Source organism: Microtus oregoni, unplaced genomic scaffold, assembly GCF_018167655.1.
Source record: "Microtus oregoni isolate MIOR12 unplaced genomic scaffold, Mior012 000073F_ref0000255, whole genome shotgun sequence".
In the NCBI taxonomy this organism is placed as follows: domain Eukaryota; kingdom Metazoa; phylum Chordata; class Mammalia; order Rodentia; family Cricetidae; genus Microtus; species Microtus oregoni.
The window spans coordinates 4,445,187-4,517,275 of record NW_024543986.1 but is presented as its reverse complement, the minus strand read 5'-3'; positions in this window follow the sequence as shown (position 1 = coordinate 4,517,275).

Sequence of the window (72,089 nt, the reverse complement as noted above, 5' to 3'; positions counted from 1 at the left end):
GAGATACCAGACATTTCCATGCCACAAACACCAGACAGGTGCAAAGAGACCAGCTATGCCAGGACGTGGCCAGCACTCAGCCTTCTCAGATTCCCCTGCCCCAAAGATGAAAACCACAAATAAGCAGTCTTGAGAATCTGCTGCCCCAATTTCTTTAACCTTTGGTGCTAATCTCCTGCATTTTGTTATAAAAAAGAGATGGGAATATAATGTTCTGTCTCTTTAAGAGACAAGCCACACTGATTCCCTTCCTTCTTGCAGCCTCTGCCCCATTCTCTCTTCCTGTCCTCTCTCTCGGAGAGGCTGCCAACTTTCTCCCCCTCTCGCTCTCCCTCTTTTACACTCGTTCGTTTCTCTCTCCCCCCCTCTTTCTCTCTCTCTCTCCCCCCTTTCTCCTCTTTTCCTTCCCCTTCATAATCCCCTGAATAAATATTCAACCTCACTTGGTATGACGTACCTATCCATGTCTCTGTCTCTTGCCCACCTGCCACGTGTATCCATACCTGGGAACAGCCACTGCTTGAGGACCAGCAACCTCTGCCTGGGACTGGCTGATCTCAGGATCCTCTGCCTAACACCACATGGCCTGATACCACCGCGTTGGGACCTACAGCATTTCTGCTGCCTACCTGCCTACTGCAACCGGGGATCCTGTAATATTTTTAATTTTTCCATTACACTTATATTATGAATAAACACAAAAGTTTGTAGGTAGACAAACAATCAGAAGATGGATGACATGAATCTAGAAATCAGCGATTTAGAAGAAAAGGAAATAGTAGGAGAGCAAAGGGCAGCATTCTGCCTTATGCTCCGGGAACACGCGAACACTCACCGAGCACACACTGGGCACAGTGGGGCTGGCCTGTCCCAGCTCACTCAGGTTTCCCAGACAAGGAAAAACATGCAGGAAATCTCCTGCTCGGCAGGCTTCTGTAATGCCTCCCATATCCACCAATTCCGGTCCACATAAGCCGTCCCATGATGCATCAGTTTGTAGTCCAGTGATGAGCCCACACCCTCTCAGATCTTCTGCAATTTAGTAAACTTCAGCTTTTGGGACTTGGGCTCTCAAAATAGGTAACCCTGCTTTGCTTATCTCTCCATTATCTCTTTAACAAACAAAACTAGTTAGTTCCTTGGGCCTGTTCTTTATTTGTTTCCCTGGAGATACCTTTGCTAAGCATTTTTTTTTTGTTTGTTTTGAAACCAGGTCTCATTTTGTGGTCGTGGCTCACTGACTTTGAATTAACTCAATAAATACCTGCCTGCCCCTGCCTTCTGAGTACCAGGATTAAAGGCATGGGCCACAACACTGAGACAGGATTTTCTAGGCACAGCTTACTCAGCTCAATTGGTACAATGTTAACTCAACCACAGATAGTTTAAGCAAACGGTCTTGGTTATGTTCTGAGTCTCTTTATTCACACACATTTAAAATTGATTAATTGGTCAAAGAATCCTTTTCCTTTCAACCAACCGTTAACCCAAAAAAACAAAAAAAGCAAATATCAAAAAAAAAAAGGAAAAAAAACCCTCATATCTTGACAGTCTTACAAAGAAAGACAGTGGGCCAGGTCTGGTGCAGACTACAGGCTGCAGACCCTGGGTCTACGTGGGTGAACTGACAGATTTGTGGCCCAGATGCCACTCACATAAAGCAGAGACAGGCAGGACCAGAAGTTCAAGTCTGATTCCAAGGAGGCAGGCAGGTCAGAGCTGTGAAGTCTTAGGTTTTCTCATACTTGATCCAGTTAATACTGATAAGGTCTGTGGGTAACAAGAGCAGGGGAAAAACGACCGTGTCCCAAGGAAAGGAGCAGAGGAGGCTGGCAGTGCAGGAATTGACATCCAAGGAAGGGTCCCCATCAAGGCAAGTGTGCTTGGAGGGTCTCCGCCCGTTTCAGGCACTCAGCTGCCTTCTTCTTCACACCATCCTGACAGGCAGTGGACAGGTTACTTCAAAGAGCAGAAGGTCCAGTCCCTTCAAAATCCCTGGCCAGAATGTGCCTCCCCCTGCCCTAGTATTTCCCAATTTATAGGTGTATTAAAAAGAGAAAGAAAATTCTGTCCAAGGTCTCTGTGAGAAAAGGAGGCTCCTGAGCCTTCTTTGTTTCCTTAAAATACATTGTAGATGTGTGAGGTCAGTGTGGAGGTCAGTGGTCAACCTCAGATGTAGTATCCCCCTTCCATCATGACTGTTCTCTGCTACACATGCCTGGCTCACCAGTCCTGTTTCTGTTTCTGCCCGATATTGCCATAGGAACACTTGGTCCCTGAGCATGCTGCAGCATACCTCTGTGTGGGTTCTGGGCACTCTAATTCAGTCCCTCATGCTGACACGACAAGCACTTTACACACCGAGCTATCTTCCCTTCTGTCCCCGTCTTCCTTACTGCCATACTCACTGAGACACCCTGGAAAAGGATGGGCACCCTATCTTGTTAGTCTTGAGCGCAGCGCCATAGGCCCCGGAATCCCTTTCTGCAGCGCTTGAGTAATGAGCTCTGTGGCCTAGATCAGATAAGCTGGGGCAGGTTCTCCATCTTCAGCCTCTCTCTTCTCCTGTCCTCCTGGCTCCCAGGATTCCTGGTTCAGCCATTTGGACTCTACCTCCATGGCTGCTAGCTCACTGGTTTGGGTGGGGCTGGTGCCTGTACTTTCTTTAATAAAACAGGAGGATTCAAGCCAGACTGGCCTTCTTTCCCTGGGTCCATACCAAGCTTATTTTGTTCATTAGTTTACCAAACTGCCCCCACTGGAGAGGACCAGAACCTGGAAATACAAAATTCACTTGCATAGGGAAATCAGTGTTGTGTTGTTTGCTTGATTCGGCTGAGGAACTTTTTGGAAAGGCTTGGTTTATCATTTCCGTTGCATACACAAGCAAGCACAGGCATTGTTGTGTTGTTGGTGCACAAGTTTTGGGAAGGTTTTTTTTTCACCCTACATGGATTCTGTGATGGAACTCAAGTTGCCAGGCTCACGAGACAAGTGCTTTCAACTCTTGAGCCATCTTACTGACACATGGCCTTGAACTTCTGGTCATTCTGACTCTGTCTGTCTAGTGCGAGGATACAGCCATGTGCAACTTCAACTTTTCTTTGTCTGTTTGTTTTATTAAAGATGGGATCTCACTATGTGGGCCTGGCTATTCTGTAATATGCTATGTAGACTAGGCTGATCTTGAATTCACATATCTGCCTGCCTTTAACTCCCTGAATGCTGGGATCAGAAATGTGTGCCACCATAGCCAGCTTTTCCATTGTCAAAAGGTATTACATGGTGCTGGAGTGTTTGCTCAAAATTTAAGAGCACAGGCTGCTCTTCCAGATGTCCTGAGTTTAATTCCCAAAAAATATGTTTGCTCCCAACCACCTATAATGGAATCTGATCTCTTCTGGAATAAAGTCAATAGATCATTCACAAACATAAAATACATAAATAAATGTAAAAGAGAAATGTTTAAAAAATTAAAAAAGAGAATATCTGTGAAATAGTATAACAACATGAAATCCATCGCTTTGCATGATGAATATATGCTAACAATTATAATGTAAACTGTCACATGAACAAAACATCATTGGAACCTTTATTTCAAGCATATTTCAAAATCTATCTAAATAAGGAACCTCAAAATATAACAACTTCTTTGTAGAAGTGCAAATTGCCAAGTATAATGAAAATGTTCAAAGAAGTAGAAAATTCACTAACTATAGTTTTATTTAAAATGCCAGAAGCTACAACTGTAAAGCCATACCAATATGAATCCCTAAAACATGAGCCAGAATGGGAAAAATTTATGGAAAGAAAAAGAGCTATGAGAAACTAAGGAATGCAGAGAATTGGAGAAATATTCTGCTCAAGTAAATATCACGCCAATTGGCTTCGAATACCAAGCAGTCACCCCTGAAACATAAGAAACACTATGCAGACAGATAAAGTTGTAAAGTTGTACTTCTGTATTCAGAAAAATCACACACACACACACACACACACACCTACTTCAGAAGCAACAATTAATGGAAAAAAAGAGACCATAAGATTGAAAGCAACGAAGAAGGGATATATGGGGAAGTTTGAAGAAAAGAAAAGGGGGAGTGAGAGAGTATAATTACATTATAATATGAAAATAAAAGAGAAGTTATACCTGCAGTTTTTGACTGGGATTAAATATGCATGATTTAAGAAACTCAAACATAATAGGCTGTTTCTAATTAAATCTTTGAAACTTTGTGAAATATCTTTGAGTTGTGACTGCCTTTCAACTCATAAACTGAAACACCGTTTTAAAATAAAGATAAATGAACAGAAAACCAAATCCTTAAATGGCTACATCACCAAGTATTATGCAATTTTAATGGCACTAAAATATTTAAAATAAATCAGTATTCTTTCAGGGTAAGTGTATTATGTGTACTATAAATTTAAAGTCATATTTTAGAATGTTATTTTATAAATTTATTACATTTAATATTCTTAATAAGATTGTTCCAAGTCACTTGCACCAAAATATCTAGAGAGCCATGTAAGGTGGGGTGCCAACTTGTGAAGTTACTCCTGTCATCTTGATGAACATTAAAATCCAGGAGTTACTCATATACACCACTTGAACCTGTTCACATAGCTTACTTATTTCTGAAATGTTTGTTCATCGCATAGGTAACAATGGAACAAACGGAGTCTCTGTGTTTCCTCCATGAGGCACTATCTATAGTTTCTCACTGAGCAGAGCAACCTATTTCACCTTTTCCTTTGCCATAAAAAGGATAACGTAGAAAAGGGTCAGAACTCTGAGACTGGAGCATGTTAGGGAGTACAAAGATGAGACAGATTAACTGAGATGGTGGGAAAGAACAACACATGGCTTGTACATGGAATTTACCCTTGAAGCGAAAGTGCAAAAAGTAGTAGAAATAAAATTAGCAAACTGTTTTGGGGCATTTGGGAGTGGGAACACTATAAAATAGTTCTTTTTTTCTATTCTTAAATGTCTTATTTATTTATTTTTCAGGTTTTCTAATTTATTTTCCATTCAAAAAAATTACACTTCCTCAACGTGCCTGTTGGAATGGGAGCTCACCAAATCCAGTTGGACCGGGACTGAAGGAGCATGCGATCAAACCAGACTCTCTGAATTTGTCTGACAATGGGTGCTGACTGAGCAGCCATTGATAAAGGCACTGGGACTAGTTTCTACTGCATGTACTGGCTATCTGGGACCCTAGTCTATTTGGACAAAATAGTTCTTAAACTGCATGATTAATCAGAAAAGTGAATTCATGGCTCCCATTCTCAATAAACTACATTTTGTGGAGGGGAAATAAGATATTTAGAGTCCGTATTATGCAAGAGCGTCTATGGAATGCATCCCTAATTAATTAAAGTCACACTTGACTAAACTACCAAGTATATGTCGGTCATGGGATGTGAGATCTTGAAGCAAAAAGAAATAAAATAAAATAAACGATATAAAATTTTCCTCTCTGACTCCTGAGCTTCTATGAGCTAGAAGACCATAGTTCTTTCCACTGTGTTCACATGCTCATTTTCCTCTGGAATATTCTCTGTCTCCGCATGTCCTTAAAATCATGACCATCCTTCGTATTCCTAACTCAGAGATTCAGAGTTCTCTAAGGCCATGGACCTCTTAAACTAATGATGGGAACTTGTATCCCCAGGTCCTCACTTGCAGTTTTCTACCCCCACTTCCTTAGTTCTCATAGCTAAAAGAGATTATGGTATCTCCAAAATACCCAGCTTCACTTCTTCCTAGCCAATTCGCACAATCCACTTGACGTTAAAGACTGTGGTCAGTCATCAAGGCCTGGGCATCATCATAGGCTGGCAGGATGTGAGGCGCAATGTTCTGTCATTTGACACAGTCTGCTCCGATGATTGTGTTGCAGAAGGACAGAACATTTGAGGAGGGGGAAAGTGATTCGTGGAAAATAAATTACCAACAGCAGAAGGGCTGTTAAAAGGAACAGGGACTGCTAGTTTCAAACACTTTTATTTTCTGTCAAGTTCAATATAAGACCTTAGTAAAGACTCTTATGAGCACACTTTTGTGTTCTTCCACAGACAGGAAAGATCACGGCTCTGTCTATCCCATGATTGACGACATATTGGGTTTCAGATTATATTGCAGTAGAGATTTAAAGGATTTTGGCTGCCAAAGAGAAGGTGACTGAGTTTGACTTGTTGGATCCGGAAGGTGCTGGACTACTGGCCCTAGAGTGATGTCTCCCTGTTCCTCCAAGCTCCTTTCTAGCTTTTGTATCGCTTTCCTATCTTCTTGGCTTTACTACTCTACTACCTACCATCCCCTTGTGGCTGGGAACGAGCAACTCCCTATTGCCATGATCTCCCAACCCTTCAACACCTCCCATCACTTCTGCCATTGATAGTCAGCCCATACCGCCCGCCAGCTCTTCCAACACCACCCTCAGAACCTGCCCCTCCTGGCCTGCTGTCCTTATCCTCCAGAGACTTGTTGCTCAAGACCCAGAAGTCCACAAGCTGAGCTGGCTGGAATCTGCTGCTCCCTCTAGCTCCTGCGGCACCGCACCCTCGGCTCTAGCAGCTCAGTCTTGGCTCTTTCCGCCAGACCGCGCAATGCCTGCTGGGTCACGCAGCTTTCGCCTCCATTGCTGCCCAGGAGCTCTGGACTCCAGAGGCTCTCTGAGGCTCGGTTGCCTAGCCTCAGGCTCCCAGCGATTCGCTGTTTCAGGCCAACACCGCGGCACTGCCTTCTCCAGCGGCACAGGAGATGCCAAAGCCCGCAGCAGGACCCTCCAACCGCTCGCCAACCACCATGGCCCCTCAGCAAATAGGTAGCAGTACGCTGAAAGCCTCCAAGGAGGGCGCGGGGAGCTCTTCGTCTCCAGTCCCCTCCGTGGTGGCGATGGCTGCAGCCGAAGCAGGCCAAGCCGAGGGGTCGCTGCTGCTGGTCAAGAGGCCACAGCGGCCCATGGCTCGCCATTCCTTGGTGCACTACCTGAAGGGCCGGGCCCTGGGCTACGAGGGCCACCCGAGGCTGGCGGGCTTCGAGGGCGACCTGAGCAGCTACAGGGCCCTCAGGCTGCCGGAGCTGCTGAGGGAGCGCCAGCTGGCACTTGGCCCCCTCAACAAAGTGTTCGCATCGCAGTGGCTAAATGCCAGGCAGGTGGTGTGTGGCACCAAGTGCAACACGCTTTTTGTGGTCGACGTCAAGACCGACCATATCAGGTGCATTCCTCTGATTAGTGACAGGGGGCCCGACCAATTCCGTGGCTCGCCGTCCTGTGGCATTCATGCTGTGGAGCTGAATCCCTCCAAGACCCTCATGGCCACTGGAGGGGAAAACCCCAACAGCCTGGCCGTCTACCAGTTGCCCAAGCTGGACCCCATGTGCCTAGGAGATTGCCAAGGCCACAGGGACTGGATCTTTGCCATAGCTTGGATGAGTGACACTGTGGCTGTGAGTGGTTCCCGCGATGGCACCTTGGCACTCTGGCTGGTGGATCCGAACATGTTCAATAGCAGCATTGCTGGGCACGAGGATGCGGGCCTTCCAGTATATGCTCACATCCGTCCTACAGATATAGAGGCCATCCCTAAAGTCACTACCAATCCTGGTAACCGCAAAGTTCGAGCCCTTGCTTACAGCAACCAAAACCAGGAGCTGGGAGCAGTGTCTCTGGATGGCTACTTCCACCTGTGGAAAGCCAGGAGCTCCCTGTACAGGCTGATGTCCCTAAAGCTGCCCTACTCCAGGGAGAACATGTGTCTCACCTACTGTGATGAGTTGTGCCTCTATGCTGTCGGATCCCAGTGTCATGTTTCATTCCTGGATACTCGCCAAAGCCAGCAGAACATCCGGCCATTCTGCTCCCGAGAAGGAGGCATTGGTGTGCATTCCTTGAGTGTCCACCAGCATATTGTCACCGTGGGAACAGGTCACGGTTCTCTGCTCTTCTATGACATCCGTGCCCAGAAGTTCCTCGAGCAAAGATCTGTAGCCAGTCCAGACATGTTTCCTGTGCCCTCTGGAAGGAAGCTCAAGCTCACCTGTGGCAGCGGCTGGATCAACCAGAATGATTTCTTAGAGAATTACGCTGCTGGTGTAGATTTCCCCAACGCACTCTACACTCACTGCTACAACTGGCCAGAGATGAAGCTCTTCGTGGGTGGGGGCCCACTGGCCTCAGGCCTCCATGGCAACTATGCAGGCCTCTGGAGCTAAGGTTAGCTGAACTCACAGTATGCATTTATCTTTCTGGTCAATCTAACTGAACGCTGCCGTTTTCGTTTTCCACATGCTGTTTTAACTCTGTTTCTCTCTCTTTTTTTCTTTCAGGCAGAGCGGGCCCTGATTAACCGGTGTATTTCTTAGCAGAAAGAGAGGAGAAGACAGATGGAGCTGACAGAAGTCGCTTTGAGAAATTTTCTGCACCTCTCCACCATTCTTTGAACTGTTCATACAAATACTTTCCACTAATTATTAGCTGTGCCGTCTCTGAGTGAGTGATCCATATAGTCTCTATGTGGAAGAAAACCCCTGTTATAATGTTAGACGCTTGTATGTGTTGTGTTATTTTACTATTAGCTGGTTTAAAGACACTGCTTTTAATTTTCATCACGTGTGTGTGATATATGAACAAGATTTTCTCATAAACAGAGTTTAGACATTTCTTCTGGAGCGCTAACCATAGTTTTATTGCATTGTTCCGATTATAACATGCATTCCATGTTGCAGATTGCGTTCTTTTGGAAATATGTCACTCGTGAACTGTGATCATGGTGTATATAGTTCGTATGTTGTTGGTGAAAAACACACTTTTCTGAAAAGTTTATTATGTCATAGAATCTTGTGTATCAGAATCTCAGTTGATGAGGAAGGTTTAGGTATTCAAGTGGTCAAGTATTCTGCTAATTTGAACTTTCAAAATTAATCCAAAAATCGGTATTTTTCTTTCAAGCCTTATCTTAGTTTTATGCTCTGTCTTCTTACTAATCAAAGAATGTACTTGTTTTCACTTCTTGCCTTAGTACTGTCAAGACTTGTGGATATATTTGAATGTTTGTGGTTGGAGTAACTTACACAGAGTTTCAGTGCCATCATTCGATGCAGGGATATTAAGTATAAGTGTAGAATGTATAGGCGAGAGGGCAGAAAACACACTGCTCTAAGGTATAGACTGGATATTTTTGCTGTTGCTATTTTTCCTCACAAATGTTATATTTGAGCATGTATAAACTTTCAAAAATCTGCCTATAATTTAAGTTAAAAGAAAAAAATGCAAAGAAAGAAAATGAGCCCATCTAGCTCACTGTGAAAGAAACGCCCCTCTTTATAAGCTCCAAATTAATTAGATTTCATTTTGTGAACTTCAAACTTTCTTACTTAAAAGTGGAATATGTGCGTTACCAAAGCCTCTCATTCTGTGCCTCTAAAGGTAATAATAGGTGATTGTGACAATGCTGTATGATTTTCCAATAGAGGAGCTGGGGATTAAAAAAGATAGGTCTGAGTGAAGAACTTTGCCATTCACATTAACAGAGGTAGTGGGATGCTCTACAGGTGCATTGGACTTGTTCTTAGGTGAGAATACTGAGAATGATAAAGCAGCCAGGCCTTCCTCAAAACTGGCCAGGATAGGTTAGCCCAGGATTGGTATTGAGCCACGTTTCCTTTTCCCTAAACATCTGACATGTATTTTGGATTGGTGTTGACAAACTACATGCTGTTCAGTACCAAACCTAAATTGCTGAAAAGAATTACTTGTGAGTTAGATATACAAAATAGTCAAATTTTTGTTTATAGAGATTATGCAGGTTCATTCCGCAAATTATAGTTTTGCTACACATCTGTGTAGTTCTTTTGCTTGCATGTATGGTTCCAACTCTCTTATAAGTGATTTGAGAGCAGAGATTGTAAACTGCCATCTTTTATTTCTTTATTTGTGTACCAAGGCCAAACAAAGGCAATCAGTTATTATTTACTGATTTTTTTTTGCCAATGGAAAACTGCACTTCAAATTGTAATAAATATTTGCTGTTGCATAGTAAAGAACCTTGCTGGGTGATTCCCTCTCCTGTTTTTCTTTAAAATTTCCCTAATACATTTTCAGGGCATGTTGTAGAACTTCATCCATTCATAAATAAAGTAATATGTGATACTTAGAAGATGAACAAAATTTTACTTTTCATTTATAACTGGACATTAATCCTTTAAAATAAAAATATTGAGATTTGAAGATTTCTTTAAAACGATTGGTTTGTTTTACCAGAAATGTATTTGAAAATTTTAGAATATAGGTTTTTAATTTAGAAATAATTTATATAGGTAATTAACTTGAAAAAAAATTTTCAAACTATAAGCTGCCTATTGTCTTATAAGTAGTAGGGTATTGGGGTGTTCAAGAGAAATAAGTTTGGAAATACAGAAAAGGAATCCTTCCACACTGGATGAGATTTAAAATAAACAATAGAAGGTAAAGATTTAATCTGAATTCTTCTCTGACTTGATTCCTTTTTTTCGTGTAGGGGGGGTTGTTTATTAGGGGAAATGGAATGGTAAAAGGGTGAAAGGTCTGAGTGACCAATTCTGGGGACAGGGGTAGCAGAGGAGAAGAGAGAGTCAGAGGCAGGAGGGGAAAGAGAGAGAGAAAGAGAGAGAGAGAGAGAGAGAGAGAGAGAGTTAGAAAGTGAATGTGAACTGAAGATGCTCTATGTGCCTGTAGCTGAGGACATTCCTGTCAAGATGCTGAGAGCAGGCCAGTACAGATGCATGAATACTAACAGCCTAGCCTGGGACTAGCTCCTAGGCATTCCTTAACCTCAATGTCGGTCTCTACCTCCAGAGTCCATCTTCACTGGGCCAAAGTACCTTTCATCTGAAAGATCTCAAACTGAAGATCAAACTGAAGATCTCCTGACATGAACAGAATTACTGGAATCAACAGCCTAGCTGATCAGGTCAATGTAGGCTTGTCTTCCTACAGATTTCTCAACCCACAGGATCTTCTGAAGCCTGGCAGGCCCTGCGCTAAATAGCAAAAGGCAAATTCAACCTTCTGCAACCACGGAGGACACTGAGGTTGCTCTGGGTGCCAGCCAAGTAAATTCTTTGCCATTTTCTAATCAGTAATTCAAGTAAAGTGTTATCCTTCTCAAAGATCTCTGATGCAGTTTCATTGCTGAGAGGTTTTGTCAGTTTAAAAAAATACAACCCCATCAAACAAATTTCAGCTCAAATTTCTCTCACATGATGCTTTGTATAATCGTGAAAATACTTTTCATTGTGCAAAAATACCTGTCACAGTCATTTAGACATAAATATGCTACTGTTTATGCAATGTATATGTCTAAAACTAGTTCCAGGGAGCCGAATGGAAGGGTCCACCTTAAACAGGTTAAATATACCCCCCTCAATTCCCTGATCCTAATTTATTTTTCTTAATTTAACTTTGTCCTCTGTTCTGCCAATACCTTAACCAGGTGTAAGAGATACCAGACATTTCCATGCCACAAACACCAGACAGGTGCAAAGAGACCAGCTATGCCAGGACGTGGCCAGCACTCAGCCTTCTCAGATTCCCCTGCCCCAAAGATGAAAACCACAAATAAGCAGTCTTGAGAATCTGCTGCCCCAATTTCTTTAACCTTTGGTGCTAATCTCCTGCATTTTGTTATAAAAAAGAGATGGGAATATAATGTTCTGTCTCTTTAAGAGACAAGCCACACTGATTCCCTTCCTTCTTGCAGCCTCTGCCCCATTCTCTCTTCCTGTCCTCTCTCTCGGAGAGGCTGCCAACTTTCTCCCCCTCTCGCTCTCCCTCTTTTACACTCGTTCGTTTCTCTCTCCCCCCCTCTTTCTCTCTCTCTCTCCCCCCTTTCTCCTCTTTTCCTTCCCCTTCATAATCCCCTGAATAAATATTCAACCTCACTTGGTATGACGTACCTATCCATGTCTCTGTCTCTTGCCCACCTGCCACGTGTATCCATACCTGGGAACAGCCACTGCTTGAGGACCAGCAACCTCTGCCTGGGACTGGCTGATCTCAGGATCCTCTGCCTAACACCACATGGCCTGATACCACCGCGTTGGGACCTACAGCATTTCTGCTGCCTACCTGCCTACTGCAACCGGGGATCCTGTAATATTTTTAATTTTTCCATTACACTTATATTATGAATAAACACAAAAGTTTGTAGGTAGACAAACAATCAGAAGATGGATGACATGAATCTAGAAATCAGCGATTTAGAAGAAAAGGAAATAGTAGGAGAGCAAAGGGCAGCATTCTGCCTTATGCTCCGGGAACACGCGAACACTCACCGAGCACACACTGGGCACAGTGGGGCTGGCCTGTCCCAGCTCACTCAGGTTTCCCAGACAAGGAAAAACATGCAGGAAATCTCCTGCTCGGCAGGCTTCTGTAATGCCTCCCATATCCACCAATTCCGGTCCACATAAGCCGTCCCATGATGCATCAGTTTGTAGTCCAGTGATGAGCCCACACCCTCTCAGATCTTCTGCAATTTAGTAAACTTCAGCTTTTGGGACTTGGGCTCTCAAAATAGGTAACCCTGCTTTGCTTATCTCTCCATTATCTCTTTAACAAACAAAACTAGTTAGTTCCTTGGGCCTGTTCTTTATTTGTTTCCCTGGAGATACCTTTGCTAAGCATTTTTTTTTTTGTTTGTTTTGAAACCAGGTCTCATTTTGTGGTCGTGGCTCACTGACTTTGAATTAACTCAATAAATACCTGCCTGCCCCTGCCTTCTGAGTACCAGGATTAAAGGCATGGGCCACAACACTGAGACAGGATTTTCTAGGCACAGCTTACTCAGCTCAATTGGTACAATGTTAACTCAACCACAGATAGTTTAAGCAAACGGTCTTGGTTATCTTCTGAGTCTCTTTATTCACACACATTTAAAATTGATTAATTGGTCAAAGAATCCTTTTCCTTTCAACCAACCGTTAACCCAAAAAAACAAAAAAAGCAAATATCAAAAAAAAAAAGGAAAAAAAACCCTCATATCTTGACAGTCTTACAAAGAAAGACAGTGGGCCAGGTCTGGTGCAGACTACAGGCTGCAGACCCTGGGTCTACGTGGGTGAACTGACAGATTTGTGGCCCAGATGCCACTCACATAAAGCAGAGACAGGCAGGACCAGAAGTTCAAGTCTGATTCCAAGGAGGCAGGCAGGTCAGAGCTGTGAAGTCTTAGGTTTTCTCATACTTGATCCAGTTAATACTGATAAGGTCTGTGGGTAACAAGAGCAGGGGAAAAACGACCGTGTCCCAAGGAAAGGAGCAGAGGAGGCTGGCAGTGCAGGAATTGACATCCAAGGAAGGGTCCCCATCAAGGCAAGTGTGCTTGGAGGGTCTCCGCCCGTTTCAGGCACTCAGCTGCCTTCTTCTTCACACCATCCTGACAGGCAGTGGACAGGTTACTTCAAAGAGCAGAAGGTCCAGTCCCTTCAAAATCCCTGGCCAGAATGTGCCTCCCCCTGCCCTAGTATTTCCCAATTTATAGGTGTATTAAAAAGAGAAAGAAAATTCTGTCCAAGGTCTCTGTGAGAAAAGGAGGCTCCTGAGCCTTCTTTGTTTCCTTAAAATACATTGTAGATGTGTGAGGTCAGTGTGGAGGTCAGTGGTCAACCTCAGATGTAGTATCCCCCTTCCATCATGACTGTTCTCTGCTACACATGCCTGGCTCACCAGTCCTGTTTCTGTTTCTGCCCGATATTGCCATAGGAACACTTGGTCCCTGAGCATGCTGCAGCATACCTCTGTGTGGGTTCTGGGCACTCTAATTCAGTCCCTCATGCTGACACGACAAGCACTTTACACACCGAGCTATCTTCCCTTCTGTCCCCGTCTTCCTTACTGCCATACTCACTGAGACACCCTGGAAAAGGATGGGCACCCTATCTTGTTAGTCTTGAGCGCAGCGCCATAGGCCCCGGCCATCCCTTTCTGCAGTGCTTGAGTGATGAGCTCTGTGGCCTAGATCAGATAAGCTGGGGCAGGTTCTCCATCTTCAGCCTCTCTCTTCTCCTGTCCTCCTGGCTCCCAGGATTCCTGGTTCAGCCATTTGGACTCTACCTCCATGGCTGCTAGCTCACTGGTTTGGGTGGGGCTGGTGCCTGTACTTTCTTTAATAAAGCAGGAGGATTCAAGCCAGACTGGCCTTCTTTCCCCGGGTCCAGCCCAAGCTTAGTTTGTTCATTAGTTTACCAAACTGCCCCCACTGGAGAGGACCAGAACCTGGAAATACAAAATTCACTTGCATAGGGAAATCAGTGTTGTGCTGTTTGCTTGATTCGGCTGAGGAACTTTTTGGAAAGGCTTGGTTTATCATTTCCGTTGCATACACAAGCAAGCACAGGCATTGTTGTGTTGTTGGTGCACAAGTTTTGGGAAGGTTTTTTTTTCACCCTACATGGATTCTGTGATGGAACTCAAGTTGCCAGGCTCACGAGACAAGTGCTTTCAACTCTTGAGCCATCTTACTGACACATGGCCTTGAACTTCTGGTCATTCTGACTCTGTCTGTCTAGTGCGAGGATACAGCCATGTGCAACTTCAACTTTTCTTTGTCTGTTTGTTTTATTAAAGATGGGATCTCACTATGTGGGCCTGGCTATTCTGTAATATGCTATGTAGACTAGGCTGATCTTGAATTCACATATCTGCCTGCCTTTAACTCCCTGAATGCTGGGATCAGAAATGTGTGCCACCATAGCCAGCTTTTCCATTGTCAAAAGGTATTACATGGTGCTGGAGTGTTTGCTCAAAATTTAAGAGCACAGGCTGCTCTTCCAGATGTCCTGAGTTTAATTCCCAAAAAATATGTTTGCTCCCAACCACCTATAATGGAATCTGATCTCTTCTGGAATAAAGTCAATAGATCATTCACAAACATAAAATACATAAATAAATGTAAAAGAGAAATGTTTAAAAAATTAAAAAAGAGAATATCTGTGAAATAGTATAACAACATGAAATCCATCGCTTTGCATGATGAATATATGCTAACAATTATAATGTAAACTGTCACATGAACAAAACATCATTGGAACCTTTATTTCAAGCATATTTCAAAATCTATCTAAATAAGGAACCTCAAAATATAACAACTTCTTTGTAGAAGTGCAAATTGCCAAGTATAATGAAAATGTTCAAAGAAGTAGAAAATTCACTAACTATAGTTTTATTTAAAATGCCAGAAGCTACAACTGTAAAGCCATACCAATATGAATCCCTAAAACATGAGCCAGAATGGGAAAAATTTATGGAAAGAAAAAGAGCTATGAGAAACTAAGGAATGCAGAGAATTGGAGAAATATTCTGCTCAAGTAAATATCACGCCAATTGGCTTCTAATACCAAGCAGTCACCCCTGAAACATAAGAAACACTATGCAGACAGATAAAGTTGTAAAGTTGTACTTCGGCATTCAGAAAAATCACACACACACACACACACACACACACACACCTACTTCAGAAGCAACAATTAATGGAAAAAAAGAGACCATAAGATTGAAAGCAACGAAGAAGGGATATATGGGAAGGTTTGAAGAAAAGAAAAGGGGGAGAGAGAGAGTATAATTACATTATAATATGAAAATAAAAGAGAAGTTATACCTGCAGTTTTTGACTGGGATTAAATATGCATGATTTAAGAAACTCAAACATAATAGGCTGTTTCTAATTAAATCTTTGAAACTTTGTGAAATATCTTTGAGTTGTGACTGCCTTTCAACTCATAAACTGAAACACCGTTTTAAAATAAAGATAAATGAACAGAAAACCAAATCCTTAAATGGCTACATCACCAAGTATTATGCAATTTTAATGGCACTAAAATATTTAAAATAAATCAGTATTCTTTCAGGGTAAGTGTATTATGTGTACTATAAATTTAAAGTCATATTTTAGAATGTTATTTTATAAATTTATTACATTTAATATTCTTAATAAGATTGTTCCAAGTCACTTGCACCAAAATATCTAGAGAGCCATGTAAGGTGGGGTGCCAACTTGTGAAGTTACTCCTGTCATCTTGATGAACATTAAAATCCAGGAGTTACTCATATACACCACTTGAACCTGTTCACATAGCTTACTTATTTCTGAAATGTTTGTTCATCGCATAGGTAACAATGGAACAAACGGAGTCTCTGTGTTTCCTCCATGAGGCACTATCTATAGTTTCTCACTGAACAGAGCAACCTATTTCACCTTTTGCTTTGCCATAAAAAGGATAACGTAGAAAAGGGTCAGAACTCTGAGACTGGAGCATGTTAGGGAGTACAAAGATGAGACAGATTAACTGAGATGGTGGGAAAGAACAACACATGGCTTGTACATGGAATTTACCCTTGAAGCGAAAGTGCAAAAAGTAGTAGAAATAAAATTAGCAAACTGTTTTGGGGCATTTGGGAGTGGGAACACTATAAAATAGTTCTTTTTTTTCTATTCTTAAATGTCTTATTTATTTATTTATTTATTTTTCAGGTTTTCTAATTTATTTTCCATTCAAAAAAATTACACTTCCTCAACGTGCCTGTTCGAATGGGAGCTCACCAAATCCAGTTGGACCGGGACTGAAGGAGCATGCGATCAAACCAGACTCTCTGAATTTGTCTGACAATGGGTGCTGACTGAGCAGCCATTGATAAAGGCACTGGGACTAGTTTCTACTGCATGTACTGGCTATCTGGGACCCTAGTCTATTTGGACAAAATAGTTCTTAAACTGCATGATTAATCAGAAAAGTGAATTCATGGCTCCCATTCTCAATAAACTACATTTTGTGGAGGGGAAATAAGATATTTAGAGTCCGTATTATGCAAGAGCGTCTATGGAATGCATCCCTAATTAATTAAAGTCACACTTGACTAAACTACCAAGTATATGTCGGTCATGGGATGTGAGATCTTGAAGCAAAAAGAAATAAAATAAAATAAACGATATAAAATTTTCCTCTCTGACTCCTGAGCTTCTATGAGCTAGAAGACCATAGTTCTTTCCACTGTGTTCACATGCTCATTTTCCTCTGGAATATTCTCTGTCTCCGCATGTCCTTAAAATCATGACCATCCTTCGTATTCCTAACTCAGAGATTCAGAGTTCTCTAAGGCCATGGACCTCTTAAACTAATGATGGGAACTTGTATCCCCAGGTCCTCACTTGCAGTTTTCTACCCCCACTTCCTTAGTTCTCATAGCTAAAAGAGATGATGGTATCTCCAAAATACCCAACTTCACTTCTTCCTAGCCAATTCGCACAATCCACTTGACGTTAAAGACTGTGGTCAGTCATCAAGGCCTGGGCATCATCATAGGCTGGCAGGATGTGAGGCGCAATGTTCTGTCATTTGACACAGTCTGCTCCGATGATTGTGTTGCAGAAGGACAGAACATTTGAGGAGGGGGAAAGTGATTCGTGGAAAATAAATTACCAACAGCAGAAGGGCTGTTAAAAGGAACAGGGACTGCTAGTTTCAAACACTTTTATTTTCTGTCAAGTTCAATATAAGACCTTAGTAAAGACTCTTATGAGCACACTTTTGTGTTCTTCCACAGACAGGAAAGATCACGGCTCTGTCTATCCCATGATTGACGACATATTGGGTTTCAGATTATATTGCAGTAGAGATTTAAAGGATTTTGGCTGCCGAAGAGAAGGTGACTGAGTTTGACTTGTTGGATCCGGAAGGTGCTGGACTACTGGCCCTAGAGTGATGTCTCCCTGTTCCTCCAAGCTCCTTTCTAGCTTTTGAATCGCTTTCCTATCTTCTTGGCTTTACTACTCTACTACCTACCATCCCCTTGTGGCTGGGAACGAGCAACTCCCTATTGCCATGATCTCCCAACCCTTCAACACCTCCCATCACTTCTGCCATTGATAGTCAGCCCATACCGCCCGCCAGCTCTTCCAACACCACCCTCAGAACCTGCCCCTCCTGGCCTGCTGTCCTTATCCTCCAGAGACTTGTTGCTCAAGACCCAGAAGTCCACAAGCTGAGCTGGCTGGAATCTGCTGCTCCCTCTAGCTCCTGCGGCACCGCACCCTCGGCTCTAGCAGCTCAGTCTTGGCTCTTTCCGCCAGACCGCGCAATGCCTGCTGGGTCACGCAGCTTTCGCCTCCATTGCTGCCCAGGAGCTCTGGACTCCAGAGGCTCTCTGAGGCTCGGTTGCCTAGCCTCAGGCTCCCAGCGATTCGCTGTTTCAGGCCAACACCGCGGCACTGCCTTCTCCAGCGGCACAGGAGATGCCAAAGCCCGCAGCAGGACCCTCCAACCGCTCGCCAACCACCATGGCCCCTCAGCAAATAGGTAGCAGTACGCTGAAAGCCTCCAAGGAGGGCGCGGGGAGCTCTTCGTCTCCAGTCCCCTCCGTGGTGGCGATGGCTGCAGCCGAAGCAGGCCAAGCCGAGGGGTCGCTGCTGCTGGTCAAGAGGCCACAGCGGCCCATGGCTCGCCATTCCTTGGTGCACTACCTGAAGGGCCGGGCCCTGGGCTACGAGGGCCACCCGAGGCTGGCGGGCTTCGAGGGCGACCTGAGCAGCTACAGGGCCCTCAGGCTGCCGGAGCTGCTGAGGGAGCGCCAGCTGGCACTTGGCCCCCTCAACAAAGTGTTCGCATCGCAGTGGCTAAATGCCAGGCAGGTGGTGTGTGGCACCAAGTGCAACACGCTTTTTGTGGTCGACGTCAAGACCGACCATATCAGGTGCATTCCTCTGATTAGTGACAGGGGGCCCGACCAATTCCGTGGCTCGCCGTCCTGTGGCATTCATGCTGTGGAGCTGAATCCCTCCAAGACCCTCATGGCCACTGGAGGGGAAAACCCCAACAGCCTGGCCGTCTACCAGTTGCCCAAGCTGGACCTCATGTGCCTAGGAGATTGCCAAGGCCACAGGGACTGGATCTTTGCCATAGCTTGGATGAGTGACACTGTGGCTGTGAGTGGTTCCCGCGATGGCACCTTGGCACTCTGGCTGGTGGATCCGAACATGTTCAATAGCAGCATTGCTGGGCACGAGGATGCGGGCCTTCCAGTATATGCTCACATCCGTCCTACAGATATAGAGGCCATCCCTAAAGTCACTACCAATCCTGGTAACCGCAAAGTTCGAGCCCTTGCTTACAGCAACCAAAACCAGGAGCTGGGAGCAGTGTCTCTGGATGGCTACTTCCACCTGTGGAAAGCCAGGAGCTCCCTGTACAGGCTGATGTCCCTAAAGCTGCCCTACTCCAGGGAGAACATGTGTCTCACCTACTGTGATGAGTTGTGCCTCTATGCTGTCGGATCCCAGTGTCATGTTTCATTCCTGGATACTCGCCAAAGCCAGCAGAACATCCGGCCATTCTGCTCCCGAGAAGGAGGCATTGGTGTGCATTCCTTGAGTGTCCACCAGCATATTGTCACCGTGGGAACAGGTCACGGTTCTCTGCTCTTCTATGACATCCGTGCCCAGAAGTTCCTCGAGCAAAGATCTGTAGCCAGTCCAGACATGTTTCCTGTGCCCTCTGGAAGGAAGCTCAAGCTCACCTGTGGCAGCGGCTGGATCAACCAGAATGATTTCTTAGAGAATTACGCTGCTGGTGTAGATTTCCCCAACGCACTCTACACTCACTGCTACAACTGGCCAGAGATGAAGCTCTTCGTGGGTGGGGGCCCACTGGCCTCAGGCCTCCATGGCAACTATGCAGGCCTCTGGAGCTAAGGTTAGCTGAACTCACAGTATGCATTTATCTTTCTGGTCAATCTAACTGAACGCTGCCGTTTTCGTTTTCCACATGCTGTTTTAACTCTGTTTCTCTCTCTTTTTTTCTTTCAGGCAGAGCGGGCCCTGATTAACCGGTGTATTTCTTAGCAGAAAGAGAGGAGAAGACAGATGGAGCTGACAGAAGTCGCTTTGAGAAATTTTCTGCACCTCTCCACCATTCTTTGAACTGTTCATACAAATACTTTCCACTAATTATTAGCTGTGCCGTCTCTGAGTGAGTGATCCATATAGTCTCTATGTGGAAGAAAACCCCTGTTATAATGTTAGACGCTTGTATGTGTTGTGTTATTTTACTATTAGCTGGTTTAAAGACACTGCTTTTAATTTTCATCACGTGTGTGTGATATATGAACAAGATTTTCTCATAAACAGAGTTTAGACATTTCTTCTGGAGCGCTAACCATAGTTTTATTGCATTGTTCCGATTATAACATGCATTCCATGTTGCAGATTGCGTTCTTTTGGAAATATGTCACTCGTGAACTGTGATCATGGTGTATATAGTTCGTATGTTGTTGGTGAAAAACACACTTTTCTGAAAAGTTTATTATGTCATAGAATCTTGTGTATCAGAATCTCAGTTGATGAGGAAGGTTTAGGTATTCAAGTGGTCAAGTATTCTGCTAATTTGAACTTTCAAAATTAATCCAAAAATCGGTATTTTTCTTTCAAGCCTTATCTTAGTTTTATGCTCTGTCTTCTTACTAATCAAAGAATGTACTTGTTTTCACTTCTTGCCTTAGTACTGTCAAGACTTGTGGATATATTTGAATGTTTGTGGTTGGAGTAACTTACACAGAGTTTCAGTGCCATCATTCGATGCAGGGATATTAAGTATAAGTGTAGAATGTATAGGCGAGAGGGCAGAAAACACACTGCTCTAAGGTATAGACTGGATATTTTTGCTGTTGCTATTTTTCCTCACAAATGTTATATTTGAGCATGTATAAACTTTCAAAAATCTGCCTATAATTTAAGTTAAAAGAAAAAAATGCAAAGAAAGAAAATGAGCCCATCTAGCTCACTGTGAAAGAAACGCCCCTCTTTATAAGCTCCAAATTAATTAGATTTCATTTTGTGAACTTCAAACTTTCTTACTTAAAAGTGGAATATGTGCGTTACCAAAGCCTCTCATTCTGTGCCTCTAAAGGTAATAATAGGTGATTGTGACAATGCTGTATGATTTTCCAATAGAGGAGCTGGGGATTAAAAAAGATAGGTCTGAGTGAAGAACTTTGCCATTCACATTAACAGAGGTAGTGGGATGCTCTACAGGTGCATTGGACTTGTTCTTAGGTGAGAATACTGAGAATGATAAAGCAGCCAGGCCTTCCTCAAAACTGGCCAGGATAGGTTAGCCCAGGATTGGTATTGAGCCACGTTTCCTTTTCCCTAAACATCTGACATGTATTTTGGATTGGTGTTGACAAACTACATGCTGTTCAGTACCAAACCTAAATTGCTGAAAAGAATTACTTGTGAGTTAGATATACAAAATAGTCAAATTTTTGTTTATAGAGATTATGCAGGTTCATTCCGCAAATTATAGTTTTGCTACACATCTGTGTAGTTCTTTTGCTTGCATGTATGGTTCCAACTCTCTTATAAGTGATTTGAGAGCAGAGATTGTAAACTGCCATCTTTTATTTCTTTATTTGTGTACCAAGGCCAAACAAAGGCAATCAGTTATTATTTACTGATTTTTTTTTGCCAATGGAAAACTGCACTTCAAATTGTAATAAATATTTGCTGTTGCATAGTAAAGAACCTTGCTGGGTGATTCCCTCTCCTGTTTTTCTTTAAAATTTCCCTAATACATTTTCAGGGCATGTTGTAGAACTTCATCCATTCATAAATAAAGTAATATGTGATACTTAGAAGATGAACAAAATTTTACTTTTCATTTATAACTGGACATTAATCCTTTAAAATAAAAATATTGAGATTTGAAGATTTCTTTAAAACGATTGGTTTGTTTTACCAGAAATGTATTTGAAAATTTTAGAATATAGGTTTTTAATTTAGAAATAATTTATATAGGTAATTAACTTGAAAAAAAATTTTCAAACTATAAGCTGCCTATTGTCTTATAAGTAGTAGGGTATTGGGGTGTTCAAGAGAAATAAGTTTGGAAATACAGAAAAGGAATCCTTCCACACTGGATGAGATTTAAAATAAACAATAGAAGGTAAAGATTTAATCTGAATTCTTCTCTGACTTGATTCCTTTTTTTCGTGTAGGGGGGGTTGTTTATTAGGGGAAATGGAATGGTAAAAGGGTGAAAGGTCTGAGTGACCAATTCTGGGGACAGGGGTAGCAGAGGAGAAGAGAGAGTCAGAGGCAGGAGGGGAAAGAGAGAGAGAAAGAGAGAGAGAGAGAGAGAGAGAGAGAGAGTTAGAAAGTGAATGTGAACTGAAGATGCTCTATGTGCCTGTAGCTGAGGACATTCCTGTCAAGATGCTGAGAGCAGGCCAGTACAGATGCATGAATACTAACAGCCTAGCCTGGGACTAGCTCCTAGGCATTCCTTAACCTCAATGTCGGTCTCTACCTCCAGAGTCCATCTTCACTGGGCCAAAGTACCTTTCATCTGAAAGATCTCAAACTGAAGATCAAACTGAAGATCTCCTGACATGAACAGAATTACTGGAATCAACAGCCTAGCTGATCAGGTCAATGTAGGCTTGTCTTCCTACAGATTTCTCAACCCACAGGATCTTCTGAAGCCTGGCAGGCCCTGCGCTAAATAGCAAAAGGCAAATTCAACCTTCTGCAACCACGGAGGACCCTGAGGTTGCTCTGGGTGCCAGCCAAGTAAATTCTTTGCCATTTTCTAATCAGTAATTCAAGTAAAGTGTTATCCTTCTCAAAGATCTCTGATGCAGTTTCATTGCTGAGAGGTTTTGTCAGTTTAAAAAAATACAACCCCATCAAACAAATTTCAGCTCAAATTTCTCTCACATGATGCTTTGTATAATCGTGAAAATACTTTTCATTGTGCAAAAATACCTGTCACAGTCATTTAGACATAAATATGCTACTGTTTATGCAATGTATATGTCTAAAACTAGTTCCAGGGAGCCGAATGGAAGGGTCCACCTTAAACAGGTTAAATATACCCCCCTCAATTCCCTGATCCTAATTTATTTTTCTTAATTTAACTTTGTCCTCTGTTCTGCCAATACCTTAACCAGGTGTAAGAGATACCAGACATTTCCATGCCACAAACACCAGACAGGTGCAAAGAGACCAGCTATGCCAGGACGTGGCCAGCACTCAGCCTTCTCAGATTCCCCTGCCCCAAAGATGAAAACCACAAATAAGCAGTCTTGAGAATCTGCTGCCCCAATTTCTTTAACCTTTGGTGCTAATCTCCTGCATTTTGTTATAAAAAAGAGATGGGAATATAATGTTCTGTCTCTTTAAGAGACAAGCCACACTGATTCCCTTCCTTCTTGCAGCCTCTGCCCCATTCTCTCTTCCTGTCCTCTCTCTCGGAGAGGCTGCCAACTTTCTCCCCCTCTCGCTCTCCCTCTTTTACACTCGTTCGTTTCTCTCTCCCCCCCTCTTTCTCTCTCTCTCTCCCCCCTTTCTCCTCTTTTCCTTCCCCTTCATAATCCCCTGAATAAATATTCAACCTCACTTGGTATGACGTACCTATCCATGTCTCTGTCTCTTGCCCACCTGCCACGTGTATCCATACCTGGGAACAGCCACTGCTTGAGGACCAGCAACCTCTGCCTGGGACTGGCTGATCTCAGGATCCTCTGCCTAACACCACATGGCCTGATACCACCGCGTTGGGACCTACAGCATTTCTGCTGCCTACCTGCCTACTGCAACCGGGGATCCTGTAATATTTTTAATTTTTCCATTACACTTATATTATGAATAAACACAAAAGTTTGTAGGTAGACAAACAATCAGAAGATGGATGACATGAATCTAGAAATCAGCGATTTAGAAGAAAAGGAAATAGTAGGAGAGCAAAGGGCAGCATTCTGCCTTATGCTCCGGGAACACGCGAACACTCACCGAGCACACACTGGGCACAGTGGGGCTGGCCTGTCCCAGCTCACTCAGGTTTCCCAGACAAGGAAAAACATGCAGGAAATCTCCTGCTCGGCAGGCTTCTGTAATGCCTCCCATATCCACCAATTCCGGTCCACATAAGCCGTCCCATGATGCATCAGTTTGTAGTCCAGTGATGAGCCCACACCCTCTCAGATCTTCTGCAATTTAGTAAACTTCAGCTTTTGGGACTTGGGCTCTCAAAATAGGTAACCCTGCTTTGCTTATCTCTCCATTATCTCTTTAACAAACAAAACTAGTTAGTTCCTTGGGCCTGTTCTTTATTTGTTTCCCTGGAGATACCTTTGCTAAGCATTTTTTTTTTTGTTTGTTTTGAAACCAGGTCTCATTTTGTGGTCGTGGCTCACTGACTTTGAATTAACTCAATAAATACCTGCCTGCCCCTGCCTTCTGAGTACCAGGATTAAAGGCATGGGCCACAACACTGAGACAGGATTTTCTAGGCACAGCTTACTCAGCTCAATTGGTACAATGTTAACTCAACCACAGATAGTTTAAGCAAACGGTCTTGGTTATGTTCTGAGTCTCTTTATTCACACACATTTAAAATTGATTAATTGGTCAAAGAATCCTTTTCCTTTCAACCAACCGTTAACCCAAAAAAACAAAAAAAGCAAATATCAAAAAAAAAAAGGAAAAAAAACCCTCATATCTTGACAGTCTTACAAAGAAAGACAGTGGGCCAGGTCTGGTGCAGACTACAGGCTGCAGACCCTGGGTCTACGTGGGTGAACTGACAGATTTGTGGCCCAGATGCCACTCACATAAAGCAGAGACAGGCAGGACCAGAAGTTCAAGTCTGATTCCAAGGAGGCAGGCAGGTCAGAGCTGTGAAGTCTTAGGTTTTCTCATACTTGATCCAGTTAATACTGATAAGGTCTGTGGGTAACAAGAGCAGGGGAAAAACGACCGTGTCCCAAGGAAAGGAGCAGAGGAGGCTGGCAGTGCAGGAATTGACATCCAAGGAAGGGTCCCCATCAAGGCAAGTGTGCTTGGAGGGTCTCCGCCCGTTTCAGGCACTCAGCTGCCTTCTTCTTCACACCATCCTGACAGGCAGTGGACAGGTTACTTCAAAGAGCAGAAGGTCCAGTCCCTTCAAAATCCCTGGCCAGAATGTGCCTCCCCCTGCCCTAGTATTTCCCAATTTATAGGTGTATTAAAAAGAGAAAGAAAATTCTGTCCAAGGTCTCTGTGAGAAAAGGAGGCTCCTGAGCCTTCTTTGTTTCCTTAAAATACATTGTAGATGTGTGAGGTCAGTGTGGAGGTCAGTGGTCAACCTCAGATGTAGTATCCCCCTTCCATCATGACTGTTCTCTGCTACACATGCCTGGCTCACCAGTCCTGTTTCTGTTTCTGCCCGATATTGCCATAGGAACACTTGGTCCCTGAGCATGCTGCAGCATACCTCTGTGTGGGTTCTGGGCACTCTAATTCAGTCCCTCATGCTGACACGACAAGCACTTTACACACCGAGCTATCTTCCCTTCTGTCCCCGTCTTCCTTACTGCCATACTCACTGAGACACCCTGGAAAAGGATGGGCACCCTATCTTGTTAGTCTTGAGCGCAGCGCCATAGGCCCCGGCCATCCCTTTCTGCAGTGCTTGAGTGATGAGCTCTGTGGCCTAGATCAGATAAGCTGGGGCAGGTTCTCCATCTTCAGCCTCTCTCTTCTCCTGTCCTCCTGGCTCCCAGGATTCCTGGTTCAGCCATTTGGACTCTACCTCCATGGCTGCTAGCTCACTGGTTTGGGTGGGGCTGGTGCCTGTACTTTCTTTAATAAAGCAGGAGGATTCAAGCCAGACTGGCCTTCTTTCCCCGGGTCCAGCCCAAGCTTAGTTTGTTCATTAGTTTACCAAACTGCCCCCACTGGAGAGGACCAGAACCTGGAAATACAAAATTCACTTGCATAGGGAAATCAGTGTTGTGCTGTTTGCTTGATTCGGCTGAGGAACTTTTTGGAAAGGCTTGGTTTATCATTTCCGTTGCATACACAAGCAAGCACAGGCATTGTTGTGTTGTTGGTGCACAAGTTTTGGGAAGGTTTTTTTTTCACCCTACATGGATTCTGTGATGGAACTCAAGTTGCCAGGCTCACGAGACAAGTGCTTTCAACTCTTGAGCCATCTTACTGACACATGGCCTTGAACTTCTGGTCATTCTGACTCTGTCTGTCTAGTGCGAGGATACAGCCATGTGCAACTTCAACTTTTCTTTGTCTGTTTGTTTTATTAAAGATGGGATCTCACTATGTGGGCCTGGCTATTCTGTAATATGCTATGTAGACTAGGCTGATCTTGAATTCACATATCTGCCTGCCTTTAACTCCCTGAATGCTGGGATCAGAAATGTGTGCCACCATAGCCAGCTTTTCCATTGTCAAAAGGTATTACATGGTGCTGGAGTGTTTGCTCAAAATTTAAGAGCACAGGCTGCTCTTCCAGATGTCCTGAGTTTAATTCCCAAAAAATATGTTTGCTCCCAACCACCTATAATGGAATCTGATCTCTTCTGGAATAAAGTCAATAGATCATTCACAAACATAAAATACATAAATAAATGTAAAAGAGAAATGTTTAAAAAATTAAAAAAGAGAATATCTGTGAAATAGTATAACAACATGAAATCCATCGCTTTGCATGATGAATATATGCTAACAATTATAATGTAAACTGTCACATGAACAAAACATCATTGGAACCTTTATTTCAAGCATATTTCAAAATCTATCTAAATAAGGAACCTCAAAATATAACAACTTCTTTGTAGAAGTGCAAATTGCCAAGTATAATGAAAATGTTCAAAGAAGTAGAAAATTCACTAACTATAGTTTTATTTAAAATGCCAGAAGCTACAACTGTAAAGCCATACCAATATGAATCCCTAAAACATGAGCCAGAATGGGAAAAATTTATGGAAAGAAAAAGAGCTATGAGAAACTAAGGAATGCAGAGAATTGGAGAAATATTCTGCTCAAGTAAATATCACGCCAATTGGCTTCTAATACCAAGCAGTCACCCCTGAAACATAAGAAACACTATGCAGACAGATAAAGTTGTAAAGTTGTACTTCGGCATTCAGAAAAATCACACACACACACACACACACACACACACACCTACTTCAGAAGCAACAATTAATGGAAAAAAAGAGACCATAAGATTGAAAGCAACGAAGAAGGGATATATGGGAAGGTTTGAAGAAAAGAAAAGGGGGAGAGAGAGAGTATAATTGCATTATAATATGAAAATAAAAGAGAAGTTATACCTGCAGTTTTTGACTGGGATTAAATATGCATGATTTAAGAAACTCAAACATAATAGGCTGTTTCTAATTAAATCTTTGAAACTTTGTGAAATATCTTTGAGTTGTGACTGCCTTTCAACTCATAAACTGAAACACCGTTTTAAAATAAAGATAAATGAACAGAAAACCAAATCCTTAAATGGCTACATCACCAAGTATTATGCAATTTTAATGGCACTAAAATATTTAAAATAAATCAGTATTCTTTCAGGGTAAGTGTATTATGTGTACTATAAATTTAAAGTCATATTTTAGAATGTTATTTTATAAATTTATTACATTTAATATTCTTAATAAGATTGTTCCAAGTCACTTGCACCAAAATATCTAGAGAGCCATGTAAGGTGGGGTGCCAACTTGTGAAGTTACTCCTGTCATCTTGATGAACATTAAAATCCAGGAGTTACTCATATACACCACTTGAACCTGTTCACATAGCTTACTTATTTCTGAAATGTTTGTTCATCGCATAGGTAACAATGGAACAAACGGAGTCTCTGTGTTTCCTCCATGAGGCACTATCTATAGTTTCTCACTGAACAGAGCAACCTATTTCACCTTTTGCTTTGCCATAAAAAGGATAACGTAGAAAAGGGTCAGAACTCTGAGACTGGAGCATGTTAGGGAGTACAAAGATGAGACAGATTAACTGAGATGGTGGGAAAGAACAACACATGGCTTGTACATGGAATTTACCCTTGAAGCGAAAGTGCAAAAAGTAGTAGAAATAAAATTAGCAAACTGTTTTGGGGCATTTGGGAGTGGGAACACTATAAAATAGTTCTTTTTTTTCTATTCTTAAATGTCTTATTTATTTATTTATTTATTTTTCAGGTTTTCTAATTTATTTTCCATTCAAAAAAATTACACTTCCTCAACGTGCCTGTTCGAATGGGAGCTCACCAAATCCAGTTGGACCGGGACTGAAGGAGCATGCGATCAAACCAGACTCTCTGAATTTGTCTGACAATGGGTGCTGACTGAGCAGCCATTGATAAAGGCACTGGGACTAGTTTCTACTGCATGTACTGGCTATCTGGGACCCTAGTCTATTTGGACAAAATAGTTCTTAAACTGCATGATTAATCAGAAAAGTGAATTCATGGCTCCCATTCTCAATAAACTACATTTTGTGGAGGGGAAATAAGATATTTAGAGTCCGTATTATGCAAGAGCGTCTATGGAATGCATCCCTAATTAATTAAAGTCACACTTGACTAAACTACCAAGTATATGTCGGTCATGGGATGTGAGATCTTGAAGCAAAAAGAAATAAAATAAAATAAACGATATAAAATTTTCCTCTCTGACTCCTGAGCTTCTATGAGCTAGAAGACCATAGTTCTTTCCACTGTGTTCACATGCTCATTTTCCTCTGGAATATTCTCTGTCTCCGCATGTCCTTAAAATCATGACCATCCTTCGTATTCCTAACTCAGAGATTCAGAGTTCTCTAAGGCCATGGACCTCTTAAACTAATGATGGGAACTTGTATCCCCAGGTCCTCACTTGCAGTTTTCTACCCCCACTTCCTTAGTTCTCATAGCTAAAAGAGATGATGGTATCTCCAAAATACCCAACTTCACTTCTTCCTAGCCAATTCGCACAATCCACTTGACGTTAAAGACTGTGGTCAGTCATCAAGGCCTGGGCATCATCATAGGCTGGCAGGATGTGAGGCGCAATGTTCTGTCATTTGACACAGTCTGCTCCGATGATTGTGTTGCAGAAGGACAGAACATTTGAGGAGGGGGAAAGTGATTCGTGGAAAATAAATTACCAACAGCAGAAGGGCTGTTAAAAGGAACAGGGACTGCTAGTTTCAAACACTTTTATTTTCTGTCAAGTTCAATATAAGACCTTAGTAAAGACTCTTATGAGCACACTTTTGTGTTCTTCCACAGACAGGAAAGATCACGGCTCTGTCTATCCCATGATTGACGACATATTGGGTTTCAGATTATATTGCAGTAGAGATTTAAAGGATTTTGGCTGCCGAAGAGAAGGTGACTGAGTTTGACTTGTTGGATCCGGAAGGTGCTGGACTACTGGCCCTAGAGTGATGTCTCCCTGTTCCTCCAAGCTCCTTTCTAGCTTTTGTATCGCTTTCCTATCTTCTTGGCTTTACTACTCTACTACCTACCATCCCCTTGTGGCTGGGAACGAGCAACTCCCTATTGCCATGATCTCCCAACCCTTCAACACCTCCCATCACTTCTGCCATTGATAGTCAGCCCATACCGCCCGCCAGCTCTTCCAACACCACCCTCAGAACCTGCCCCTCCTGGCCTGCTGTCCTTATCCTCCAGAGACTTGTTGCTCAAGACCCAGAAGTCCACAAGCTGAGCTGGCTGGAATCTGCTGCTCCCTCTAGCTCCTGCGGCACCGCACCCTCGGCTCTAGCAGCTCAGTCTTGGCTCTTTCCGCCAGACCGCGCAATGCCTGCTGGGTCACGCAGCTTTCGCCTCCATTGCTGCCCAGGAGCTCTGGACTCCAGAGGCTCTCTGAGGCTCGGTTGCCTAGCCTCAGGCTCCCAGCGATTCGCTGTTTCAGGCCAACACCGCGGCACTGCCTTCTCCAGCGGCACAGGAGATGCCAAAGCCCGCAGCAGGACCCTCCAACCGCTCGCCAACCACCATGGCCCCTCAGCAAATAGGTAGCAGTACGCTGAAAGCCTCCAAGGAGGGCGCGGGGAGCTCTTCGTCTCCAGTCCCCTCCGTGGTGGCGATGGCTGCAGCCGAAGCAGGCCAAGCCGAGGGGTCGCTGCTGCTGGTCAAGAGGCCACAGCGGCCCATGGCTCGCCATTCCTTGGTGCACTACCTGAAGGGCCGGGCCCTGGGCTACGAGGGCCACCCGAGGCTGGCGGGCTTCGAGGGCGACCTGAGCAGCTACAGGGCCCTCAGGCTGCCGGAGCTGCTGAGGGAGCGCCAGCTGGCACTTGGCCCCCTCAACAAAGTGTTCGCATCGCAGTGGCTAAATGCCAGGCAGGTGGTGTGTGGCACCAAGTGCAACACGCTTTTTGTGGTCGACGTCAAGACCGACCATATCAGGTGCATTCCTCTGATTAGTGACAGGGGGCCCGACCAATTCCGTGGCTCGCCGTCCTGTGGCATTCATGCTGTGGAGCTGAATCCCTCCAAGACCCTCATGGCCACTGGAGGGGAAAACCCCAACAGCCTGGCCGTCTACCAGTTGCCCAAGCTGGACCCCATGTGCCTAGGAGATTGCCAAGGCCACAGGGACTGGATCTTTGCCATAGCTTGGATGAGTGACACTGTGGCTGTGAGTGGTTCCCGCGATGGCACCTTGGCACTCTGGCTGGTGGATCCGAACATGTTCAATAGCAGCATTGCTGGGCACGAGGATGCGGGCCTTCCAGTATATGCTCACATCCGTCCTACAGATATAGAGGCCATCCCTAAAGTCACTACCAATCCTGGTAACCGCAAAGTTCGAGCCCTTGCTTACAGCAACCAAAACCAGGAGCTGGGAGCAGTGTCTCTGGATGGCTACTTCCACCTGTGGAAAGCCAGGAGCTCCCTGTACAGGCTGATGTCCCTAAAGCTGCCCTACTCCAGGGAGAACATGTGTCTCACCTACTGTGATGAGTTGTGCCTCTATGCTGTCGGATCCCAGTGTCATGTTTCATTCCTGGATACTCGCCAAAGCCAGCAGAACATCCGGCCATTCTGCTCCCGAGAAGGAGGCATTGGTGTGCATTCCTTGAGTGTCCACCAGCATATTGTCACCGTGGGAACAGGTCACGGTTCTCTGCTCTTCTATGACATCCGTGCCCAGAAGTTCCTCGAGCAAAGATCTGTAGCCAGTCCAGACATGTTTCCTGTGCCCTCTGGAAGGAAGCTCAAGCTCACCTGTGGCAGCGGCTGGATCAACCAGAATGATTTCTTAGAGAATTACGCTGCTGGTGTAGATTTCCCCAACGCACTCTACACTCACTGCTACAACTGGCCAGAGATGAAGCTCTTCGTGGGTGGGGGCCCACTGGCCTCAGGCCTCCATGGCAACTATGCAGGCCTCTGGAGCTAAGGTTAGCTGAACTCACAGTATGCATTTATCTTTCTGGTCAATCTAACTGAACGCTGCCGTTTTCGTTTTCCACATGCTGTTTTAACTCTGTTTCTCTCTCTTTTTTTCTTTCAGGCAGAGCGGGCCCTGATTAACCGGTGTATTTCTTAGCAGAAAGAGAGGAGAAGACAGATGGAGCTGACAGAAGTCGCTTTGAGAAATTTTCTGCACCTCTCCACCATTCTTTGAACTGTTCATACAAATACTTTCCACTAATTATTAGCTGTGCCGTCTCTGAGTGAGTGATCCATATAGTCTCTATGTGGAAGAAAACCCCTGTTATAATGTTAGACGCTTGTATGTGTTGTGTTATTTTACTATTAGCTGGTTTAAAGACACTGCTTTTAATTTTCATCACGTGTGTGTGATATATGAACAAGATTTTCTCATAAACAGAGTTTAGACATTTCTTCTGGAGCGCTAACCATAGTTTTATTGCATTGTTCCGATTATAACATGCATTCCATGTTGCAGATTGCGTTCTTTTGGAAATATGTCACTCGTGAACTGTGATCATGGTGTATATAGTTCGTATGTTGTTGGTGAAAAACACACTTTTCTGAAAAGTTTATTATGTCATAGAATCTTGTGTATCAGAATCTCAGTTGATGAGGAAGGTTTAGGTATTCAAGTGGTCAAGTATTCTGCTAATTTGAACTTTCAAAATTAATCCAAAAATCGGTATTTTTCTTTCAAGCCTTATCTTAGTTTTATGCTCTGTCTTCTTACTAATCAAAGAATGTACTTGTTTTCACTTCTTGCCTTAGTACTGTCAAGACTTGTGGATATATTTGAATGTTTGTGGTTGGAGTAACTTACACAGAGTTTCAGTGCCATCATTCGATGCAGGGATATTAAGTATAAGTGTAGAATGTATAGGCGAGAGGGCAGAAAACACACTGCTCTAAGGTATAGACTGGATATTTTTGCTGTTGCTATTTTTCCTCACAAATGTTATATTTGAGCATGTATAAACTTTCAAAAATCTGCCTATAATTTAAGTTAAAAGAAAAAAATGCAAAGAAAGAAAATGAGCCCATCTAGCTCACTGTGAAAGAAACGCCCCTCTTTATAAGCTCCAAATTAATTAGATTTCATTTTGTGAACTTCAAACTTTCTTACTTAAAAGTGGAATATGTGCGTTACCAAAGCCTCTCATTCTGTGCCTCTAAAGGTAATAATAGGTGATTGTGACAATGCTGTATGATTTTCCAATAGAGGAGCTGGGGATTAAAAAAGATAGGTCTGAGTGAAGAACTTTGCCATTCACATTAACAGAGGTAGTGGGATGCTCTACAGGTGCATTGGACTTGTTCTTAGGTGAGAATACTGAGAATGATAAAGCAGCCAGGCCTTCCTCAAAACTGGCCAGGATAGGTTAGCCCAGGATTGGTATTGAGCCACGTTTCCTTTTCCCTAAACATCTGACATGTATTTTGGATTGGTGTTGACAAACTACATGCTGTTCAGTACCAAACCTAAATTGCTGAAAAGAATTACTTGTGAGTTAGATATACAAAATAGTCAAATTTTTGTTTATAGAGATTATGCAGGTTCATTCCGCAAATTATAGTTTTGCTACACATCTGTGTAGTTCTTTTGCTTGCATGTATGGTTCCAACTCTCTTATAAGTGATTTGAGAGCAGAGATTGTAAACTGCCATCTTTTATTTCTTTATTTGTGTACCAAGGCCAAACAAAGGCAATCAGTTATTATTTACTGATTTTTTTTTGCCAATGGAAAACTGCACTTCAAATTGTAATAAATATTTGCTGTTGCATAGTAAAGAACCTTGCTGGGTGATTCCCTCTCCTGTTTTTCTTTAAAATTTCCCTAATACATTTTCAGGGCATGTTGTAGAACTTCATCCATTCATAAATAAATATGTGATACTTAGAAGATGAACAAAATTTTACTTTTCATTTATAACTGGACATTAATCCTTTAAAATAAAAATATTGAGATTTGAAGATTTCTTTAAAACGATTGGTTTGTTTTACCAGAAATGTATTTGAAAATTTTAGAATATAGGTTTTTAATTTAGAAATAATTTATATAGGTAATTAACTTGAAAAAAAATTTTCAAACTATAAGCTGCCTATTGTCTTATAAGTAGTAGGGTATTGGGGTGTTCAAGAGAAATAAGTTTGGAAATACAGAAAAGGAATCCTTCCACACTGGATGAGATTTAAAATAAACAATAGAAGGTAAAGATTTAATCTGAATTCTTCTCTGACTTGATTCCTTTTTTTCGTGTAGGGGGGGTTGTTTATTAGGGGAAATGGAATGGTAAAAGGGTGAAAGGTCTGAGTGACCAATTCTGGGGACAGGGGTAGCAGAGGAGAAGAGAGAGTCAGAGGCAGGAGGGGAAAGAGAGAGAGAAAGAGAGAGAGAGAGAGAGAGAGAGAGAGAGAGGGAGAAAGTGAATGTTAACTGAAGATGCTCTATGTGCCTGTAGCTGAGGACATGTCCTGTCAAGATGCTGAGAGCAGGCCAGTACAGATGCATGAATACTAACAGCCTAGCCTGGGACTAGCTCCTAGGCAATCCTTAACCTCAATGTCGGTCTCTACCTCCAGAGTCCATCTTCACTGGGCCAAAGTACCTTTCATCTGAAAGATCTCAAACTGAAGATCAAACTAAAGATCTCCTGACATGAACAGAATTACTGGAATCAACAGCCTAGCTGATCAGGTCAATGTAGGCTTGTCTTCCTACAGATTTCTCAACCCACAGGATCTTCTGAAGCCTGGCAGGCCCTGCGCTAAATAGCAAAAGGCAAATTCAACCTTCTGCAACCACGGAGGACACTGAGGTTGCTCTGGGTGCCAGCCAAGTAAATTCTTTGCCATTTTCTAATCAGTAATTCAAGTAAAGTGTTATCCTTCTCAAAGATCTCTGATGCAGTTTCATTGCTGAGAGGTTTTGTCAGTTTAAAAAAATACAACCTCATCAAACAAATTTCAGCTCAAATTTCTCTCACATGATGCTTTGTATAATCGTGAAAATACTTTTCATTGTGCAAAAATACCTGTCACAGTCATTTAGACATAAATATGCTACTGTTTATGCAATGTATATGTCTAAAACTAGTTCCAGGGAGCCGAATGGAAGGGTCCACCTTAAACAGGTTAAATATACCCCCCTCAATTCCCTGATCCTAATTTATTTTTCTTAATTTAACTTTGTCCTCTGTTCTGCCAATACCTTAACCAGGTGTAAGAGATACCAGACATTTCCATGCCACAAACACCAGACAGGTGCAAAGAGACCAGCTATGCCAGGACGTGGCCAGCACTCAGCCTTCTCAGATTCCCCTGCCCCAAAGATGAAAACCACAAATAAGCAGTCTTGAGAATCTGCTGCCCCAATTTCTTTAACCTTTGGTGCTAATCTCCTGCATTTTGTTATAAAAAAGAGATGGGAATATAATGTTCTGTCTCTTTAAGAGACAAGCCACACTGATTCCCTTCCTTCTTGCAGCCTCTGCCCCATTCTCTCTTCCTGTCCTCTCTCTCGGAGAGGCTGCCAACTTTCTCCCCCTCTCGCTCTCCCTCTTTTACACTCGTTCGTTTCTCTCTCCCCCCCTCTTTCTCTCTCTCTCTCCCCCCTTTCTCCTCTTTTCCTTCCCCTTCATAATCCCCTGAATAAATATTCAACCTCACTTGGTATGACGTACCTATCCATGTCTCTGTCTCTTGCCCACCTGCCACGTGTATCCATACCTGGGAACAGCCACTGCTTGAGGACCAGCAACCTCTGCCTGGGACTGGCTGATCTCAGGATCCTCTGCCTAACACCACATGGCCTGATACCACCGCGTTGGGACCTACAGCATTTCTGCTGCCTACCTGCCTACTGCAACCAGGGATCCTGTAATATTTTTAATTTTTCCATTACACTTATATTATGAATAAACACAAAAGTTTGTAGGTAGACAAACAATCAGAAGATGGATGACATGAATCTAGAAATCAGCGATTTAGAAGAAAAGGAAATAGTAGGAGAGCAAAGGGCAGCATTCTGCCTTATGCTCCGGGAACACGCGAACACTCACCGAGCACACACTGGGCACAGTGGGGCTGGCCTGTCCCAGCTCACTCAGGTTTCCCAGACAAGGAAAAACATGCAGGAAATCTCCTGCTCGGCAGGCTTCTGTAATGCCTCCCATATCCACCAATTCCGGTCCACATAAGCCGTCCCATGATGCATCAGTTTGTAGTCCAGTGATGAGCCCACACCCTCTCAGATCTTCTGCAATTTAGTAAACTTCAGCTTTTGGGACTTGGGCTCTCAAAATAGGTAACCCTGCTTTGCTTATCTCTCCATTATCTCTTTAACAAACAAAACTAGTTAGTTCCTTGGGCCTGTTCTTTATTTGTTTCCCTGGAGATACCTTTGCTAAGCATTTTTTTTTGTTTGTTTTGAAACCAGGTCTCATTTTGTGGTCGTGGCTCACTGACTTTGAATTAACTCAATAAATACCTGCCTGCCCCTGCCTTCTGAGTACCAGGATTAAAGGCATGGGCCACAACACTGAGACAGGATTTTCTAGGCACAGCTTACTCAGCTCAATTGGTACAATGTTAACTCAACCACAGATAGTTTAAGCAAACGGTCTTGGTTATGTTCTGAGTCTCTTTATTCACACACATTTAAAATTGATTAATTGGTCAAAGAATCCTTTTCCTTTCAACCAACCATTAACCCAAAAAAACAAAAAAAGCAAATATCAAAAAAAAAAAAAGGAAAAAAAACCCTCATATCTTGACAGTCTTACAAAGAAAGACAGTGTGCCAGGTCTGGTGCAGACTACAGGCTGCAGACCCTGGGTCTACGTGGGTGAACTGACAGATTTGTGGCCCAGATGCCACTCACATAAAGCAGAGACAGGCAGGACCAGAAGTTCAAGTCTGATTCCAAGGAGGCAGGCAGGTCAGAGCTGTGAAGTCTTAGGTTTTCTCATACTTGATCCAGTTAATACTGATAAGGTCTGTGGGTAACAAGAGCAGGGGAAAAACGACCGTGTCCCAAGGAAAGCAGAGGAGGCTGGCAGTGCAGGAATTGACATCCAAGGAAGGGTCCCCATCAAGGCAAGTGTGCTTGGAGGGTCTCCGCCCGTTTCAGGCACTCAGCTGCCTTCTTCTTCACACCATCCTGACAGGCAGTGGACAGGTTACTTCAAAGAGCAGAAGGTCCAGTCCCTTCAAAATCCCTGGCCAGAATGTGCCTCCCCCTGCCCTAGTATTTCCCAATTTATAGGTGTATTAAAAAGAGAAAGAAAATTCTGTCCAAGGTCTCTGTGAGAAAAGGAGGCTCCTGGGCGTTCTTTGTTTCCTTAAAATACATTGTAGATGTGTGAGGTCAGTGTGGAGGTCAGTGGTCAACCTCAGATGTAGTATCCCCCTTCCATCATGACTGTTCTCTGCTACACATGCCTGGCTCACCAGTCCTGTTTCTGTCTCTGCCCGACATTGCCATAGGAACACTTGGTCCCTGAGCATGCTGCAGCATACCTCTGTGTGGGTTCTGGGCACTCTAATTCAGTCCCTCATGCTGACACGACAAGCACTTTACACACCGAGCTATCTTCCCTTCTGTCCCCGTCTTCCTTACTGCCATACTCACTGAGACACCCTGGAAAAGGATGGGCACCCTATCTTGTTAGTCTTGAGCGCAGCGCCATAGGCACCGGCCATCCCTTTCTGCAGCGCTTGAGTGATGAGCTCTGTGGCCTAGATCAGATAAGCTGGGGCAGGTTCTCCATCTTCAGCCTCTCTTTTCTCCTGTCCTCCTGGCTCCCAGGATTCCTGGTTCAGCCTTTTGGACTCTACCTCTATTACTGCTAGCTCACTGGTTTGGGTGGGGCTGGTGCCTGTACTTTCTTTAATAAAGCAGGAGGATTCAAGCCAGACTGGCCTTCTTTCCCCGGGTCCAGCCCAAGCTTAGTTTGTTCACTAGTTTACCAAACTGACCCCACTTGAGGGGACCAGAACCTGAAAATACAAAATTCACTTCAATAGAGAAAACAGTGGTGTTCTGTTTGATTGGTTTGGCTGAGGAACTTTTTGGAAGGGCTTGGTTTATGATTGCCGTTGCGTACACAAGCAAGCTCAGGCATTGGTGTGCTGTTGGTGCACAAGTTTTGGGAGGGTTTTTTTTCCACGCTACATGGATTCTGTGATGGAACTCAGGTTGCTAGGCTTACAAGACAAGTGCTTTTAACACCTGAGCCATCTTCCTGACCCATGGCCATGAACTTCTGGTCTTTCTGCCTCTGTCTGTCTAGTGCAAGGATACAGCCATGTGCCACTTCACCTTTTGTTTGTCTTTTTGTTTTATTAAAGATGGGATCTCACTATGTGGTGTTGTAATTGGAGCGGAGGGTTGCGTCCCCAGCACCCCGGCCACCTGGCTTGCTTATGCCCCGAAATAACACTCAAACTGTATTCATTTAAACACTGCTTGGCCCATTATCTCTAGCACTCACAGGCTAATTCTTATATCCTGATCAACCCATCTCTAGTAATCTGTGTAGCATCATTCTTACTGGGAAAGATTCAGCATGTATGACCTGGCAGCTTGTTTCATGGTGTCTGTCCCATCGAGAGAGGAAGCATAGAGTCTCTGAGCTCACTTACTCTTCCTCCAAGAAATCAGTTCTGTTTACTCCTCCCACCTATGTTTTAACCTATCAGGGCCAAGCAGTTTCTTTATTGCTTAACAAATGAAATCAACAGATTGATATATGACACTCCCACATCACTTCCTGCTTTTCGTAAGTGATGTGGGAGTGTCACATATCAATCTGTCGATTTCATTGGTTTAGCAATAAAGAAACGCCCTTGGCCCATTTGATTGGTTAGAACATAGGTGGGTTGAGTTAACAGAACAGAATGCTGGGAGAAAGAAGCTGAGTCAGGGAGTGACCATGGTTCTCCCTCTCCAGACAGAAACAGGTTAGGATCTTTCCTGGTAAACACACCTCGTGGTGCTACATAGATTATTAGAAATGGGTTAAGAGGCTGGAAGAACTGGGCCAGGCAGTGTTTAAAAGAATACAATTTCCGTGTAATTATTTCAGGTAAAGCTAGCTGTGTGGGCGGCCGGGTGCCAGAAACATAGCCCTCCGCTCCAATCACATCAATGTGGGCCTGGCTATTCTGTAATTTGCTATGTAGACTAGGCTGATCTTGAATTCACATATCTGCCTGCCTTTAACTCCCTGAATGCTGGGATCAGAAATGTGTGCCACCATAGACAGCTTTTCCATTGTCAAAAGGTATTACATGGTGCTGGAGTGTTAGCTCAAAAGTTAAGAGCACAGGCTGCTCTTCCAGATGTCCTGAGTTTAATTCCCAGAAACAACATGGTGGCTCCCAACCACCTATAATGGAATCTGATCTCTTCTGGAATAAAGTCAATAGAACACTCACAAACATAAAATACATTAATAAATGTAAAAGAGAAATGTTTAAAAAATTAAAAAAGAGAATATCTGTGTAATAATATAACAACATGAAACCCATCCCTTTGAATGATGAATATATGCTAACAATTATAATGTAAACTGTCACATGAACAAAACATCATTGGAACCTTTATTTCAAGCATATTTCAAAATCTATCTAAATAAGGAACCTCAAAATATAACAACTTCTTTGTAGAAGTGCAAATTGCCAAGTATAATGAAAATGTTCAAAGAAGTAGAAAATTCACTAACTATAGTTTTACTTAAAATGCCAGAAGCTACAACTGTAAAGCCATACCAATATGAATCCCTAAAACATGAGCCAGAATGGGAAAATTTATGGAAAAAAAAAGAGCTATGAGAAACTAAGGAATGCAGAGAATTGGAGAAATATTCTGCTCAAGTAAATATCACGCCAATTGGCTTCTAATACCAAGCAGTCACCCCTGAAACATAAGAAACACTTATACAGACCGATAAAGTTGTAAAGTTGTACTTCTGCATTCAGAAAAATCACACACACACACACACACACACACACACACAAACCTACTTCAGAAGCAACAATTAATGGAAAAAAAGAGACCATAAGATTGAAAGCAACGAAGAAGGGATATATGGGAAAGTTTGAAGAAAAGAAAAGGGGGAGAGAGAGAGTATAATTACATTATAATATGAAAATAAAAGAGAAGTTATACCTGCAGTTTTTGACTGGGATTAAATATGCATGATTTAAGAAACTCAAACATAATAGGCTGTTTCTAATTAAATCTTTGAAACTTTGTGAAATATCTTTGAGTTGTGACTGCCTTTCAACTCATAAACTGAAACACTGTTTTAAAATAAAGATAAATGAACAGAAAACCAAATCCTTAAATGGCTACATCACCAAGTATTATGCAATTTTAATGGCACTAAAATATTTAAAATAAATCAGTATTCTTTCAGGGTAAGTGTATTATGTGTACTATAAATTTAAAGTCATATTTTAGAATGTTATTTTATAAATTTATTACATTTAATATTCTTAATAAGATTGTTCCAAGTCACTTGCACCAAAATATCTAGAGAGCCATGTAAGGTGGGGTGCCAACTTGTGAAGTTACTCCTGTCATCTTGATGAACATTAAAATCCAGGAGTTACTCATATACACCACTTGAACCTGTTCACATAGCTTACTTATTTCTGAAATGTTTGTTCATCGCATAGGTAACAATGGAACAAACGGAGTCTCTGTGTTTCCTCCATGAGGCACTATCTATAGTTTCTCACTGAGCAGAGCAACCTATTTCACCTTTTCCTTTGCCATAAAAAGGATAACGTAGAAAAGGGTCAGAACTCTGAGACTGGAGCATGTTAGGGAGTACAAAGATGAGACAGATTAACTGAGATGGTGGGAAAGAACAACACATGGCTTGTACATGGAATTTACCCTTGAAGCGAAAGTGCAAAAAGTAGTAGAAATAAAATTAGCAAACTGTTTTGGGGCATTTGGGAGTGGGAACACTATAAAATAGTTCTTTTTTTCTATTCTTAAATGTCTTATTTATTTATTTATTTATTTATTTTTCAGGTTTTCTAATTTATTTTCCATTCAAAAAAATTACACTTCCTCAACGTGCCTGTTGGAATGGGAGCTCACCAAATCCAGTTGGACCGGGACTGAAGGAGCATGCGATCAAACCAGACTCTCTGAATTTGTCTGACAATGGGTGCTGACTGAGCAGCCATTGATAAAGGCACTGGGACTAGTTTCTACTGCATGTACTGGCTATCTGGGACCCTAGTCTATTTGGACAAAATAGTTCTTAAACTGCATGATTAATCAGAAAAGTGAATTCATGGCTCCCATTCTCAATAAACTACATTTTGTGGAGGGGAAATAAGATATTTAGAGTCCGTATTATGCAAGAGCGTCTATGGAATGCATCCCTAATTAATTAAAGTCACACTTGACTAAACTACCAAGTATATGTCGGTCATGGGATGTGAGATCTTGAAGCAAAAAGAAATAAAATAAAATAAACGATATAAAATTTTCCTCTCTGACTCCTGAGCTTCTATGAGCTAGAAGACCATAGTTCTTTCCACTGTGTTCACATGCTCATTTTCCTCTGGAATATTCTCTGTCTCCGCATGTCCTTAAAATCATGACCATCCTTCGTATTCCTAACTCAGAGATTCAGTGTTCTCTAAGGCCATGGACCTCTTAAACTAATGATGGGAACTTGTATCCCCAGGTCCTCACTTGCAGTTTTCTACCCCCACTTCCTTAGTGCTCATAGCTAAAAGAGATGATGGTATCTCCAAAATACCCAACTTCACTTCTTCCTAGCCAATTCGCACAATCCACTTGACGTTAAAGACTGTGGTCAGTCATCAAGGCCTGGGCATCATCATAGGCTGGCAGGATGTGAGGCGCAATGTTCTGTCATTTGACACAGTCTGCTCCGATGATTGTGTTGCAGAAGGACAGAACATTTGAGGAGGGGGAAAGTGATTCGTGGAAAATAAATTACCAACAGCAGAAGGGCTGTTAAAAGGAACAGGGACTGCTAGTTTCAAACACTTTTATTTTCTGTCAAGTTCAATATAAGACCTTAGTAAAGACTCTTATGAGCACACTTTTGTGTTCTTCCACAGACAGGAAAGATCACGGCTCTGTCTATCCCATGATTGACGACATATTGGGTTTCAGATTATATTGCAGTAGAGATTTAAAGGATTTTGGCTGCCAAAGAGAAGGTGACTGAGTTTGACTTGTTGGATCCGGAAGGTGCTGGACTACTGGCCCTAGAGTGATGTCTCCCTGTTCCTCCAAGCTCCTTTCTAGCTTTTGTATCGCTTTCCTATCTTCTTGGCTTTACTACTCTACTACCTACCATCCCCTTGTGGCTGGGAACGAGCAACTCCCTATTGCCATGATCTCCCAACCCTTCAACACCTCCCATCACTTCTGCCATTGATAGTCAGCCCATACCGCCCGCCAGCTCTTCCAACACCACCCTCAGAACCTGCCCCTCCTGGCCTGCTGTCCTTATCCTCCAGAGACTTGTTGCTCAAGACCCAGAAGTCCACAAGCTGAGCTGGCTGGAATCTGCTGCTCCCTCTAGCTCCTGCGGCACCGCACCCTCGGCTCTAGCAGCTCAGTCTTGGCTCTTTCCGCCAGACCGCGCAATGCCTGCTGGGTCACGCAGCTTTCGCCTCCATTGCTGCCCAGGAGCTCTGGACTCCAGAGGCTCTCTGAGGCTCGGTTGCCTAGCCTCAGGCTCCCAGCGATTCGCTGTTTCAGGCCAACACCGCGGCACTGCCTTCTCCAGCGGCACAGGAGATGCCAAAGCCCGCAGCAGGACCCTCCAACCGCTCGCCAACCACCATGGCCCCTCAGCAAATAGGTAGCAGTACGCTGAAAGCCTCCAAGGAGGGCGCGGGGAGCTCTTCGTCTCCAGTCCCCTCCGTGGTGGCGATGGCTGCAGCCGAAGCAGGCCAAGCCGAGGGGTCGCTGCTGCTGGTCAAGAGGCCACAGCGGCCCATGGCTCGCCATTCCTTGGTGCACTACCTGAAGGGCCGGGCCCTGGGCTACGAGGGCCACCCGAGGCTGGCGGGCTTCGAGGGCGACCTGAGCAGCTACAGGGCCCTCAGGCTGCCGGAGCTGCTGAGGGAGCGCCAGCTGGCACTTGGCCCCCTCAACAAAGTGTTCGCATCGCAGTGGCTAAATGCCAGGCAGGTGGTGTGTGGCACCAAGTGCAACACGCTTTTTGTGGTCGACGTCAAGACCGACCATATCAGGTGCATTCCTCTGATTAGTGACAGGGGGCCCGACCAATTCCGTGGCTCGCCGTCCTGTGGCATTCATGCTGTGGAGCTGAATCCCTCCAAGACCCTCATGGCCACTGGAGGGGAAAACCCCAACAGCCTGGCCGTCTACCAGTTGCCCAAGCTGGACCCCATGTGCCTAGGAGATTGCCAAGGCCACAGGGACTGGATCTTTGCCATAGCTTGGATGAGTGACACTGTGGCTGTGAGTGGTTCCCGCGATGGCACCTTGGCACTCTGGCTGGTGGATCCGAACATGTTCAATAGCAGCATTGCTGGGCACGAGGATGCGGGCCTTCCAGTATATGCTCACATCCGTCCTACAGATATAGAGGCCATCCCTAAAGTCACTACCAATCCTGGTAACCGCAAAGTTCGAGCCCTTGCTTACAGCAACCAAAACCAGGAGCTGGGAGCAGTGTCTCTGGATGGCTACTTCCACCTGTGGAAAGCCAGGAGCTCCCTGTACAGGCTGATGTCCCTAAAGCTGCCCTACTCCAGGGAGAACATGTGTCTCACCTACTGTGATGAGTTGTGCCTCTATGCTGTCGGATCCCAGTGTCATGTTTCATTCCTGGATACTCGCCAAAGCCAGCAGAACATCCGGCCATTCTGCTCCCGAGAAGGAGGCATTGGTGTGCATTCCTTGAGTGTCCACCAGCATATTGTCACCGTGGGAACAGGTCACGGTTCTCTGCTCTTCTATGACATCCGTGCCCAGAAGTTCCTCGAGCAAAGATCTGTAGCCAGTCCAGACATGTTTCCTGTGCCCTCTGGAAGGAAGCTCAAGCTCACCTGTGGCAGCGGCTGGATCAACCAGAATGATTTCTTAGAGAATTACGCTGCTGGTGTAGATTTCCCCAACGCACTCTACACTCACTGCTACAACTGGCCAGAGATGAAGCTCTTCGTGGGTGGGGGCCCACTGGCCTCAGGCCTCCATGGCAACTATGCAGGCCTCTGGAGCTAAGGTTAGCTGAACTCACAGTATGCATTTATCTTTCTGGTCAATCTAACTGAACGCTGCCGTTTTCGTTTTCCACATGCTGTTTTAACTCTGTTTCTCTCTCTTTTTTTCTTTCAGGCAGAGCGGGCCCTGATTAACCGGTGTATTTCTTAGCAGAAAGAGAGGAGAAGACAGATGGAGCTGACAGAAGTCGCTTTGAGAAATTTTCTGCACCTCTCCACCATTCTTTGAACTGTTCATACAAATACTTTCCACTAATTATTAGCTGTGCCGTCTCTGAGTGAGTGATCCATATAGTCTCTATGTGGAAGAAAACCCCTGTTATAATGTTAGACGCTTGTATGTGTTGTGTTATTTTACTATTAGCTGGTTTAAAGACACTGCTTTTAATTTTCATCACGTGTGTGTGATATATGAACAAGATTTTCTCATAAACAGAGTTTAGACATTTCTTCTGGAGCGCTAACCATAGTTTTATTGCATTGTTCCGATTATAACATGCATTCCATGTTGCAGATTGCGTTCTTTTGGAAATATGTCACTCGTGAACTGTGATCATGGTGTATATAGTTCGTATGTTGTTGGTGAAAAACACACTTTTCTGAAAAGTTTATTATGTCATAGAATCTTGTGTATCAGAATCTCAGTTGATGAGGAAGGTTTAGGTATTCAAGTGGTCAAGTATTCTGCTAATTTGAACTTTCAAAATTAATCCAAAAATCGGTATTTTTCTTTCAAGCCTTATCTTAGTTTTATGCTCTGTCTTCTTACTAATCAAAGAATGTACTTGTTTTCACTTCTTGCCTTAGTACTGTCAAGACTTGTGGATATATTTGAATGTTTGTGGTTGGAGTAACTTACACAGAGTTTCAGTGCCATCATTCGATGCAGGGATATTAAGTATAAGTGTAGAATGTATAGGCGAGAGGGCAGAAAACACACTGCTCTAAGGTATAGACTGGATATTTTTGCTGTTGCTATTTTTCCTCACAAATGTTATATTTGAGCATGTATAAAATTTCAAAAATCTGCCTATAATTTAAGTTAAAAGAAAAAAATGCAAAGAAAGAAAATGAGCCCATCTAGCTCACTGTGAAAGAAACGCCCCTCTTTATAAGCTCCAAATTAATTAGATTTCATTTTGTGAACTTCAAACTTTCTTACTTAAAAGTGGAATATGTGCGTTACCAAAGCCTCTCATTCTGTGCCTCTAAAGGTAATAATAGGTGATTGTGACAATGCTGTATGATTTTCCAATAGAGGAGCTGGGGATTAAAAAAGATAGGTCTGAGTGAAGAACTTTGCCATTCACATTAACAGAGGTAGTGGGATGCTCTACAGGTGCATTGGACTTGTTCTTAGGTGAGAATACTGAGAATGATAAAGCAGCCAGGCCTTCCTCAAAACTGGCCAGGATAGGTTAGCCCAGGATTGGTATTGAGCCACGTTTCCTTTTCCCTAAACATCTGACATGTATTTTGGATTGGTGTTGACAAACTACATGCTGTTCAGTACCAAACCTAAATTGCTGAAAAGAATTACTTGTGAGTTAGATATACAAAATAGTCAAATTTTTGTTTATAGAGATTATGCAGGTTCATTCCGCAAATTATAGTTTTGCTACACATCTGTGTAGTTCTTTTGCTTGCATGTATGGTTCCAACTCTCTTATAAGTGATTTGAGAGCAGAGATTGTAAACTGCCATCTTTTATTTCTTTATTTGTGTACCAAGGCCAAACAAAGGCAATCAGTTATTATTTACTGATTTTTTTTTGCCAATGGAAACCTGCACTTCAAATTGTAATAAATATTTGCTGTTGCATAGTAAAGAACCTTGCTGGGTGATTCCCTCTCCTGTTTTTCTTTAAAATTTCCCTAATACATTTTCAGGGCATGTTGTAGAACTTCATCCATTCATAAATAAAGTAATATGTGATACTTAGAAGATGAACAAAATTTTACTTTTCATTTATAACTGGACATTAATCCTTTAAAATAAAAATATTGAGATTTGAAGATTTCTTTAAAACGATTGGTTTGTTTTACCAGAAATGTATTTGAAAATTTTAGAATATAGGTTTTTAATTTAGAAATAATTTATATAGGTAATTAACTTGAAAAAAAATTTTCAAACTATAAGCTGCCTATTGTCTTATAAGTAGTAGGGTATTGGGGTGTTCAAGAGAAATAAGTTTGGAAATACAGAAAAGGAATCCTTCCACACTGGATGAGATTTAAAATAAACAATAGAAGGTAAAGATTTAATCTGAATTCTTCTCTGACTTGATTCCTTTTTTTCGTGTAGGGGGGGTTGTTTATTAGGGGAAATGGAATAGTAAAAGGGTGAAAGGTCTGAGTGACCAATTCTGGGGACAGGGGTAGCAGAGGAGAAGAGAGAGTCAGAGGCAGGAGGGGAAAGAGAGAGAGAAAGAGAGAGAGAGAGAGAGAGAGAGAGAGAGAGGGAGAAAGTGAATGTGAACTGAAGATGCTCTATGTGCCTGTAGCTGAGGACATGTCCTGTCAAGATGCTGAGAGCAGGCCAGTACAGATGCATGAATACTAACAGCCTAGCCTGGGACTAGCTCCTAGGCAATCCTTAACCTCAATGTCGGTCTCTACCTCCAGAGTCCATCTTCACTGGGCCAAAGTACCTTTCATCTGAAAGATCTCAAACTGAAGATCAAACTAAAGATCTCCTAACATGAACAGAATTACTGGAATCAACAGCCTAGCTGATCAGGTCAATGTAGGCTTGTCTTCCTACAGATTTCTCAACCCACAGGATCTTCTGAAGCCTGGCAGGCCCTGCGCTAAATAGCAAAAGGCAAATTCAACCTTCTGCAACCACGGAGGACCCTGAGGTTGCTCTGGGTGCCAGCCAAGTAAATTCTTTGCCATTTTCTAATCAGTAATTCAAGTAAAGTGTTATCCTTCTCAAAGATCTCTGATGCAGTTTCATTGCTGAGAGGTTTTGTCAGTTTAAAAAAATACAACCTCATCAAACAAATTTCAGCTCAAATTTCTCTCACATGATGCTTTGTATAATCGTGAAAATACTTTTCATTGTGCAAAAATACCTGTCACAGTCATTTAGACATAAATATGCTACTGTTTATGCAATGTATATGTCTAAAACTAGTTCCAGGGAGCCGAATGGAAGGGTCCACCTTAAACAGGTTAAATATACCCCCCTCAATTCCCTGATCCTAATTTATTTTTCTTAATTTAACTTTGTCCTCTGTTCTGCCAATACCTTAACCAGGTGTAAGAGATACCAGACATTTCCATGCCACAAACACCAGACAGGTGCAAAGAGACCAGCTATGCCAGGACGTGGCCAGCACTCAGCCTTCTCAGATTCCCCTGCCCCAAAGATGAAAACCACAAATAAGCAGTCTTGAGAATCTGCTGCCCCAATTTCTTTAACCTTTGGTGCTAATCTCCTGCATTTTGTTATAAAAAAGAGATGGGAATATAATGTTCTGTCTCTTTAAGAGACAAGCCACACTGATTCCCTTCCTTCTTGCAGCCTCTGCCCCATTCTCTCTTCCTGTCCTCTCTCTCGGAGAGGCTGCCAACTTTCTCCCCCTCTCGCTCTCCCTCTTTTACACTCGTTCGTTTCTCTCTCCCCCCCTCTTTCTCTCTCTCTCTCCCCCCTTTCTCCTCTTTTCCTTCCCCTTCATAATCCCCTGAATAAATATTCAACCTCACTTGGTATGACGTACCTATCCATGTCTCTGTCTCTTGCCCACCTGCCACGTGTATCCGTACCTGGGAACAGCCACTGCTTGAGGACCAGCAACCTCTGCCTGGGACTGGCTGATCTCAGGATCCTCTGCCTAACACCACATGGCCTGATACCACCGCGTTGGGACCTACAGCATTTCTGCTGCCTACCTGCCTACTGCAACCGGGGATCCTGTAATATTTTTAATTTTCCATTACACTTATATTATGAATAAACACAAAAGTTTGTAGGTAGACAAACAATCAGAAGATGGATGACATGAATCTAGAAATCAGCGATTTAGAAGAAAAGGAAATAGTAGGAGAGCAAAGGGCAGCATTCTGCCTTATGCTCCGGGAACACGCGAACACTCACCGAGCACACACTGTGCACAGTGTGGCTGGCCTGTCCCAGCTCACTCAGGTTTCCCAGACAAGGAAAAACATGCAGGAAATCTCCTGCTCGGCAGGCTTCTGTAATGCCTCCCATATCCACCAATTCCGGTCCACGTAAGCCGTCCCATGATGCATCAGTTTGTAGTCCAGTGATGAGCCCACACCCTCTCAGATCTTCTGCAATTTAGTAAACTTCAGCTTTTGGGACTTGGGCTCTCAAAATAGGTAACCCTGCTTTGCTTATCTCTCCATTATCTCTTTAACAAACAAAACTAGTTAGTTCCTTGGGCCTGTTCTTTATTTGTTTCCCTGGAGATACTTTTGCTAAGCATTTTTTTTTGTTTGTTTTGAAACCAGGTCTCATTTTGTGGTCGTGGCTCACTGACTTTGAATTAACTCAATAAATACCTGCCTGCCCCTGCCTTCTGAGTACCAGGATTAAAGGCATGGGCCACAACACTGAGACAGGATTTTCTAGGCACAGCTTACTCAGCTCAATTGGTACAATGTTAACTCAACCACAGATAGTTTAAGCAAACGGTCTTGGTTATGTTCTGAGTCTCTTTATTCACACACATTTAAAATTGATTAATTGGTCAAAGAATCCTTTTCCTTTCAACCGACCGTTAACCCAAAAAAAAAAAAAAAGAAAATATCAAAAAAAAAAAAAGGAAAAAAACCCTCATATCTTGACAGTCTTACAAAGAAAGACAGTGTGCCAGGTCTGGTGCAGACTACAGGCTGCAGACCCTGGGTCTACGTGGGTGAACTGACAGATTTGTGGCCCAGATGCCACTCACATAAAGCAGAGACAGGCAGGACCAGAAGTTCAAGTCTGATTCCAAGGAGGCAGGCAGGTCAGAGCTGTGAAGTCTTAGGTTTTCTCATACTTGATCCAGTTAATACTGATAAGGTCTGTGGGTAACAAGAGCAGGGGAAAAACGACCGTGTCCCAAGGAAAGGAGCAGAGGAGGCTGGCAGTGCAGGAATTGACATCCAAGGAAGGGTCCCCATCAAGGCAAGTGTGCTTGGAGGGTCTCCGCCCGTTTCAGGCACTCAGCTGCCTTCTTCTTCACATCATCCTGACAGGCAGTGGACAGGTTACTTCAAAGAGCAGAAGGTCCAGTCCCTTCAAAATCCCTGGCCAGAATGTGCCTCCCCCTGCCCTAGTATTTCCCAATTTATAGGTGTATTAAAAAGAGAAAGAAAATTCTGTCCAAGGTCTCTGTGAGAAAAGGAGGCTCCTGAGCCTTCTTTGTTTCCTTAAAATACATTGTAGATGTGTGAGGTCAGTGTGGAGGTCAGTGGTCAACCTCAGATGTAGTATCCCCCTTCCATCATGACTGTTCTCTGCTACACATGCCTGGCTCACCAGTCCTGTTTCTGTTTCTGCCCGATATTGCCATAGGAACACTTGGTCCCTGAGCATGCTGCAGCATACCTCTGTGTGGGTTCTGGGCACTCTAATTCAGTCCCTCATGCTGACACGACAAGCACTTTACACACCGAGCTATCTTCCCTTCTGTCCCCGTCTTCCTTACTGCCATACTCACTGAGACACCCTGGAAAAGGATGGGCACCCTATCTTGTTAGTCTTGAGCGCAGCGCCATAGGCAACGGCCATCCCTTTCTGCAGCGCTTGAGTGATGAGCTCTGTGGCCTAGATCAGATAAGCTGGGGCAGGTTCTCCATCTTCAGCCTCTCTCTTCTCCTGTCCTCCTGGCTCCCAGGATTCCTGGTTCAGCCATTTGGACTCTACCTCCATGGCTGCTAGCTCACTGGTTTGGGTGGGGCTGGTGCCTGTACTTTCTTTAATAAAGCAGGAGGATTCAAGCCAGACTGGCCTTCTTTCCCCGGGTCCAGCCCAAGCTTAGTTTGTTCATTAGTTTACCAAACTGCCCCCACTGGAGAGGACCAGAACCTGGAAATACAAAATTCACTTGCATAGGGAAATCAGTGTTGTGCTGTTTGCTTGATTCGGCTGAGGAAATTTTTGGAAAGGCTTGGTTTATCATTTCCGTTGCATACACAAGCAAGCACAGGCATTGTTGTGTTGTTGGTGCACAAGTTTTGGGAAGGTTTTTTTTTCACCCTACATGGATTCTGTGATGGAACTCAAGTTGCCAGGCTCACGAGACAAGTGCTTTCAACTCTTGAGCCATCTTACTGACACATGGCCTTGAACTTCTGGTCATTCTGACTCTGTCTGTCTAGTGCGAGGATACAGCCATGTGCAACTTCAACTTTTCTTTGTCTGTTTGTTTTATTAAAGATGGGATCTCACTATGTGGGCCTGGCTATTCTGTAATATGCTATGTAGACTAGGCTGATCTTGAATTCACATATCTGCCTGCCTTTAACTCCCTGAATGCTGGGATCAGAAATGTGTGCCACCATAGCCAGCTTTTCCATTGTCAAAAGGTATTACATGGTGCTGGAGTGTTTGCTCAAAATTTAAGAGCACAGGCTGCTCTTCCAGATGTCCTGAGTTTAATTCCCAAAAAATATGTTTGCTCCCAACCACCTATAATGGAATCTGATCTCTTTTGGAATAAAGTCAATAGATCATTCACAAACATAAAATACATAAATAAATGTAAAAGAGAAATGTTTAAAAAATTAAAAAAGAGAATATCTGTGAAATAGTATAACAACATGAAATCCATCGCTTTGCATGATGAATATATGCTAACAATTATAATGTAAACTGTCACATGAACAAAACATCATTGGAACCTTTATTTCAAGCATATTTCAAAATCTATCTAAATAAGGAACCTCAAAATATAACAACTTCTTTGTAGAAGTGCAAATTGCCAAGTATAATGAAAATGTTCAAAGAAGTAGAAAATTCACTAACTATAGTTTTATTTAAAATGCCAGAAGCTACAACTGTAAAGCCATACCAATATGAATCCCTAAAACATGAGCCAGAATGGGAAAAATTTATGGAAAGAAAAAGAGCTATGAGAAACTAAGGAATGCAGAGAATTGGAGAAATATTCTGCTCAAGTAAATATCACGCCAATTGGCTTCTAATACCAAGCAGTCACCCCTGAAACATAAGAAACACTATGCAGACAGATAAAGTTGTAAAGTTGTACTTCGGCATTCACAAAAATCACACACACACACACACACACACACACACACCTACTTCAGAAGCAACAATTAATGGAAAAAAAGAGACCATAAGATTGAAAGCAACGAAGAAGGGATATATGGGAAGGTTTGAAGAAAAGAAAAGGGGGAGAGAGAGAGTATAATTACATTATAATATGAAAATAAAAGAGAAGTTATACCTGCAGTTTTTGACTGGGATTAAATATGCATGATTTAAGAAACTCAAACATAATAGGCTGTTTCTAATTAAATCTTTGAAACTTTGTGAAATATCTTTGAGTTGTGACTGCCTTTCAACTCATAAACTGAAACACCGTTTTAAAATAAAGATAAATGAACAGAAAACCAAATCCTTAAATGGCTACATCACCAAGTATTATGCAATTTTAATGGCACTAAAATATTTAAAATAAATCAGTATTCTTTCAGGGTAAGTGTATTATGTGTACTATAAATTTAAAGTCATATTTTAGAATGTTATTTTATAAATTTATTACATTTAATATTCTTAATAAGATTGTTCCAAGTCACTTGCACCAAAATATCTAGAGAGCCATGTAAGGTGGGGTGCCAACTTGTGAAGTTACTCCTGTCATCTTGATGAACATTAAAATCCAGGAGTTACTCATATACACCACTTGAACCTGTTCACATAGCTTACTTATTTCTGAAATGTTTGTTCATCGCATAGGTAACAATGGAACAAACGGAGTCTCTGTGTTTCCTCCATGAGGCACTATCTATAGTTTCTCACTGAACAGAGCAACCTATTTCACCTTTTGCTTTGCCATAAAAAGGATAACGTAGAAAAGGGTCAGAACTCTGAGACTGGAGCATGTTAGGGAGTACAAAGATGAGACAGATTAACTGAGATGGTGGGAAAGAACAACACATGGCTTGTACATGGAATTTACCCTTGAAGCGAAAGTGCAAAAAGTAGTAGAAATAAAATTAGCAAACTGTTTTGGGGCATTTGGGAGTGGGAACACTATAAAATAGTTCTTTTTTTCTATTCTTAAATGTCTTATTTATTTATTTATTTATTTTTCAGGTTTTCTAATTTATTTTCCATTCAAAAAAATTACACTTCCTCAACGTGCTCACCAAATCCAGTTGGACCGGGACTGAAGGAGCATGCGATCAAACCAGACTCTCTGAATTTGTCTGACAATGGGTGCTGACTGAGCAGCCATTGATAAAGGCACTGGGACTAGTTTCTACTGCATGTACTGGCTATCTGGGACCCTAGTCTATTTGGACAAAATAGTTCTTAAACTGCATGATTAATCAGAAAAGTGAATTCATGGCTCCCATTCTCAATAAACTACATTTTGTGGAGGGGAAATAAGATATTTAGAGTCCGTATTATGCAAGAGCGTCTATGGAATGCATCCCTAATTAATTAAAGTCACACTTGACTAAACTACCAAGTATATGTCGGTCATGGGATGTGAGATCTTGAAGCAAAAAGAAATAAAATAAAATAAACGATATAAAATTTTCCTCTCTGACTCCTGAGCTTCTATGAGCTAGAAGACCATAGTTCTTTCCACTGTGTTCACATGCTCATTTTCCTCTGGAATATTCTCTGTCTCCGCATGTCCTTAAAATCATGACCATCCTTCGTATTCCTAACTCAGAGATTCAGTGTTCTCTAAGGCCATGGACCTCTTAAACTAATGATGGGAACTTGTGTCCCCAGGTCCTCACTTGCAGTTTTCTACCCCCACTTCCTTAGTTCTCATAGCTAAAAGAGATGATGGTATCTCCAAAATACCCAACTTCACTTCTTCCTAGCCAATTCGCACAATCCACTTGACGTTAAAGACTGTGGTCAGTCATCAAGGCCTGGGCATCATCATAGGCTGGCAGGATGTGAGGCGCAATGTTCTGTCATTTGACACAGTCTGCTCCGATGATTGTGTTGCAGAAGGACAGAACATTTGAGGAGGGGGAAAGTGATTCGTGGAAAATAAATTACCAACAGCAGAAGGGCTGTTAAAAGGAACAGGGACTGCTAGTTTCAAACACTTTTATTTTCTGTCAAGTTCAATATAAGACCTTAGTAAAGACTCTTATGAGCACACTTTTGTGTTCTTCCACAGACAGGAAAGATCACGGCTCTGTCTATCCCATGATTGACGACATATTGGGTTTCAGATTATATTGCAGTAGAGATTTAAAGGATTTTGGCTGCCAAAGAGAAGGTGACTGAGTTTGACTTGTTGGATCCGGAAGGTGCTGGACTACTGGCCCTAGAGTGATGTCTCCCTGTTCCTCCAAGCTCCTTTCTAGCTTTTGTATCGCTTTCCTATCTTCTTGGCTTTACTACTCTACTACCTACCATCCCCTTGTGGCTGGGAACGAGCAACTCCCTATTGCCATGATCTCCCAACCCTTCAACACCTCCCATCACTTCTGCCATTGATAGTCAGCCCATACCGCCCGCCAGCTCTTCCAACACCACCCTCAGAACCTGCCCCTCCTGGCCTGCTGTCCTTATCCTCCAGAGACTTGTTGCTCAAGACCCAGAAGTCCACAAGCTGAGCTGGCTGGAATCTGCTGCTCCCTCTAGCTCCTGCGGCACCGCACCCTCGGCTCTAGCAGCTCAGTCTTGGCTCTTTCCGCCAGACCGCGCAATGCCTGCTGGGTCACGCAGCTTTCGCCTCCATTGCTGCCCAGGAGCTCTGGACTCCAGAGGCTCTCTGAGGCTCGGTTGCCTAGCCTCAGGCTCCCAGCGATTCGCTGTTTCAGGCCAACACCGCGGCACTGCCTTCTCCAGCGGCACAGGAGATGCCAAAGCCCGCAGCAGGACCCTCCAACCGCTCGCCAACCACCATGGCCCCTCAGCAAATAGGTAGCAGTACGCTGAAAGCCTCCAAGGAGGGCGCGGGGAGCTCTTCGTCTCCAGTCCCCTCCGTGGTGGCGATGGCTGCAGCCGAAGCAGGCCAAGCCGAGGGGTCGCTGCTGCTGGTCAAGAGGCCACAGCGGCCCATGGCTCGCCATTCCTTGGTGCACTACCTGAAGGGCCGGGCCCTGGGCTACGAGGGCCACCCGAGGCTGGCGGGCTTCGAGGGCGACCTGAGCAGCTACAGGGCCCTCAGGCTGCCGGAGCTGCTGAGGGAGCGCCAGCTGGCACTTGGCCCCCTCAACAAAGTGTTCGCATCGCAGTGGCTAAATGCCAGGCAGGTGGTGTGTGGCACCAAGTGCAACACGCTTTTTGTGGTCGACGTCAAGACCGACCATATCAGGTGCATTCCTCTGATTAGTGACAGGGGGCCCGACCAATTCCGTGGCTCGCCGTCCTGTGGCATTCATGCTGTGGAGCTGAATCCCTCCAAGACCCTCATGGCCACTGGAGGGGAAAACCCCAACAGCCTGGCCGTCTACCAGTTGCCCAAGCTGGACCCCATGTGCCTAGGAGATTGCCAAGGCCACAGGGACTGGATCTTTGCCATAGCTTGGATGAGTGACACTGTGGCTGTGAGTGGTTCCCGCGATGGCACCTTGGCACTCTGGCTGGTGGATCCGAACATGTTCAATAGCAGCATTGCTGGGCACGAGGATGCGGGCCTTCCAGTATATGCTCACATCCGTCCTACAGATATAGAGGCCATCCCTAAAGTCACTACCAATCCTGGTAACCGCAAAGTTCGAGCCCTTGCTTACAGCAACCAAAACCAGGAGCTGGGAGCAGTGTCTCTGGATGGCTACTTCCACCTGTGGAAAGCCAGGAGCTCCCTGTACAGGCTGATGTCCCTAAAGCTGCCCTACTCCAGGGAGAACATGTGTCTCACCTACTGTGATGAGTTGTGCCTCTATGCTGTCGGATCCCAGTGTCATGTTTCATTCCTGGATACTCGCCAAAGCCAGCAGAACATCCGGCCATTCTGCTCCCGAGAAGGAGGCATTGGTGTGCATTCCTTGAGTGTCCACCAGCATATTGTCACCGTGGGAACAGGTCACGGTTCTCTGCTCTTCTATGACATCCGTGCCCAGAAGTTCCTCGAGCAAAGATCTGTAGCCAGTCCAGACATGTTTCCTGTGCCCTCTGGAAGGAAGCTCAAGCTCACCTGTGGCAGCGGCTGGATCAACCAGAATGATTTCTTAGAGAATTACGCTGCTGGTGTAGATTTCCCCAACGCACTCTACACTCACTGCTACAACTGGCCAGAGATGAAGCTCTTCGTGGGTGGGGGCCCACTGGCCTCAGGCCTCCATGGCAACTATGCAGGCCTCTGGAGCTAAGGTTAGCTGAACTCACAGTATGCATTTATCTTTCTGGTCAATCTAACTGAACGCTGCCGTTTTCGTTTTCCACATGCTGTTTTAACTCTGTTTCTCTCTCTTTTTTTCTTTCAGGCAGAGCGGGCCCTGATTAACCGGTGTATTTCTTAGCAGAAAGAGAGGAGAAGACAGATGGAGCTGACAGAAGTCGCTTTGAGAAATTTTCTGCACCTCTCCACCATTCTTTGAACTGTTCATACAAATACTTTCCACTAATTATTAGCTGTGCCGTCTCTGAGTGAGTGATCCATATAGTCTCTATGTGGAAGAAAACCCCTGTTATAATGTTAGACGCTTGTATGTGTTGTGTTATTTTACTATTAGCTGGTTTAAAGACACTGCTTTTAATTTTCATCACGTGTGTGTGATATATGAACAAGATTTTCTCATAAACAGAGTTTAGACATTTCTTCTGGAGCGCTAACCATAGTTTTATTGCATTGTTCCGATTATAACATGCATTCCATGTTGCAGATTGCGTTCTTTTGGAAATATGTCACTCGTGAACTGTGATCATGGTGTATATAGTTCGTATGTTGTTGGTGAAAAACACACTTTTCTGAAAAGTTTATTATGTCATAGAATCTTGTGTATCAGAATCTCAGTTGATGAGGAAGGTTTAGGTATTCAAGTGGTCAAGTATTCTGCTAATTTGAACTTTCAAAATTAATCCAAAAATCGGTATTTTTCTTTCAAGCCTTATCTTAGTTTTATGCTCTGTCTTCTTACTAATCAAAGAATGTACTTGTTTTCACTTCTTGCCTTAGTACTGTCAAGACTTGTGGATATATTTGAATGTTTGTGGTTGGAGTAACTTACACAGAGTTTCAGTGCCATCATTCGATGCAGGGATATTAAGTATAAGTGTAGAATGTATAGGCGAGAGGGCAGAAAACACACTGCTCTAAGGTATAGACTGGATATTTTTGCTGTTGCTATTTTTCCTCACAAATGTTATATTTGAGCATGTATAAACTTTCAAAAATCTGCCTATAATTTAAGTTAAAAGAAAAAAATGCAAAGAAAGAAAATGAGCCCATCTAGCTCACTGTGAAAGAAACGCCCCTCTTTATAAGCTCCAAATTAATTAGATTTCATTTTGTGAACTTCAAACTTTCTTACTTAAAAGTGGAATATGTGCGTTACCAAAGCCTCTCATTCTGTGCCTCTAAAGGTAATAATAGGTGATTGTGACAATGCTGTATGATTTTCCAATAGAGGAGCTGGGGATTAAAAAAGATAGGTCTGAGTGAAGAACTTTGCCATTCACATTAACAGAGGTAGTGGGATGCTCTACAGGTGCATTGGACTTGTTCTTAGGTGAGAATACTGAGAATGATAAAGCAGCCAGGCCTTCCTCAAAACTGGCCAGGATAGGTTAGCCCAGGATTGGTATTGAGCCACGTTTCCTTTTCCCTAAACATCTGACATGTATTTTGGATTGGTGTTGACAAACTACATGCTGTTCAGTACCAAACCTAAATTGCTGAAAAGAATTACTTGTGAGTTAGATATACAAAATAGTCAAATTTTTGTTTATAGAGATTATGCAGGTTCATTCCGCAAATTATAGTTTTGCTACACATCTGTGTAGTTCTTTTGCTTGCATGTATGGTTCCAACTCTCTTATAAGTGATTTGAGAGCAGAGATTGTAAACTGCCATCTTTTATTTCTTTATTTGTGTACCAAGGCCAAACAAAGGCAATCAGTTATTATTTACTGATTTTTTTTTGCCAATGGAAAACTGCACTTCAAATTGTAATAAATATTTGCTGTTGCATTGTAAAGAACCTTGCTGGGTGATTCCCTCTCCTGTTTTTCTTTAAAATTTCCCTAATACATTTTCAGGGCATGTTGTAGAACTTCATCCATTCATAAATAAAGTAATATGTGATACTTAGAAGATGAACAAAATTTTACTTTTCATTTATAACTGGACATTAATCCTTTAAAATAAAAATATTGAGATTTGAAGATTTCTTTAAAACGATTGGTTTGTTTTACCAGAAATGTATTTGAAAATTTTAGAATATAGGTTTTTAATTTAGAAATAATTTATATAGGTAATTAACTTGAAAAAAAATTTTCAAACTATAAGCTGCCTATTGTCTTATAAGTAGTAGGGTATTGGGGTGTTCAAGAGAAATAAGTTTGGAAATACAGAAAAGGAATCCTTCCACACTGGATGAGATTTAAAATAAACAATAGAAGGTAAAGATTTAATCTGAATTCTTCTCTGACTTGATTCCTTTTTTTCGTGTAGGGGGGGTTGTTTATTAGGGGAAATGGAATGGTAAAAGGGTGAAAGGTCTGAGTGACCAATTCTGGGGACAGGGGTAGCAGAGGAGAAGAGAGAGTCAGAGGCAGGAGGGGAAAGAGAGAGAGAAAGAGAGAGAGAGAGAGAGAGAGAGAGAGAGGGAGAAAGTGAATGTGAACTGAAGATGCTCTATGTGCCTGTAGCTGAGGACATTCCTGTCAAGATGCTGAGAGCAGGCCAGTACAGATGCATGAATACTAACAGCCTAGCCTGGGACTAGCTCCTAGGCAATCCTTAACCTCAATGTCGGTCTCTACCTCCAGAGTCCATCTTCACTGGGCCAAAGTACCTTTCATCTGAAAGATCTCAAACTGAAGATCAAACTGAAGATCTCCTGACATGAACAGAATTACTGGAATCAACAGCCTAGCTGATCAGGTCAATGTAGGCTTGTCTTCCTACAGATTTCTCAACCCACAGGATCTTCTGAAGCCTGGCAGGCCCTGCGCTAAATAGCAAAAGGCAAATTCAACCTTCTGCAACCACGGAGGACCCTGAGGTTGCTCTGGGTGCCAGCCAAGTAAATTCTTTGCCATTTTCTAATCAGTAATTCAAGTAAAGTGTTATCCTTCTCAAAGATCTCTGATGCAGTTTCATTGCTGAGAGGTTTTGTCAGTTTAAAAAAATACAACCCCATCAAACAAATTTCAGCTCAAATTTCTCTCACATGATGCTTTGTATAATCGTGAAAATACTTTTCATTGTGCAAAAATACCTGTCACAGTCATTTAGACATAAATATGCTACTGTTTATGCAATGTATATGTCTAAAACTAGTTCCAGGGAGCCGAATGGAAGGGTCCACCTTAAACAGGTTAAATATACCCCCCTCAATTCCCTGATCCTAATTTATTTTTCTTAATTTAACTTTGTCCTCTGTTCTGCCAATACCTTAACCAGGTGTAAGAGATACCAGACATTTCCATGCCACAAACACCAGACAGGTGCAAAGAGACCAGCTATGCCAGGACGTGGCCAGCACTCAGCCTTCTCAGATTCCCCTGCCCCAAAGATGAAAACCACAAATAAGCAGTCTTGAGAATCTGCTGCCCCAATTTCTTTAACCTTTGGTGCTAATCTCCTGCATTTTGTTATAAAAAAGAGATGGGAATATAATGTTCTGTCTCTTTAAGAGACAAGCCACACTGATTCCCTTCCTTCTTGCAGCCTCTGCCCCATTCTCTCTTCCTGTCCTCTCTCTCGGAGAGGCTGCCAACTTTCTCCCCCTCTCGCTCTCCCTCTTTTACACTCGTTCGTTTCTCTCTCCCCCCCTCTTTCTCTCTCTCTCTCCCCCCTTTCTCCTCTTTTCCTTCCCCTTCATAATCCCCTGAATAAATATTCAACCTCACTTGGTATGACGTACCTATCCATGTCTCTGTCTCTTGCCCACCTGCCACGTGTATCCATACCTGGGAACAGCCACTGCTTGAGGACCAGCAACCTCTGCCTGGGACTGGCTGATCTCAGGATCCTCTGCCTAACACCACATGGCCTGATACCACCGCGTTGGGACCTACAGCATTTCTGCTGCCTACCTGCCTACTGCAACCGGGGATCCTGTAATATTTTTAATTTTTCCATTACACTTATATTATGAATAAACACAAAAGTTTGTAGGTAGACAAACAATCAGAAGATGGATGACATGAATCTAGAAATCAGCGATTTAGAAGAAAAGGAAATAGTAGGAGAGCAAAGGGCAGCATTCTGCCTTATGCTCCGGGAACACGCGAACACTCACCGAGCACACACTGGGCACAGTGGGGCTGGCCTGTCCCAGCTCACTCAGGTTTCCCAGACAAGGAAAAACATGCAGGAAATCTCCTGCTCGGCAGGCTTCTGTAATGCCTCCCATATCCACCAATTCCGGTCCACATAAGCCGTCCCATGATGCATCAGTTTGTAGTCCAGTGATGAGCCCACACCCTCTCAGATCTTCTGCAATTTAGTAAACTTCAGCTTTTGGGACTTGGGCTCTCAAAATAGGTAACCCTGCTTTGCTTATCTCTCCATTATCTCTTTAACAAACAAAACTAGTTAGTTCCTTGGGCCTGTTCTTTATTTGTTTCCCTGGAGATACCTTTGCTAAGCATTTTTTTTTGTTTGTTTTGAAACCAGGTCTCATTTTGTGGTCGTGGCTCACTGACTTTGAATTAACTCAATAAATACCTGCCTGCCCCTGCCTTCTGAGTACCAGGATTAAAGGCATGGGCCACAACACTGAGACAGGATTTTCTAGGCACAGCTTACTCAGCTCAATTGGTACAATGTTAACTCAACCACAGATAGTTTAAGCAAACGGTCTTGGTTATGTTCTGAGTCTCTTTATTCACACACATTTAAAATTGATTAATTGGTCAAAGAATCCTTTTCCTTTCAACCAACCGTTAACCCAAAAAAACAAAAAAAGCAAATATCAAAAAAAAAAAAGGAAAAAAAACCCTCATATCTTGACAGTCTTACAAAGAAAGACAGTGGGCCAGGTCTGGTGCAGACTACAGGCTGCAGACCCTGGGTCTACGTGGGTGAACTGACAGATTTGTGGCCCAGATGCCACTCACATAAAGCAGAGACAGGCAGGACCAGAAGTTCAAGTCTGATTCCAAGGAGGCAGGCAGGTCAGAGCTGTGAAGTCTTAGGTTTTCTCATACTTGATCCAGTTAATACTGATAAGGTCTGTGGGTAACAAGAGCAGGGGAAAAACGACCGTGTCCCAAGGAAAGGAGCAGAGGAGGCTGGCAGTGCAGGAATTGACATCCAAGGAAGGGTCCCCATCAAGGCAAGTGTGCTTGGAGGGTCTCCGCCCGTTTCAGGCACTCAGCTGCCTTCTTCTTCACACCATCCTGACAGGCAGTGGACAGGTTACTTCAAAGAGCAGAAGGTCCAGTCCCTTCAAAATCCCTGGCCAGAATGTGCCTCCCCCTGCCCTAGTATCCCAATTTATAGGTGTATTAAAAAGAGAAAGAAAATTCTGTCCAAGGTCTCTGTGAGAAAAGGAGGCTCCTGAGCCTTCTTTGTTTCCTTAAAATACATTGTAGATGTGTGAGGTCAGTGTGGAGGTCAGTGGTCAACCTCAGATGTAGTATCCCCCTTCCATCATGACTGTTCTCTGCTACACATGCCTGGCTCACCAGTCCTGTTTCTGTTTCTGCCCGATATTGCCATAGGAACACTTGGTCCCTGAGCATGCTGCAGCATACCTCTGTGTGGGTTCTGGGCACTCTAATTCAGTCCCTCATGCTGACACGACAAGCACTTTACACACCGAGCTATCTTCCCTTCTGTCCCCGTCTTCCTTACTGCCATACTCACTGAGACACCCTGGAAAAGGATGGGCACCCTATCTTGTTAGTCTTGAGCGCAGCGCCATAGGCCCCGGCCATCCCTTTCTGCAGTGCTTGAGTGATGAGCTCTGTGGCCTAGATCAGATAAGCTGGGGCAGGTTCTCCATCTTCAGCCTCTCTCTTCTCCTGTCCTCCTGGCTCCCAGGATTCCTGGTTCAGCCATTTGGACTCTACCTCCATGGCTGCTAGCTCACTGGTTTGGGTGGGGCTGGTGCCTGTACTTTCTTTAATAAAGCAGGAGGATTCAAGCCAGACTGGCCTTCTTTCCCCGGGTCCAGCCCAAGCTTAGTTTGTTCATTAGTTTACCAAACTGCCCCCACTGGAGAGGACCAGAACCTGGAAATACAAAATTCACTTGCATAGGGAAATCAGTGTTGTGCTGTTTGCTTGATTCGGCTGAGGAACTTTTTGGAAAGGCTTGGTTTATCATTTCCGTTGCATACACAAGCAAGCACAGGCATTGTTGTGTTGTTGGTGCACAAGTTTTGGGAAGGTTTTTTTTTCACCCTACATGGATTCTGTGATGGAACTCAAGTTGCCAGGCTCACGAGACAAGTGCTTTCAACTCTTGAGCCATCTTACTGACACATGGCCTTGAACTTCTGGTCATTCTGACTCTGTCTGTCTAGTGCGAGGATACAGCCATGTGCAACTTCAACTTTTCTTTGTCTGTTTGTTTTATTAAAGATGGGATCTCACTATGTGGGCCTGGCTATTCTGTAATATGCTATGTAGACTAGGCTGATCTTGAATTCACATATCTGCCTGCCTTTAACTCCCTGAATGCTGGGATCAGAAATGTGTGCCACCATAGCCAGCTTTTCCATTGTCAAAAGGTATTACATGGTGCTGGAGTGTTTGCTCAAAATTTAAGAGCACAGGCTGCTCTTCCAGATGTCCTGAGTTTAATTCCCAAAAAATATGTTTGCTCCCAACCACCTATAATGGAATCTGATCTCTTCTGGAATAAAGTCAATAGATCATTCACAAACATAAAATACATAAATAAATGTAAAAGAGAAATGTTTAAAAAATTAAAAAAGAGAATATCTGTGAAATAGTATAACAACATGAAATCCATCGCTTTGCATGATGAATATATGCTAACAATTATAATGTAAACTGTCACATGAACAAAACATCATTGGAACCTTTATTTCAAGCATATTTCAAAATCTATCTAAATAAGGAACCTCAAAATATAACAACTTCTTTGTAGAAGTGCAAATTGCCAAGTATAATGAAAATGTTCAAAGAAGTAGAAAATTCACTAACTATAGTTTTATTTAAAATGCCAGAAGCTACAACTGTAAAGCCATACCAATATGAATCCCTAAAACATGAGCCAGAATGGGAAAAATTTATGGAAAGAAAAAGAGCTATGAGAAACTAAGGAATGCAGAGAATTGGAGAAATATTCTGCTCAAGTAAATATCACGCCAATTGGCTTCGAATACCAAGCAGTCACCCCTGAAACATAAGAAACACTATGCAGACAGATAAAGTTGTAAAGTTGTACTTCGGCATTCAGAAAAATCACACACACACACACACACACACACACACACACCTACTTCAGAAGCAACAATTAATGGAAAAAAAGAGACCATAAGATTGAAAGCAACGAAGAAGGGATATATGGGAAGGTTTGAAGAAAAGAAAAGGGGGAGAGAGAGAGTATAATTACATTATAATATGAAAATAAAAGAGAAGTTATACCTGCAGTTTTTGACTGGGATTAAATATGCATGATTTAAGAAACTCAAACATAATAGGCTGTTTCTAATTAAATCTTTGAAACTTTGTGAAATATCTTTGAGTTGTGACTGCCTTTCAACTCATAAACTGAAACACCGTTTTAAAATAAAGATAAATGAACAGAAAACCAAATCCTTAAATGGCTACATCACCAAGTATTATGCAATTTTAATGGCACTAAAATATTTAAAATAAATCAGTATTCTTTCAGGGTAAGTGTATTATGTGTACTATAAATTTAAAGTCATATTTTAGAATGTTATTTTATAAATTTATTACATTTAATATTCTTAATAAGATTGTTCCAAGTCACTTGCACCAAAATATCTAGAGAGCCATGTAAGGTGGGGTGCCAACTTGTGAAGTTACTCCTGTCATCTTGATGAACATTAAAATCCAGGAGTTACTCATATACACCACTTGAACCTGTTCACATAGCTTACTTATTTCTGAAATGTTTGTTCATCGCATAGGTAACAATGGAACAAACGGAGTCTCTGTGTTTCCTCCATGAGGCACTATCTATAGTTTCTCACTGAGCAGAGCAACCTATTTCACCTTTTCCTTTGCCATAAAAAGGATAACGTAGAAAAGGGTCAGAACTCTGAGACTGGAGCATGTTAGGGAGTACAAAGATGAGACAGATTAACTGAGATGGTGGGAAAGAACAACACATGGCTTGTACATGGAATTTACCCTTGAAGCGAAAGTGCAAAAAGTAGTAGAAATAAAATTAGCAAACTGTTTTGGGGCATTTGGGAGTGGGAACACTATAAAATAGTTCTTTTTTTCTATTCTTAAATGTCTTATTTATTTATTTATTTATTTATTTTTCAGGTTTTCTAATTTATTTTCCATTCAAAAAAATTACACTTCCTCAACGTGCCTGTTCGAATGGGAGCTCACCAAATCCAGTTGGACCGGGACTGAAGGAGCATGCGATCAAACCAGACTCTCTGAATTTGTCTGACAATGGGTGCTGACTGAGCAGCCATTGATAAAGGCACTGGGACTAGTTTCTACTGCATGTACTGGCTATCTGGGACCCTAGTCTATTTGGACAAAATAGTTCTTAAACTGCATGATTAATCAGAAAAGTGAATTCATGGCTCCCATTCTCAATAAACTACATTTTGTGGAGGGGAAATAAGATATTTAGAGTCCGTATTATGCAAGAGCGTCTATGGAATGCATCCCTAATTAATTAAAGTCACACTTGACTAAACTACCAAGTATATGTCGGTCATGGGATGTGAGATCTTGAAGCAAAAAGAAATAAAATAAAATAAACGATATAAAATTTTCCTCTCTGACTCCTGAGCTTCTATGAGCTAGAAGACCATAGTTCTTTCCACTGTGTTCACATGCTCATTTTCCTCTGGAATATTCTCTGTCTCCGCATGTCCTTAAAATCATGACCATCCTTCGTATTCCTAACTCAGAGATTCAGAGTTCTCTAAGGCCATGGACCTCTTAAACTAATGATGGGAACTTGTATCCCCAGGTCCTCACTTGCAGTTTTCTACCCCCACTTCCTTAGTTCTCATAGCTAAAAGAGATGATGGTATCTCCAAAATACCCAACTTCACTTCTTCCTAGCCAATTCGCACAATCCACTTGACGTTAAAGACTGTGGTCAGTCATCAAGGCCTGGGCATCATCATAGGCTGGCAGGATGTGAGGCGCAATGTTCTGTCATTTGACACAGTCTGCTCCGATGATTGTGTTGCAGAAGGACAGAACATTTGAGGAGGGGGAAAGTGATTCGTGGAAAATAAATTACCAACAGCAGAAGGGCTGTTAAAAGGAACAGGGACTGCTAGTTTCAAACACTTTTATTTTCTGTCAAGTTCAATATAAGACCTTAGTAAAGACTCTTATGAGCACACTTTTGTGTTCTTCCACAGACAGGAAAGATCACGGCTCTGTCTATCCCATGATTGACGACATATTGGGTTTCAGATTATATTGCAGTAGAGATTTAAAGGATTTTGGCTGCCGAAGAGAAGGTGACTGAGTTTGACTTGTTGGATCCGGAAGGTGCTGGACTACTGGCCCTAGAGTGATGTCTCCCTGTTCCTCCAAGCTCCTTTCTAGCTTTTGTATCGCTTTCCTATCTTCTTGGCTTTACTACTCTACTACCTACCATCCCCTTGTGGCTGGGAACGAGCAACTCCCTATTGCCATGATCTCCCAACCCTTCAACACCTCCCATCACTTCTGCCATTGATAGTCAGCCCATACCGCCCGCCAGCTCTTCCAACACCACCCTCAGAACCTGCCCCTCCTGGCCTGCTGTCCTTATCCTCCAGAGACTTGTTGCTCAAGACCCAGAAGTCCACAAGCTGAGCTGGCTGGAATCTGCTGCTCCCTCTAGCTCCTGCGGCACCGCACCCTCGGCTCTAGCAGCTCAGTCTTGGCTCTTTCCGCCAGACCGCGCAATGCCTGCTGGGTCACGCAGCTTTCGCCTCCATTGCTGCCCAGGAGCTCTGGACTCCAGAGGCTCTCTGAGGCTCGGTTGCCTAGCCTCAGGCTCCCAGCGATTCGCTGTTTCAGGCCAACACCGCGGCACTGCCTTCTCCAGCGGCACAGGAGATGCCAAAGCCCGCAGCAGGACCCTCCAACCGCTCGCCAACCACCATGGCCCCTCAGCAAATAGGTAGCAGTACGCTGAAAGCCTCCAAGGAGGGCGCGGGGAGCTCTTCGTCTCCAGTCCCCTCCGTGGTGGCGATGGCTGCAGCCGAAGCAGGCCAAGCCGAGGGGTCGCTGCTGCTGGTCAAGAGGCCACAGCGGCCCATGGCTCGCCATTCCTTGGTGCACTACCTGAAGGGCCGGGCCCTGGGCTACGAGGGCCACCCGAGGCTGGCGGGCTTCGAGGGCGACCTGAGCAGCTACAGGGCCCTCAGGCTGCCGGAGCTGCTGAGGGAGCGCCAGCTGGCACTTGGCCCCCTCAACAAAGTGTTCGCATCGCAGTGGCTAAATGCCAGGCAGGTGGTGTGTGGCACCAAGTGCAACACGCTTTTTGTGGTCGACGTCAAGACCGACCATATCAGGTGCATTCCTCTGATTAGTGACAGGGGGCCCGACCAATTCCGTGGCTCGCCGTCCTGTGGCATTCATGCTGTGGAGCTGAATCCCTCCAAGACCCTCATGGCCACTGGAGGGGAAAACCCCAACAGCCTGGCCGTCTACCAGTTGCCCAAGCTGGACCCCATGTGCCTAGGAGATTGCCAAGGCCACAGGGACTGGATCTTTGCCATAGCTTGGATGAGTGACACTGTGGCTGTGAGTGGTTCCCGCGATGGCACCTTGGCACTCTGGCTGGTGGATCCGAACATGTTCAATAGCAGCATTGCTGGGCACGAGGATGCGGGCCTTCCAGTATATGCTCACATCCGTCCTACAGATATAGAGGCCATCCCTAAAGTCACTACCAATCCTGGTAACCGCAAAGTTCGAGCCCTTGCTTACAGCAACCAAAACCAGGAGCTGGGAGCAGTGTCTCTGGATGGCTACTTCCACCTGTGGAAAGCCAGGAGCTCCCTGTACAGGCTGATGTCCCTAAAGCTGCCCTACTCCAGGGAGAACATGTGTCTCACCTACTGTGATGAGTTGTGCCTCTATGCTGTCGGATCCCAGTGTCATGTTTCATTCCTGGATACTCGCCAAAGCCAGCAGAACATCCGGCCATTCTGCTCCCGAGAAGGAGGCATTGGTGTGCATTCCTTGAGTGTCCACCAGCATATTGTCACCGTGGGAACAGGTCACGGTTCTCTGCTCTTCTATGACATCCGTGCCCAGAAGTTCCTCGAGCAAAGATCTGTAGCCAGTCCAGACATGTTTCCTGTGCCCTCTGGAAGGAAGCTCAAGCTCACCTGTGGCAGCGGCTGGATCAACCAGAATGATTTCTTAGAGAATTACGCTGCTGGTGTAGATTTCCCCAACGCACTCTACACTCACTGCTACAACTGGCCAGAGATGAAGCTCTTCGTGGGTGGGGGCCCACTGGCCTCAGGCCTCCATGGCAACTATGCAGGCCTCTGGAGCTAAGGTTAGCTGAACTCACAGTATGCATTTATCTTTCTGGTCAATCTAACTGAACGCTGCCGTTTTCGTTTTCCACATGCTGTTTTAACTCTGTTTCTCTCTCTTTTTTTCTTTCAGGCAGAGCGGGCCCTGATTAACCGGTGTATTTCTTAGCAGAAAGAGAGGAGAAGACAGATGGAGCTGACAGAAGTCGCTTTGAGAAATTTTCTGCACCTCTCCACCATTCTTTGAACTGTTCATACAAATACTTTCCACTAATTATTAGCTGTGCCGTCTCTGAGTGAGTGATCCATATAGTCTCTATGTGGAAGAAAACCCCTGTTATAATGTTAGACGCTTGTATGTGTTGTGTTATTTTACTATTAGCTGGTTTAAAGACACTGCTTTTAATTTTCATCACGTGTGTGTGATATATGAACAAGATTTTCTCATAAACAGAGTTTAGACATTTCTTCTGGAGCGCTAACCATAGTTTTATTGCATTGTTCCGATTATAACATGCATTCCATGTTGCAGATTGCGTTCTTTTGGAAATATGTCACTCGTGAACTGTGATCATGGTGTATATAGTTCGTATGTTGTTGGTGAAAAACACACTTTTCTGAAAAGTTTATTATGTCATAGAATCTTGTGTATCAGAATCTCAGTTGATGAGGAAGGTTTAGGTATTCAAGTGGTCAAGTATTCTGCTAATTTGAACTTTCAAAATTAATCCAAAAATCGGTATTTTTCTTTCAAGCCTTATCTTAGTTTTATGCTCTGTCTTCTTACTAATCAAAGAATGTACTTGTTTTCACTTCTTGCCTTAGTACTGTCAAGACTTGTGGATATATTTGAATGTTTGTGGTTGGAGTAACTTACACAGAGTTTCAGTGCCATCATTCGATGCAGGGATATTAAGTATAAGTGTAGAATGTATAGGCGAGAGGGCAGAAAACACACTGCTCTAAGGTATAGACTGGATATTTTTGCTGTTGCTATTTTTCCTCACAAATGTTATATTTGAGCATGAATAAACTTTCAAAAATCTGCCTATAATTTAAGTTAAAAGAAAAAAATGCAAAGAAAGAAAATGAGCCCATCTAGCTCACTGTGAAAGAAACGCCCCTCTTTATAAGCTCCAAATTAATTAGATTTCATTTTGTGAACTTCAAACTTTCTTACTTAAAAGTGGAATATGTGCGTTACCAAAGCCTCTCATTCTGTGCCTCTAAAGGTAATAATAGGTGATTGTGACAATGCTGTATGATTTTCCAATAGAGGAGCTGGGGATTAAAAAAGATAGGTCTGAGTGAAGAACTTTGCCATTCACATTAACAGAGGTAGTGGGATGCTCTACAGGTGCATTGGACTTGTTCTTAGGTGAGAATACTGAGAATGATAAAGCAGCCAGGCCTTCCTCAAAACTGGCCAGGATAGGTTAGCCCAGGATTGGTATTGAGCCACGTTTCCTTTTCCCTAAACATCTGACATGTATTTTGGATTGGTGTTGACAAACTACATGCTGTTCAGTACCAAACCTAAATTGCTGAAAAGAATTACTTGTGAGTTAGATATACAAAATAGTCAAATTTTTGTTTATAGAGATTATGCAGGTTCATTCCGCAAATTATAGTTTTGCTACACATCTGTGTAGTTCTTTTGCTTGCATGTATGGTTCCAACTCTCTTATAAGTGATTTGAGAGCAGAGATTGTAAACTGCCATCTTTTATTTCTTTATTTGTGTACCAAGGCCAAACAAAGGCAATCAGTTATTATTTACTGATTTTTTTTTGCCAATGGAAAACTGCACTTCAAATTGTAATAAATATTTGCTGTTGCATTGTAAAGAACCTTGCTGGGTGATTCCCTCTCCTGTTTTTCTTTAAAATTTCCCTAATACATTTTCAGGGCATGTTGTAGAACTTCATCCATTCATAAATAAAGTAATATGTGATACTTAGAAGATGAACAAAATTTTACTTTTCATTTATAACTGGACATTAATCCTTTAAAATAAAAATATTGAGATTTGAAGATTTCTTTAAAACGATTGGTTTGTTTTACCAGAAATGTATTTGAAAATTTTAGAATATAGGTTTTTAATTTAGAAATAATTTATATAGGTAATTAACTTGAAAAAAAATTTTCAAACTATAAGCTGCCTATTGTCTTATAAGTAGTAGGGTATTGGGGTGTTCAAGAGAAATAAGTTTGGAAATACAGAAAAGGAATCCTTCCACACTGGATGAGATTTAAAATAAACAATAGAAGGTAAAGATTTAATCTGAATTCTTCTCTGACTTGATTCCTTTTTTTCGTGTAGGGGGGGTTGTTTATTAGGGGAAATGGAATGGTAAAAGGGTGAAAGGTCTGAGTGACCAATTCTGGGGACAGGGGTAGCAGAGGAGAAGAGAGAGTCAGAGGCAGGAGGGGAAAGAGAGAGAGAAAGAGAGAGAGAGAGAGAGAGAGAGAGAGAGAGAGGGAGAAAGTGAATGTGAACTGAAGATGCTCTATGTGCCTGTAGCTGAGGACATTCCTGTCAAGATGCTGAGAGCAGGCCAGTACAGATGCATGAATACTAACAGCCTAGCCTGGGACTAGCTCCTAGGCAATCCTTAACCTCAATGTCGGTCTCTACCTCCAGAGTCCATCTTCACTGGGCCAAAGTACCTTTCATCTGAAAGATCTCAAACTGAAGATCAAACTGAAGATCTCCTGACATGAACAGAATTACTGGAATCAACAGCCTAGCTGATCAGGTCAATGTAGGCTTGTCTTCCTACAGATTTCTCAACCCACAGGATCTTCTGAAGCCTGGCAGGCCCTGCGCTAAATAGCAAAAGGCAAATTCAACCTTCTGCAACCACGGAGGACACTGAGGTTGCTCTGGGTGCCAGCCAAGTAAATTCTTTGCCATTTTCTAATCAGTAATTCAAGTAAAGTGTTATCCTTCTCAAAGATCTCTGATGCAGTTTCATTGCTGAGAGGTTTTGTCAGTTTAAAAAAATACAACCCCATCAAACAAATTTCAGCTCAAATTTCTCTCACATGATGCTTTGTATAATCGTGAAAATACTTTTCATTGTGCAAAAATACCTGTCACAGTCATTTAGACATAAATATGCTACTGTTTATGCAATGTATATGTCTAAAACTAGTTCCAGGGAGCCGAATGGAAGGGTCCACCTTAAACAGGTTAAATATACCCCCCTCAATTCCCTGATCCTAATTTATTTTTCTTAATTTAACTTTGTCCTCTGTTCTGCCAATACCTTAACCAGGTGTAAGAGATACCAGACATTTCCATGCCACAAACACCAGACAGGTGCAAAGAGACCAGCTATGCCAGGACGTGGCCAGCACTCAGCCTTCTCAGATTCCCCTGCCCCAAAGATGAAAACCACAAATAAGCAGTCTTGAGAATCTGCTGCCCCAATTTCTTTAACCTTTGGTGCTAATCTCCTGCATTTTGTTATAAAAAAGAGATGGGAATATAATGTTCTGTCTCTTTAAGAGACAAGCCACACTGATTCCCTTCCTTCTTGCAGCCTCTGCCCCATTCTCTCTTCCTGTCCTCTCTCTCGGAGAGGCTGCCAACTTTCTCCCCCTCTCGCTCTCCCTCTTTTACACTCGTTCGTTTCTCTCTCCCCCCCTCTTTCTCTCTCTCTCTCCCCCCTTTCTCCTCTTTTCCTTCCCCTTCATAATCCCCTGAATAAATATTCAACCTCACTTGGTATGACGTACCTATCCATGTCTCTGTCTCTTGCCCACCTGCCACGTGTATCCATACCTGGGAACAGCCACTGCTTGAGGACCAGCAACCTCTGCCTGGGACTGGCTGATCTCAGGATCCTCTGCCTAACACCACATGGCCTGATACCACCGCGTTGGGACCTACAGCATTTCTGCTGCCTACCTGCCTACTGCAACCGGGGATCCTGTAATATTTTTAATTTTTCCATTACACTTATATTATGAATAAACACAAAAGTTTGTAGGTAGACAAACAATCAGAAGATGGATGACATGAATCTAGAAATCAGCGATTTAGAAGAAAAGGAAATAGTAGGAGAGCAAAGGGCAGCATTCTGCCTTATGCTCCGGGAACACGCGAACACTCACCGAGCACACACTGGGCACAGTGGGGCTGGCCTGTCCCAGCTCACTCAGGTTTCCCAGACAAGGAAAAACATGCAGGAAATCTCCTGCTCGGCAGGCTTCTGTAATGCCTCCCATATCCACCAATTCCGGTCCACATAAGCCGTCCCATGATGCATCAGTTTGTAGTCCAGTGATGAGCCCACACCCTCTCAGATCTTCTGCAATTTAGTAAACTTCAGCTTTTGGGACTTGGGCTCTCAAAATAGGTAACCCTGCTTTGCTTATCTCTCCATTATCTCTTTAACAAACAAAACTAGTTAGTTCCTTGGGCCTGTTCTTTATTTGTTTCCCTGGAGATACCTTTGCTAAGCATTTTTTTTTGTTTGTTTTGAAACCAGGTCTCATTTTGTGGTCGTGGCTCACTGACTTTGAATTAACTCAATAAATACCTGCCTGCCCCTGCCTTCTGAGTACCAGGATTAAAGGCATGGGCCACAACACTGAGACAGGATTTTCTAGGCACAGCTTACTCAGCTCAATTGGTACAATGTTAACTCAACCACAGATAGTTTAAGCAAACGGTCTTGGTTATGTTCTGAGTCTCTTTATTCACACACATTTAAAATTGATTAATTGGTCAAAGAATCCTTTTCCTTTCAACCAACCGTTAACCCAAAAAAACAAAAAAAGCAAATATCAAAAAAAAAAAAAAGGAAAAAAAACCCTCATATCTTGACAGTCTTACAAAGAAAGACAGTGGGCCAGGTCTGGTGCAGACTACAGGCTGCAGACCCTGGGTCTACGTGGGTGAACTGACAGATTTGTGGCCCAGATGCCACTCACATAAAGCAGAGACAGGCAGGACCAGAAGTTCAAGTCTGATTCCAAGGAGGCAGGCAGGTCAGAGCTGTGAAGTCTTAGGTTTTCTCATACTTGATCCAGTTAATACTGATAAGGTCTGTGGGTAACAAGAGCAGGGGAAAAACGACCGTGTCCCAAGGAAAGGAGCAGAGGAGGCTGGCAGTGCAGGAATTGACATCCAAGGAAGGGTCCCCATCAAGGCAAGTGTGCTTGGAGGGTCTCCGCCCGTTTCAGGCACTCAGCTGCCTTCTTCTTCACACCATCCTGACAGGCAGTGGACAGGTTACTTCAAAGAGCAGAAGGTCCAGTCCCTTCAAAATCCCTGGCCAGAATGTGCCTCCCCCTGCCCTAGTATCCCAATTTATAGGTGTATTAAAAAGAGAAAGAAAATTCTGTCCAAGGTCTCTGTGAGAAAAGGAGGCTCCTGAGCCTTCTTTGTTTCCTTAAAATACATTGTAGATGTGTGAGGTCAGTGTGGAGGTCAGTGGTCAACCTCAGATGTAGTATCCCCCTTCCATCATGACTGTTCTCTGCTACACATGCCTGGCTCACCAGTCCTGTTTCTGTTTCTGCCCGATATTGCCATAGGAACACTTGGTCCCTGAGCA